At 42.8% G+C, this 72,089-nt stretch overlaps 1 protein-coding gene across 1 annotated transcript; it reads right to left on the bottom strand.

The window, feature by feature from the left end:
• Nucleotides 1-18,720: 18,720 nt before the first annotated feature.
• LOC106582757 (caM kinase-like vesicle-associated protein) lies at nucleotides 18,721-58,153 on the bottom strand. The gene is made up of 11 exons (XM_014166147.3): nucleotides 58,017-58,153; nucleotides 27,255-27,390; nucleotides 26,971-27,102; nucleotides 21,320-21,394; nucleotides 20,853-20,991; nucleotides 20,487-20,607; nucleotides 20,254-20,329; nucleotides 20,002-20,138; nucleotides 19,751-19,829; nucleotides 19,577-19,664; nucleotides 18,721-19,392 (listed from the first exon to the last, which is right to left on the bottom strand). The coding sequence occupies exons 2-11, from the start codon at nucleotides 27,347-27,349 to the stop codon at nucleotides 19,039-19,041; spliced, it is 1,296 nt and encodes a 431-aa protein (XP_014021622.1). The 5' UTR covers nucleotides 27,350-27,390; nucleotides 58,017-58,153; the 3' UTR covers nucleotides 18,721-19,038.
• Between the last annotated feature and the right edge of the window lie 13,936 nt (nucleotides 58,154-72,089).

The following is a 72,089-nucleotide window of genomic DNA, read 5'->3' as shown; positions in this document are numbered from 1 at the left end:
CTGGGACATCATGTCTCGCTCCATCCACCAACGCCACGTTGCACCACAGACTGTCCAGGAGTTGGCGGATGCTTTAGTCCAGGTCTGGGAGAAGATCCCTCAGGAGACCATCCGCCACCTCATCAGGAGCATGCCCAGGCGTTGTAGGGAGGTCATACAGGCACGTGGAGGCCACACACACTACTGAGCCTCATTTTGACTTGTTTTAAGGACATTACATCAAAGTTGGATCAGCCTGTAGTGTGGTTTTCCACTTTAATTTTGAGTGTGACTCCAAATACAGACCTCCATGGGTTGATAAATTGGATTTCCATTGATTATTTTTGTGTGATTTTGTTGTCAGCACATTCAACTATGTAAAGAAAAAAGTATTTAATAAGATTATTTCTTTCATTCAGATCTAGGATGTGTTGTTTAAGTGTTCCCTTTATTTTTTTGAGCAGTATATATATATATATATATATATATATATATATATATATATATATATATATATATATATTATTGGAACTGACTTTTTAAATATAGATATATACTCTTGACATGTTTATTTTTAGGGGATAGATCAGCTTTAATATTGCAAATGGGTTGTAGCTTCCATCAATGTAATTCTCTGCATCATTTCCAATCCCCCAAATATTGTTTTGTAAATATATACAGTACCAGTCAAAACTTTGGATACACCTACTCATTCAAGGGTTTTTCTTTATTTTTCACTATTTTCTACATTGTAGAATAATAGTGAAGACATCAAAACTATGAAGGAACACATATGGAATCATCCCTCCAGTTTTAAACATATCAAAATATATTTTAATTTTTAGATTCTTCAAAGTAGCCACCATTTACCTTGATGGCAGCTTTGCACACTCTTGACATTCTCTCAACCAGCTTCACCTGGAATGCTTTTCCAACAGTCTTGAAGGAGTTCCCACATATATGCTGAGCATTTATTGGCTGATTGTCCGCTAAAATCTCAAACCATCTCAATATGGTTGAGGTCGGGTGATTGTGGAGGCCAGATCATCTGACACAGCACTCCATCACTCTCTTTCTTGGTCTATCTTCTGATTACCACCCCTACCTTGTCACAACACAACTGATTGGCTCAACCACATTAAGAAGGAAAGAAATTCCACAGATTAACATTATAAGAAGGCATACCAGTTAATTGAAATGCATTCCAGGTGACTACTTCATGAAGCTGGTTGAGAGAATGCCAAGCGTGTGCAAAGCTGTCATAAAGGCAAAGGGTGGCTTGTTGAAGAATCTCAAATATGAAAAATATTTTGATTTGTTTGACCTGTTGAGGGTAGGGGGCAGTATTGACACTGCTGGATAAAAAACGTACCCGATTTAATCTGGTTACTACTCCTGCCCAGTAACTAGAATATGCATATAATTATTGGCTTTTGATAGAAAACACTCCAAAGTTTCTAAAACTGTTTGAATGGTGTCTGTGAGTATAACAGAACTCAAATGGCAGGTCAAAACCTGAGAGATTCCTTTACAGGAAGTGGCCTGTCTGACCATTTATTGTCTTTCTTTGACATCTCTTTCCAAAACTTAGGATCTCTGTGGTAACGTGACACTTCCCACGGCTCCAATAGGCTCTCAGAGCCCGGGAAAAATCTGAATGTCGTCATTCCAGCCCCAGGCTGAAACACATTATCGCCTTTCTCAAGTGGCCGATCAAGGGACAGTGGGCTTCGGCTCGTGCACTGGCCGCCCCCGTCTTTGTGTTTTTTCCTCTGTTTACCGAAAAGGAGATTCCCGGTCGGAATATTATTGCTTTTTTACGAGATAAATTGCATAAAAATGTATTTTAAACAGCGGTTGACATGCTTCGAAGTACGGTAATGGAATATTTAGAATGTTTTTGTCACAAATTGCGCCATGCTCGTAACCCTGATTTACCCTTTAGGATAGTGTCTGGAACGCACGAACAAAACGCCGCTATTTGGATATAACGATGGATTATTTGGGACCAAACCAACATTTGTTATTGAAGTAGAAGTCCTGGGAGTGCATTCTGACGAAGACAACTAAGGTAATAACATTTTTGTTATAGTAAATCTGATTTTGGTGAAGGCTAAACTTGCCGGGTGTCTAAATAGCTAGCCCGTGATGGCTGGGCTATGTACTTAGAATATTGCAAAATGTGCTTTCACCAAAAAGCTATTTTAAAATCGGACATATCGAGTGCATAGAGGAGTTCTGTATCTATAATTCTTAAAATAATTGTTATGCTTTTTGTGAACGTTTATCGTGAGTAATTTAGTAAATTGTTAGTAAATTCCCCGGAAGTTTGCGGGGGGTATGCTAGTTCTGAACGTCACATGCTAATGTAAAAAGCTGTTTTTTGATATAAATATGAACTTGATTGAACAAAGCAAACTTCCGGGGAATTCGCTAACATTTTACTAAATTACTCACGATAAACATTCACAAAAAGCATAACAATTATTTTAAGAATTATAGATACAGACCTCCTCTATGCACTCGATATGTCCGATTTTAAAATAGCTTTTTGGTGAAAGCACATTTTGCAATATTCTAAGTACATCGCCCAGGCATCACGGGCTCGCTATTTAGACACCCGGCAAGTTTAGCACTCACCATAATCATATTTACTATTATAAAAGTTTGATTACCTTTTGTTGTCTTCGTCAGAATGCACACCCAGGACTGCTACTTCAATAACAAATGTTGGTTTGGTCCAAAATAATCCATCGTTATATCCGAATAGCGGCGTTTTGTTCGTGCGTTCCAGACACTATCCGAAATGGTAAAGAAGTGTCGCGCGCATGGCGCAATTCGTGACAATAAAATTCTAAATATTCCATTACCGTACTTCGAAGCATGTCAACCGCTGTTTAAAATCAATTTTTACGCCATTTTTCTCGTAGAAAAGCGATAATATTCCGACAGGGAATCTCCTTTTCGGCAAACAGAGGAAAAAATCACAAAGGCGGGGGCGGTCGGGTCACGCGCATAAGCCCAGAGTCCCTTGATCGGCCACTTGAGAAAGGCGATAATGTGTTTCAGCCTGGGGCTGGAATGACGACATTCTGTTTTTTCCCAGGCTCTGAGAGCCTATGGAAGACGTGGGAAGTGTCACGTTAGAGCAGAGATCCTTAGTAAAAGATAGAGATGGAAAAGAAGTTCAAGAAATGGTCAGACAGGCCACTTCCTGTAAAGGAATCTCTCAGGTTTTGACCTGCCATTTGAGTTCTGTTATACTCACAGACACCATTCAAACAGTTTTAGAAACTTTAGGGTATTTTCTATCCATATGTAATAAGTATATGCATATTCTAGTTACTGGGTAGGAGTGGTAACCAGATTAAATCGGGTATGTTTTTTATCCAGCCGTGTCAATACTGCCCCCTAGCCCTAACAGGATAACATAATGTCCTAGGGTTGTCATCTGATGAAGATCATCAAAGGTTAGTGCTGCATTTAGCTGTCTTCTGGGTTTTTGTGACATTATATGCTAGCTTGAAAAATGGGTGTCTGATTATTTCTGGCTGGGTACTCTGCTGACATAATCTAATGTTTTGCTTTCGTTGTAAAGCCTTTTTGAAATCGGACAGTGTGGTTAGATTAACGAGAGTCTTGTCTTTAAATAGCTGTAAAATAGTCATATGTTTGAGAAATTGAAGTAATAGGATTTTTAAGGTATTTGAAAATCGCGCCACTGGATTACACTGGCTGTTGCGTAGGTGGGACGAATTCGTCCGGCCTAGCCCAGAGAGGTTAACACTTTTTTGGTTACTACCTGACTCCATATGTGTTATTTCATAGTTTTGCGGGGGATGCAAATAGTCTCGGTAGCCATTTGATTAGCTGTTCAGGAGTCTTATGACTTGGGGGTAGAACCTATTTACCTGTTTGAGGTTTTAGGCTGGGTTTCTGTACAGCACTTTGGGATATCAGCTGATGTAAGAAGGACTATATAAATACATTTGATTTGATTTAGGAGCCTCTCGGACCTAGACTTGGCACTCCGGTACTGCTTGCCGTGCGGTAGCAGAGAAAACCGACTATGACTAGTGTGGCTGGAGTCTTTGACAATTTTTAGGGCCTTCCTCTGACACCACCTGATATAGAGGTCCTGGATGGCCGGAAGCTTGGCCCCAGTGATATACTGGGCCGTATGCGCTACCCTCTGTAGTGCCTTGCGGTCGAAGGCCGAGCAGTTTACATACCAAGCAGTGATGCAACCCATCAGGATGCTCTTGATGGTGCAGCTGTACAACCTTTTGAGGATCTGAGGACCCATGCCAAATCTTTTCAGTCTCCTGAGGGGGAATAGGTTTTGTCGTGCCCTCTTCACGACTGTCTTGGTGTGCTTGGACCATGTTAGTTTGTTGATGATGTGGACGCCAAGGAACTTGAAGTTCTCAACCTGCTCCACTACAGCCTCGTCGATGAGAATGGGGGCGTGCTCGGTCCTCCTTTACCTGTAGTCCACAATCATCTCCTTTGTCTTAATCATGTTGAGAGAGAGGTTGTTGTCCTTGCATCACACAATCAGGTCTCTGACCTCCTCCCTACAGGCTGTCTCATCGTTGACAGTGAGCAAGCCTACCGCTGTTGTGTCATCAGCAAACTTAATGATGGTGTTGGAGTCATGCCTTGCCTTGCAGTCATGAGTGAACAGGGAGTACAGGAGGTGGCTGAACACGCACCCCTGAGGGGCCCCTGTGTTGAGGATCAGCGTGGCGGATGTGTTGTTACCTACCCTTACCGCCTGGTGTCGGCCCATCAGGAAGTCCAGGATCCAGTTGCAGAGGGCAGTGTTTAGTCCCAGCGTCCTTAGCTTAGTGATGAGCGTTGAGGGCACTATGGTGTTGAACACTGAGCTATAGTCAATGAATAGCATTCTCACATAGGTGTTCCTTTTGTCCAGGTGTGAAAGGGCAGTGTGGAGTGCAATAGAGATTGGATCATATGTGGATCTGTTTGGTGTGGTATGCAAATTGGAGTGGGTCTAGTGTTTCTGGGATAATGGGGTTGATGTGAACCATGACCAGCCTTTCAAAGCATTTCATGGCTACAGACGTGAGTACTATGGGTCAGTAGTCATTTAGGCAGGTTGCCTTCGTGTTCTTGGGCACAGGGACTATGGTGGTCTGCTTGAAACATGTTGGCTTTACAGACTCAGACAGAGAGAGGTTGAAAATGTCAGTGAAGACACTTGCCAGTTGGTCAGCGCATGCTCGGAGTACATGTCCTGGTAATCCGTCAGGCCCTGCGGCCTTGTGAATGTTGACCTGTTTAAATATCTTACTCACATCGGCTGCGGAGAGCGTGATCACACAGTCGTCCAGAACAGCTGATGCTCTCATGCATGTTTCAGTGTTACTTGCCTCGTAGCGAGCATAGAAGTCATTTACCTCGTATGGTAGGCTCGTGTCATTGGGCAGCTCTCGGCTGTGCTTTCCTTTGTCGTCTGTAATAGTTTTCAAGCCCTGCCACATCTGATGAGCGTCGGGGGCCGGTGTAGTAAGATTCGATCTTAGCCCTGTATTGACGCTTTGCCTGTTTGATGGTTCATCGGCTGGGGCATAGCGGGATTCTTATAAGCTTCTGGGTTAGGGTCCCGCTCCTTGAAAGCGGCAGCTCTACCCTTTAGCTCAGTGCGAATGTTGCCTTCTGGCTGGGGTATGTACGTACAGTTACTGTGGGGATGACGTTCTCGATGCACTTATTGATAAAGCCAGTGACTGATGTTGTTTACTCCTCAATGCCACCGGAAGGATCCCGGAACATATTCCAGTCTGTGCTATCAAAGCAGTCCTGTAGTTTAGCATCTGCTTCATCTGACCACTTTTTTATAGACCGAGTCACTGGTGCTTCCTGCTTTAATTTTAGCTTGTAAGCAGAAGTCAGAAGGATAGAATTATGGTCAGATTTGCCAAATGGAAGGCGAGGGAGAGCATTATACACGTCTCTGTGTGTGGAGTAAAGGTGGTCTAGAATTGTTTTTCTGGTTGCAGATTTAACATGCTGATAGAAATCCGGTAAAAGTGATTTAAGTTTCCCTACATTAATGTCCCCGGCCACTAGAAGCGCCGCCTCTGGATGAGTGTTTTCCTGTTTTCTTATGGTGGTATACAGCTCATTGAGCGCAGTTTTAGTGCCAGCATCGGTCTGTGGTGGTATGTAGACAGCTACGAGAAATACAGATGAAAACTCTCTGTAGATAGTGTGGTCTACATCTTATCATGAGATACTCTACCTCAGGCAAGCAAAACCTCAAGACTTCCTTAGATATCGTGCACCAGCTGTTGTTCACATATATGCACAGGCCACCGCCTCGTGTCTTACCAGAGGCTGCTGTTCTGTCCTTCCGATGGAGTGTATAACCCGCCAGCTGTATGTTCTTAATGTCGTCGTTCAGCCACGACTCGGTGAAACATAAGATATTACAGTTTTTAATGTCCCGTTGGTACGATATTTGTGCTTTCAGCTCGTCCCATTTATTCTCCAGCGATTGAACATTAGCTAGCAGGTCGGAAGGCAAGGGCAGATTAGCCACTCGTCGCCTGATCCTCACAAGGCACCTGGATCTTTTTCCACAAGATCTCCATTTCCTTCTCCAGCGAATCACGGGGATTTGGGCCTGGTTGGGTCTCTGTAGTAGTGTATCCCTCATTGAAGAAGAACTGTTCATCCAGTTTGAGGTGAGAAATCACACTTCTGATGTCCAGACTCTCTTTTCGGTCATAAGAGACAGTAGCAGCAACATTATGTACTAAACAACAAACAAAATAGCATGGTTGGTTGAGAGCCAACAAGACGGCAGCTCTACTCCGGCGCCATTCTCTCATCTTTGACTCGATCCTGACTAGTCTCCCAGTCCCCACCATGTTTCACCGTAGGGATGGTGTCAGGTTTCCTCCAGACGTGACGCTTGACATTTAGGCCAAAGAGTTCAATCTTCTTGGTCTGAGAATCTTTAGGTGCCTTTTGGCAAATTCCAAGTGGGTCTTTTACTGAGGAGTAGCTTCCGTCTGGCCACTACCATAAAGGCCTGATTGGTGGAGTGCTGCAGAGATGGTTGTGCTTCTGGAAGGTTCTCCCATCTCCACAGAGGAACTCTAGAGCTCTGTCAGAGTGAGTATTGGATTCTTGGTCACCTACCTGACCAAGGCCTTTCTCCCCCAATTGCTCAGTTTGGCCGGGCTGCCAGCTCTAGGAAGAGTCTTGGTGGTTCCAAACTTCTTCCATTTAAGAATGATGGAGGCCACTGTGTACTTGGGGACCTTCAATGCTGCAGAAATTGTTTGCTAACCTTCCACAGATCTGTGCCTCGATACAATCCTGTCTCAGAGCTCTACAGACAATTCCTTTGACCTCATGGATTGGTTTTTGCTCTGACATGCAATGTCAACTGTGGGATCTTATATAGACAGGTGTTTGCCTTTCTAAATCATGTCCAATCAAATTGTAGAAACATCTCAAGGATGACCAATGGAAACAAGATCCACCTGAGCTCAATTTCGAGTCTCATATCAAAGGGTCTGAATACTTATGTAAATAAGGTATTTCTGTTTTTTATTTTTACATTTCTAAAAACCAGTTTTCGCTTTGTCATTGTGGGTGGGGTATTGTGTGTAGATTGCTGATGAAATCAATACATATTTAATTAATTTTTGAATAAATCTTTAATGTAACAAAATGTGGAAAAAGTCAAAGGGTCTGAATACTTTCTTAATGCACTGTATAACATTCTATTGGTTGCAAGAACTTTGTATAATAATTTAAGTTTTGAATCCGGCATTGTTTTGCATATCAGTTCATAAACCAGGTGTCATGAAATCGGTACATCGAAAATCTCTTCCCAACTATATGTCACAGCTGTCAATATTTTGGTCCTTAAATGAAACTGGTATATTTTTTTTATTTAGCACATTTTTCTTTAACCAATTCTGGTCTTTAATGCAAGGCCAATAGACAAGTTCCTTGCTTTTTCCCACTTCCACTTGCCTCTTCCATTTTTGCGGTAATTCTGCAATTAGTCAGTTGTAATTTTGGGTAGAGCAGACATTTCCATAGATTTTGGTAAGCTGCATGTGTGACATAACTCCACCAGTCCTATTTATGATATCATTTACAAAGATTCTGCCTTTAGTTTTTTTTTAATCAATTAGTATATTTGATTTTAACCACATTTGTTGTATTATTTGTTCTGTCTTTTCTGCTGGATTAAACTGAAATTGCAACAAACTTTCCATGGATTGTTTTAAAAATAGCGATATTTTGGAAATTCTTTCATTTTCAAATATCTAAAAGTGAGAGGTTGTAATCTGAATAAAGGGAAAAAGGCCATTGTGGAACATGGGGTGAGAGATTCTTACTAATTTGCTAGAGAACCTGTTCGGATTTAAGCATTTTGTATGACTAATGACTCAAGTGAGAGGTCTAATGCTTTAATATTTAATAATTTCTGCCCTCCAAATTCATATTCATTATATAAATAGGCTCTTTTCATTTTGTCTGGCATTCCAAATAAAATTGAATATGTTTTTCTGATATAATTTAAAAAACAGGTCACTAGTTGTAGGAAAGACCATAATGAAATAGGTCAACTGGGATATAACTAAAGAGTTAATCAGAGTGATTTTTTCCACAAATAGACAGGTATTTTCCATTCCATGGTAGCAAGAGCTTATCTATTTTTGATAACTTTCTATTAAAATGTATTGTAGTGAGATAATTTCTTCACCGTCAGACCATTTTATTGGTAAACTACATGGTAATGTAAAAGTGTTTTATTTTTTGTGATCCAATACGTAATATAGAACACGTATCATAATTTGCTTTTAATCCAGAGAGGTTAGAAAAACTATCTAGATCCTCTATGAAGCTGTGGAGGGATCCAAGTTGTGGATTTAAAAGAAAACATGAATCATCAGCGTACAATGACACATTTGTTTTTAAGCCCTGGATTTATAACCCCTCGATATTATTGTTGGATCTGATTTTTAACAACTAACATTTCAATGGCAATAAAAAATAGATATGTCGATAGTGGACAACCTTTTTTTACTCCTCTTGACAGTTTAATAAAACTTTCTGAGAAGTAGCCATTATTGACTATTTTACACCTAGGGTTACTATACATAACTTTAACCCATTTTATAAGAGATTCTCCAAAATGGAGATATACCAGGCATCTATATATAACTTCCAGTCATACTTTATCAAAAGGCCTTTTGAATTCAGCTATGAATTCCAGGCTTGGTTTCCCAGATTTGTCATAGTGTTCTATTGTTTCCAGTATTGTCTTATATTATCTCCAATGTATCGTCCAAGTAAAAACCAGTCTGATTAGGATTAATAATGTCCGACAATACCTTTTTTATTCTATGCGCTATGCATTTTGCTAGAATTTTTGCATCACAACACTGAAGTGTTAGAGGCCTCCAATTTTTTTAATGGACTGGAGTTTTACCACTTGGATTCTGTTTCAGTAATAATGAAATCAGAACTTCTTGTTAAGTGTCTGATAATCTACCATTCATATAGGAGTTATCTTGTTATGAACCGCCCCAGACCATGACGGACCCTCCACCTCCAAATCAATCCCGCTCCATAGTACAGGCCTCGGTGTAACGCTCATTCCTTTGACGATAAACGCGAATCCTACTATCACCCTTGGTGAGACAAAACCACGACTCGTCAGTGAAGAGCAATTTTTTCCAGTCCTGCCTGGTCCCGCGATGGTGGGTTTGTGCCCATAGGCGACGTTGTTGCCGGTGATGTCTGTTGAGGACCTGCCTTACAACAGGCCTACAAGCCCTCAGTCCAGCCTCTCTCAGCCTATTGCAGACAGTCTGAGCACTGATGGAGGGATTGTGCGTTCCTGGTGTAACTCGGGCAGTTGTTGTTGCCATCCTGTACCTGTCCCGCAGGTGTTATGTTCGGATGTACCGATCCTGTGCAGGTGTTGTTACACGATCAACTGTCCGTCCTGTCTCCCTGTAGCGCTATTTTAGTTATCTCACAGTACGGACATTGCAATTTATTTCCCTGGCCACATCTGCAGTCCTCATGCCTCCTTGCAGCATGCCTAAGGCCCGTTCACGCAGATGATCAGGGACCCTGGGAATCTTTCTTTTGGTGTTTTTCAGAGTCAGTAGAAAGGCCTCTTTAGTGTCCTAAGTTTTCAGAACTGTGACCTTAATTGCCTACCGTCTGTAAGCTGTTAGTGTCTTAACGACCGTTCCACAGCTGCATGTTCATTAATTGTTTATGGTTCATTGAACAAGCATGGGAAACAGTGCTTAATAAACCCTTTACAATGAAGATCTGTGAAGTTATTCGGATTTTAACGAATTATCTTTGAATGACAGGGTCCTGAAAAAGGGACGTTTCTTTTTTTGTTGAGTTTATATCTCACTAGGTTAGGATATTTAAGCCTCCACATATCCACTAGTTCCAATATATGCATGGCATTTGTGGTTTCCTGAAGTGCATGAGTGTGATAGTTTGTAGTGTGATTTCCTTTACTGCCCATAGAGGTATTATAATCTCCCACCATGATAATAGTGTCTGTATTGCCTGTAGGGTTGATAAATTATTATATTTTCAAAGAAGCGTGGATCATCATTATTTCAACCGTATAGGTTAATGAGCTATATCTGTTTATGTTCCAATAACACATTTAAAATCATCCTTCTACCTTGAGGTTGAAGTTGTGGCAAAATGGCTTAAGGACAACAAAGTCAATGTACTGGAGTGGCCATCACAAAGCCCTGACCTCAATCCTATAGAAAATTTGTGGGCAAAACTGAAAAAGCATGTGCGAGCAAGGAGGCTTACAAACCTGACTCAGTTACACCAGCTCTGTCAGGAGGAATGGGCCAAAAATCACCCAACTTATTGTGGGAAGCTTGTGGAAGACTACCTGAAACGTTTGACCCAAGTTAAACAATTTAAAGGCAATGCTACTAAATGTTAATTGAATTTATGTAAATGTCTGACCCACTGAGAATGTGATGAAAGAAATAAAAGCTGAAATAAATCATTCTCTCTACTATTTTTCTGACATTTCAAATTCTTAAAATAAAGTGGTGATCCTAACTGACCTAAGACAGGGAATTTTTCCCTGTTGAAATATATTTGGCTAAGATGTATGTAAACTTCCGACTTCAACTGTATATACACATTGGATAGATCATACATCGATTACTAATCATGTCATGAAAAGTTCCTGGTGGACTAATCCAATATGACGGCTGGTTACACAAAGGAAGGTGGTTGGGTTTGAATGAAAGAGCGGGAAGACTGAGGGACAAAGGAATTTGATCTCTATCGGAACTTGAGTAGCTATGCTACCGTAAATACAGAATCTTATGCATTCTAATCACCGCCCATTCGGAAAAGGAAAATGCAAGAAATATATTTACTCTGAGCTGCGCTTCGATAGATGGGTCGAAGATGGAAGACTGGTTTGCCCAGGAGTGATTGCCATTGTCCTTTGAAGAATCTTTCTGGTCGTAGTGTTGTAGAGCGGATGCGTTGAAGTACCCTCAGTTCTTAGGAGATTGTCTGTCCTTGTCCTAGGCCACGTATGTTTACAGCTGCAGCTGATAACTCAACGTCTAGGATGTATCACTTCTTCTTTAGTGAATAATAGTTCAAAGTTCATACCAAGTTGCCATAATCAGCTCGTGCTGTATTCTGGCTGGTCTAGTCGAAATTCACCATTCCATTGTAGTGATCGTCACCTCCATCTTGAAATTCTCCCATTTAATCGTTAGGACAGCAGTCCTAACATTTCTGGAACTAAGGTTGACTTCTGTCAACGGGCTTTTGTACTGGGGGAGAGAAGGGTATGTTTCATAGTTCTCAACCTGGTCACCTGGGTGTGGCCACTGGCTAGGCCTACGTTTTACTATGAAACAATTCTCTTATTAAGGAGGCTCAAATTACATTTAAACTTTCACAAATAGTTTCATATTTAAACATTTAAATTGCACAACAATTCCATGTGAATCTGATATACATATATCATATATATCATCAGATATAATGTCCCAGACAACAAATGATCTGACATCATATTCTTTAAGTACCAATGGATACTTTCAACTACTTGAGAAAGGGAATTATTGTTCCATTCCCCAAATGTTTGATGTTAGCATACTTCCTCCGTGTTAACAAAGGGCTTTCCAAGAGTCCATTCTGTAGAGTGGAGAGAGAAGGGGGAAAGGTATTTATGGGGGGTCATAAACCTCACCCAACTGGGCAACGTCATGCCATTTCAAATCTATTGATCAGAATATATGTTTGTAAACTCACCATTAAAACATACCATAGTGCCTCCCGAGTGGCACAGCGGTAAAAGGCACTGCATCGCAGTGGTTGAGGCGTTACTACAGACCCATGTTCGATCCCAGGCTGTGTCACAGCTGGCCGTGACCTGGAGACCCATGAGGCGGCTCACAATTGGCCCAGCGTTGTCGGGGTTAGGGGAGGGTTTGGCTGGCCAGGATTTCCTTGTCCCATCACGCTCTAGCGACTCTTTGTGGTGGGCCGGGCACCTGCAAGCTGACTTTGGTCACCAGCTGGACGGTGTTTCCTCTGACACATTGGTGCGGCTGGCTTCTGGGTTAAGCGAGCAATGTGTCAGGAAGTAATGCTGCTTGGCAGGGTCGGGTTTCGGAGGACGCATGGCTCTCGACCTTCGCTTCTCCGTAGTCCATAGGGGAGTTGCAGCAATGGGACAATACGGTAACTACCAATTGGATATCAGGAAAAGGAGTAAAAGTACCAAATACAAATAATAATTTAACAGGTCAGGGTTCCATAGCCGCAGGCAGAACAGTTGAAACTGGAGCAGCAGCACGGCCAGGTGGACTGGGGACAACAAGGAGTCATCATGCCAGGTAATCCTGAGGCATGGTCCTAGGGCTCAGGTCCTCCGAGAGAGAGAGAGAAGAGAAAGGAAAGAAAGAAAGAAAGAAAGAAAGAAAGAAAGAAAGAAAGAAAGAAAGAATTAGAGAGAGCATACTTAAATTCACACAGGACACCGGAAAAGACAGGAGAAATACTCCAGATATAACACACTGACCCTAGCCCCCCGACACATAAACTATTGCAGCATAAATACTAGAGGCTGAGACAGGAGGGGTCAGGAGACACTGTGGCCCCATCCGATGATACCCCCGGACAGGGCCAAACAGGCAGGATATAACCCCACCCACTTTGCCAAAGCACAGCCCCCAAACCACTAGAGGGATATTATCAACCACCAACTTACCATCCTGAGACAAGGCCGAGTATAGCCCACAAAGATCTCCGCCACGGCACAACCCAAGGAGGCGCGCCAACCCAGACAGGAAGACAACGTCAGTGACTCAACACACTCAAGTGACGCACCCCTCCTAGGGACGGCAAGGAAGAGCACCAGTAAGCCAGTGACTCAGCCCCTGTAATAGGGTTAGAGGCAGAGAATCCCAGTGGAGAGAGGGGAACCGGCTAGGCAGAGACAGCAAGGGCGGTTCGTTGCTCCAGTGCCTTTCCGTTCACCTTCACACTCCTGGGCCAGACTACACTCAATCATAGGACCTACTGAAGAGACGAGTCTTCAAAAAAAACTTAAAGGTTGAGACCGAGTCTGCGTCTCTCACATGGGTAGGCAGACTATTCCATAAAATTGGAGCTCTATAGGAGAAAGCCCTGCCTCCAGCTGTTTGCTTAGAAATTCTAGGGACATTTAGGAGGCCTGCGTCTTGTGACCATAGCGTATGTGTAGGTATGTATGGCAGGACCAAATCGGAAAGATAGGTAGGAGCAAGCCCATGTAATGCTTTGTAGGTTAGCAGTAAAACCTTGAAATCAGCCCTTGCCTTAACAGGAAGCCAGTGTAGGAAGGCTAGCACTGGAGTAATATGATCACATTTTTTGGTTCTAGTCAGGATTCTAGCAGCCGTATTTAGCACTAACTGAAGTTTATTTAGTGCTTTATCCAGGTAGCCGGAAAGTAGAGCATTGCAGTAGTCTAACCTAGAAGTGACAAAAGCATGGATTAATTTTTCTGCATTAATTTTGGACAGAAAATGTCTGATTTTTGCAATGTTACGTAGATGGAAAAAAGCTGTCCTTGAAACAGTCTTGATATGTTCGTCAAAAGAGAAATCAGGGTCCAGAGTAACGCCGAGGTCCTTCACAGTTTTATTTGAGACCACTGTACAACCATCAAGATTAATTGTCAGATTCAACAGATGATCTCTTGTTTCTTGGGACATAGAACAAGCTTCTCTGTTTTGTCCGAGTTTAAAAGTAGAACGTTTGCAGCCATCCACTTCCTTATGTCTGAAACACAGGCTTCCAGCGAGGGCAATTTCCAGTCTCCTCTGAACAGTTGATGTTGACGTGTCTGTTTCTTGAACTCTGTGAAGCATTTATTTGGGCTGCAATTCTGAGGCAGTTAACTCTAATTGACTTATCCTCTGCAACAGAGGTAACTCTGGGTCTTCCTTTCCTGTGGCGGTCCTCATGAGAGCCAGTTTCATTATAGAGCTTGATGGTTTTTGAGGCTGCACTTTAAGAAACTTTCAAAGTTCTTGAAATGTTCCGGATTGACTGACCTTCATGTCTTAAAGTAATGATGGACTGTCATTTATCTTTGCTTTGTTGAGCTGTTCTTGCCATAATATGAACTTGGTCTTGTACCAAATAGGGCTACCTTGTCACAACACAGCTGATTGGCTCAAACGCATAAAGAAAGAAATTCCACAAATTAACTTTTAACAAGGCACACCTGTTAATTGAAATGCATTTCAGGTGACTACCTCATGAAGCTGGTTGAGAGAATGCCAAGAGTGTGCAAAGCTGTCATCAAGGCAAAGGGTGGCTACTTTGAAGAATCTCAAACATAAAATATATTTTGATTTGTTTAACACTTTTTTGATTACTACATGATCCAATATGTGTTATTTCACAGTTTTGATGTCTCCAGTATTATTCTGCAATGTAGAAGATAGTAAAAATAAAGAGAAACCCTTGAATGAGTAACTTTTGTCTGGTACTGTATGTACAAAATGTCATAACGGTAGCTCAAAAGGGACAGGAGATATGCTTGTTCAACATTTGGTGGGATACAAAAACTCTAATTTGCAGAAAATGTAATGTCGACAAGCTTATAAGTACTTATGGGAAACATGTTGCGCAATGAGGAGATGCATTTACTGTATGTACATCATGACTAGCTCAAACAGGACAGGAGATATGCTTGTTTGGAATTTCAGTTGATTACTATAGTGCCCCTCTTGTGCCAATCAGTGTAATGTTGTAAATGCCAGATCTCTATGGCAAGACTCATTACATTTACATTTGAGTCATTTAGCAGACGCTCTTATCCAGAGCGACTTACAGTAGTGAATGCGTACATTTCAAACATTTCATAAATTTCATAAATTTTTTCTCCGTACTGGTCCCCCGTGGGAGTCGAACCCACAACCCTGGCGTTGCAAACACTATGCTCTACCAACTGAGCCACACGGGACACATCATTCACCTAAGTTTCGTCAAAATCGGGCCAGTGGTGTGTGTCTGAGATATCGAGTGTGACTAAAGTATGAACAGACAGCGACATCTCCCCACTTGGTCTGTTTATTGCTATATTCTCGCGTGGACAGATTTTGACAGGAGTGGAGCCTCTCGCTTTGCTTCTTCCTCTCTGTTAAAACCTCCTAGAGTGGATGTCCGCGCCCCCGCGAGAATCGAATTAGCGTATTAAAAAAAAATCCTGATAAAAATCTGTAATTTTAAGCTACAAACACTGTATCTGTTTTTTTGTTTTGGACATCTCAATCCACCATCCACCATTGTCGCACTTCCGCATCTGTGGTGAAAGGTGACAGAGCTAGAGAGGTGTTTGTCAGACCATGACACATCCCGAAAATCAGTCTTCTCACAAAATCTTCTGTAGTGTCAGAATGGATTGCCTACAAACTATTATGACCCCTCTATGTAAACATGAGATTCTCACGAACACGTACAGTGCATTCGGAAAGTATTCAGACCCCTTGACTTTTCCCACATTTTGTTACGTTACAGCCTTATTCTCAAATGGATTAAATAAAATAATTTCCTCATCAATCTACACACAATACCCCATAATGAAAAAGCAAAAACAGGTTTTTAGAAATGTTTGCAAAATTCTAAACAGAAATACCTTATTTACATAAGTATTCAGACCCTTTGCTATGAGACTCGAAATTGAGCTCAGGTGCATCCTGTTTCCATTGATCTTCCTTGAGATGTTTATACAACTTGAGTGGAGTTCACCTGTGGGAAATTCAATTGATTGGACATGATCTGGAAAGGCACACACCTGTCTAAATAAGGTCCCACAGTTGACAGTGCTTGTCAGAGCAAAAACCAAGCTATGAGGTTGAAGAAATTGTCCGTAGAGCTCCGAGACAGGATTGTGTATAGGCACAGATATGGGGAAGGGTACCAAAACATGTCTGCAGCATTGAAGGTCCCCAAGAACACAGTGGCCTCCATTTTTAAATGGGAGAAGTTTGGAACCACCAAGACTCTTCCTAGAGCTGGCCGCCCGGCCAAACTGAGCAATCGGTGGAGAAGGGCCTTGGTCAGAGAGGTGACCAAGAACATGATGGTTACTTTGACAGAGCTCCAGAATCCAAGATTCTCTGGTCTGATGAAACCAAGATTGAACTCTTTGGCCTGAATGCCAAAAACATCACTCCTGGAGGAAACCTTGGTGAAACATGGTGGTGCAGCATCATGCTGTGGGGATGCTGTGGGGATGTTTTTCAGCGGCAGGGACTGGGAGACTAGCAAGGATCGACGGAAAGATAAACGGAGCACTCAGAACCTCAGACTGGGGCAAAGGTTCACCTTCCAACAGAACAACGACCCTAAGCACACAGCCAAGACAACACAGTAGTGGCTTTGGGACAAGTCTCTGAATATCTTTGAGTGACCCAGACTTGAACCCGATTGAACGTCTCTGGAGAGACCTGAAAATAGCTGTGTAGCGACGCTCCCCATCCAACCTGACAGAGCTTGAGTGGATCTACAGAGAAGAATGGGAGAAACTCCCCAAATACAGGTTGGCCAAGCTTGTAGCGTCATACCCAAGAAGTCCCAAATGTGGAAAAAGTCAAGGGGTCTGAATTATTTCTGTCAGTTGTTTTGAGGGCCACAGGCCTCACAAGACTCTTCTGAAGGTCCCCAGGTATCAGTGGAAAAAATGTATTGAAGTAAATACATCTTTCTTATGTCCCTCAGATATAGGACACACTTCCTTTTCATTCTTTTTTCTTTTTTTGGGGGGGGGGCCTATCTGTTCCATGTAGTGAATCTGTTATTCAATGCATTTGTATGGCAACTTTTAATAATACACAAGTAACACAAGCCAACACCACAAATAAATATAAGTAACACAAACCAACAGCACAAATAAGTATCGTAACACAAGTATAATAACATTACTTGTTTTCTTGCTACGGTAGCTACATAGACAATAAAATGCGTTTTTTTGTGTGTGTAATTTCAGCCTCCCCTAACGCAGGATGTGATGACAGAGAATGTATTTTCTGGAAATTAGGATGATACGTTTATTTCCCCTTTGATAGCTACTAGACCATAAACTTACACATTGTCTTCCAACTCACCTTTTCAGCACAGATGCAGCACCTATACAGTACATTGTGCATCAACAATATATATTATAACTTGTGAATCACAATAGATTTTATTTTAGATTACAGTCAAGAAATACAGACTACAAATGGGACATGACTCAAAATACAAGAAAAAGTACATTAGCTAAATAAATGCATAATAAAAGCATACTGTTAAATAATTCACCATACATTAACCATATAGAATACTTTTAAATGTGTGAGGATTGATTAAATCATTGCTTTGATTTGTTACACTTTGTTTTGTGGTGGCTCCCATGATATGAATCAAACAAAGTGAATTAAGATTTATTTTTTTCAGTTTTACAGGTATTCATGGGCAAAATTAAATGGAAAAAAACAATAATGTGAAAAAGTTATGATCTGTTTCAAATATTTTATACTGTCCCATACCTACATAGGAACACATTTTTGAATAAATGAAGAATGTGTCATTTGAAATGCAATCAGGTGGAATTGGCTGGTCATGGCATATGAAAAATAAATCATACTGATCAGTCACAATGAAATAAAATTCTGAAAAGTGTCACAGTTTTATACAGCAATACAAATATTGCTCAGTTCATAGATGTACATAATACTTTGGCAGCACTTCAGCTCAGCTAAAAGATGCTTAAAACATAAATAACACACTTTAACAGGCTTGACACTATCTTAAACTTACATACAACATGAGCTACTATTCGCAAAATGTTCATAAAGGCCTATACACTATTTTATTGGGATCAATAATCAAGCATACAGATTTTCTCACCAGGTTTCCTTCTTCTTTCCAAAAAACTGGAGTATACAGAGAGAATATAAGCAGTTATTAGACCATTTCTCAGTAACATTGGGTACGGTACAGCAGAAAACAGATTTTGAGATTGCTCTCTAAGTTGACCTTTAAGGAACCAAAGAGGCTGGCCATTACAAACATGTAGGTGTCTAAGAATTTCACTAAAGGTGTAATTCAGATTCAAACAGATAAATTGATAGAATTGTGAATTCTATCAAATAAAAAGTAATTAAGTGAAGAGAAAGTGTGAAATTTACTAGACCTGCTCAAAACAAATGTTAGAAGTATGTATTCCTCACAGTCTTTTTTTTTCAAAAGGATGCGTATCAACAAAACTAGAGGGGAAAAGAGTAAGAGGAAACAATGCAAAAGATAGACAGATCACTCAACCAATCACAGGGTGCAGAGCAAAGGCTCAAGATAAAACAGACTGTGTGAGATGCTGCTGCACTAATGCTGCAAGAGGGTGAGTGGGGCGGGACGTTAAGCAGATTCTGGATCATCATGCCAGCGCCTTATTTACAGGGTGTGTGTGGTGGGGTGACACTGGTCCTGCTTTGTCTAGCCATTCTGATCCTCCTGTGTTTGTGGGGGTGTTTGGAGTGGTGCTGCTGAGTCCCCGTTACACCGTTCCAGGGGCTCAGCCTCTGGCTCCTCAGGAGCCGGGCTGGGCTGGAGCTGGGAGGGGGAACCAGGAGTGATGATGGCGGGTGCATTCTGTGAATTGGGAACCTGGAGGGTGAGTGAGGCCTCTGTGCTGGCAGGGGTGCCCTCAGAACCCTCAGCTGGGGGTACTGGAGTGTTGCTAGGGGTGACAGGTCCAGCGGTGGCCCCTGGAACTGGGCTGGAGGCACCGGAGTCACTCTGTTCTGGAGCTCGAAGCCTCTTCATCAGGGTTGTGACCCTTACAGCTTTCTGTGGAAGAGCAAGACCATAGAAGGATGTTTTTAGAACACCATCATCTAACTGAATAAACTGTCCACTGAATGAATAGAACTTCATATGCACAAAATTCATGCATTTTGCATACTACGGTGTAGCCCAGTTCAGAAATGGTTGTATTTGTTTTTTAAGTTAGTTTGACAGAAAGGAAGAGTACCTTCCACTTGGCTTTGGCAAAGTTCTTTTCAATTTGCCCACACACTCCATCCCTGATGTTCTTGTTGGAGGCTGCATTCCCAGAAATCCTGAAACAAGGGACAGGTAAACAGAAAACCCACCAAAACACTTGAGAAGACAGAAATGGGTATGTATTTCAATCTTGGATCCATACCATTCATGGCTGATGGCCTCCTGTGCAGTCAGTCTTTGATCCTGCTCCACTTCCATCAGACATGACACCAGGCTTTTCGCTGTGGAAGAAATCGACAAGAACAATACAGTACACATCTGCTCTCTCTCTCCTCTGGTGCAATAAAGTGGACACGCCTAAAAACCGTACTTTTCCCATCTAGCTGGTTTACTGGTTTCTAAATGTGATACATAGTACTGCATTTTGATTTGAGATTACATGACTCTTTATACCTGAGTCAGATATATCATCCCAGTACGGTGAGTCAAACTCATAGTCTCCCGACAGAATCTTGCGGAAAAGGTTTTTGTCGTGATTATCATAGTCTTCATCTTCCGTTTCGTCATAGAAAGGGGGGTTTCCTGACAGGCTAGAGGAAGGGAAAACAAGACTGTTGATAGTCACCTGAGATGGGCAATGACATTAATACTGTATGGGCAAGACACTGTAAACTTTAGTGAACTTAAGTGATTAAGAACACTCACAGAATATACATGATGACCCCGATGGCCCAGCAATCCACTGGCCTTCCGTACCTCTGACGTCCCACCACCTCAGGAGCTGCAGGAAGATACACAGAATCCAATATTTTATTAATAGAAAAATGCAATGCCCAGAGGTAGCAAGATGGTCTCCAGCTCTAAAGTTGGCCAAACACTCATGCCAAACCCATCTGCCCCCATAAGTCTATGATCTGCCCTCCTCCCTACCCCCTCACCAAGGTACTCTGGGGTTCCACAGGGGTCCTTGATGAGTCCATTCTCCAGCTTGGCCAGGTGGAAGTCACTGATCACAATTTTGGAGTGCTTCAGGCGGTTGAAGTACACCAAGTTCTCCAGCTGTGAGACAAAACAAAGTGTACATTTGAATACATCATAATTCATTTTTGTTATGTAGAAAGCATGACAAAATATACATAATTGTCAGGTTAAAGAATTATTCAGGGTGCCATTCAATATATTTTTTCTTTCAGGCAGAGGGCAAAGTAGCTTAATTTCTATGCTGGCACCCAAGTGAATGGCCTGTGGTGTAATAGCCACTATGTAACACCAGATGGGAGTAGTGTGCTGAGTGTGCAGTATACCTTGAGGTTCCTGTGGACAATTCTCTGGGAGTGCAAATAGGCCACGGCTTCCAACACCTGTCTGACAACATTGCTGGTGTCCTTCTCTGAGTAGTAGCCTTGGTCTAAGATCCAGTCAAAGACCTCTCTGCCTGTAGCTCTACAGAGAACATACAACATATGACAGTGGTTTTCTCTGTATCATTCAAATGTTCTGTAGGCCTCTTGCAACACTCAGGAAGTCAAATCAACTCTCAGATGAGATGACTAAAAGGAGATTCTCCTGCAGAATATGGAAAATAGACATTTCACACAGGGGTTCAGAAAGGGAAGCATGCATTTAAAAGTCTGCAGGATGTAGGCTATCTTTTTGTACACTCCTTAAAATGGTGTAAACAGTGGGAGGGAACCACAATGACTTCAAGGGAATGAGTACAATTTTTTTTTTAAATAACCAACGTCATTCAATAATATCCAATATCACTCACAGCTCCAGGAAGAGGAAGTACTCCTTTCTAGTTTCAAAGACATCAACCAGCTGGAGGATGTTATGATGTTTGACCCTGTTAAAAAGGGAGACACAGAAGGAAACAGAGAAAGACATAGACAATATTATATATCAAGCAATTATAAGATTAACTAGCAATCATCAAAAGATATTACATTTGATCATTTGTATCAGTGGTTTAATGATTTAATAACCATTAGAGAATTGGATCATTTACAATTTAAGTGAAATTCAGATTATGAAATTCCTACTCATGCACTAAATAAAATCAGTAGGGGAGAGTGGGGCAAATTGAGCCAAAGGGGCAAGTTGAGCCGCCCTTGTTTCTAGGAAACCGGACACAAAATGTATAATTTGACCAAATATTTAAAAAGAGGTCATCATTTCATGGAGTCTGCAAAGGAAGAAACCACATGGAAGAAGGGGTAAGCAAGTTAGGTCCAAAAAACACATTTTCAACAAGTACAAATACATTTATTGTGAAGTTGGACCTGTTCCAAAATGGACCTGACCTTTCCCACCCGGACCCGATATGCATAAAAATATATTTTTATTATAGAGACCTGTTCCGAACGGACCTGAGGACAATTAGACCTGTACCCTATAGACCTGGTATGTGTGAAGGAAGCAGCAGAAAAGTCACGCTTTTAAGCTACTTTATCAACAGGAGCTGATAAAGCGTGAGGTACAGGAGGGAGAGAGAGCTGCTGCTCTAGCAGACAAGGGGATGGGGGAGTGTTACTGATAGCAAGTGACATGGGGAGCAGGGAGGAGGGAGAGAGAGATGAGAGACAGCAACCAACCAAGCCGACTCGCTCTATAGTAGAATAATACCTGCCATAGTTAGGTTATTTATCATCCAATATGATTACGTAGTACCAGTTTTGACTACATCAAACCCGAGAAGATACTCTGAACAAAAATATAAACGCAACATGCAACAATTTCAAAGATTTTACTCAGTTACAGTTCATATAAAGAAATCAGTCGAATAAAATAAAATCATTAGGCCCTAATCTAAGGATTTCACATGATTGGGAATACAGATATGCATCTGTTAGTTACAGATATCTTAAATAAAAACTGAGGAGCGTGGATCAGAAAACCAGTCAGTATCTGGTATGACCACCATTTGCCTCATGCAGTTCGACACATTTCCTTCGCATAGAGTTGATCAGGTTGTGGATTGTGGCCTGTGGAATGTTGTCCCACTCCTCTTCAATGGCTGTGCGAGGTTGCTGGATATTGGTGGGAACTGGAACACGCTGTCGTTCAAGTCGATCCCGAGGATCCCAAACATGTTCAATGGGTGACATGTCAGGTGAGTATGCCGTCCATGGAAGAACTGGGACATTTTTAGCTTCCAGGAATTGTGTACAGATCCTGGCGACATGGGGCCGTGCATTATCATGCTGAAACATGAGGTGATGGCAGCGGATGAATGGCCCGACAATGGGCCTCAGGATCTCATCACAGTATATCTGTGTGTTAAAATTGCCATCAATGAAATGCAACTGTGTTCGTTGTCCGTAGCTTATGCCTGCCCATACCATAACCCCACCGCAACTATTAAGCATTTTGTTCAAAATCAGCAAACCACTCGCCCACACATCTGCCCAGTAGAGTTGAAACCGGGATTAATCCGTGAAGAGCACCCTTCTCCAGCATGCCAGCGGCCGTCGAAGGTGAGAATTTTCCCACTGAAGTCGGTTACGACGCCAAGCTACAGTCAGGTGAAGACCCTGGTAAGGACGACGAGCATGCAGATGAGATTCCCGGAGACAGTTCCTCAGTTGTGCAAACCCATAGTTTCATCAGCTGTCCGGATGGCTTGTCTCAGACGATGCCGCAGGTGAAGAAGCCGGATGCGGAGGTCTTGGGCTGTCTGATTGCACGTGGTCTGCGGTTATGAGGCTGGTTGGACGTACTGCCAAATTCTCTAAAACAACGTTGAAGGTGGCTTATGGGAGAGGAACATTCAATTATCTGGCAACAGCTTTGGTGGACATTCCTGCAGTCAGCATGTCAAATGCAGGCTCCCACAAAGCTTGAGACATCTGTGGCATTGTGTTGTGTGACAAAACTGCAAATTTTAGAGTGGCCTTTTATTGTCCCCAGCACAAGGTGCACCTGTGTAATGATCATCTTGTTTAATCAGCTTCTTGACATGCCTCACTTGTCAGGTGGATGGATTATCTTGGCAAAAGATAAATTCTCACTAACGGAAGTAAACAAATGTGCGCATAACATTTGAGAGAAATACGTTTTTTTGTGCGAATGGAACATTTCTGGTATATTTTATTTCAGCTCATGAACCATGGGACCAACACTTTGCATGTTGCATTTATATTTTTGTTCAGTGTAGATAAGCTAGCTAGCAAGCTAGGCTAATTGAGGCTGCACTTTCTCTTCCTACAGTTAAAATAACAACTCCATTCAGAATATTAAGTAGCAGCATACCTGTTGGCTCTTGGTCGTTGTAGCTTATCCTTTAACTTTTAATTCCGTAATTGTAATTCCATCTTCCATTGATTAGATACATTATATGTACAAAAGTATGTGGACACCCCTTTAAATTACTGGATTTGGCAATTTCAACCACACTGTTAATGACAGATGTATAAAATCGAGCACACTGCCATGCAATTTCCATAGACAAACATTGGCAATAGAATGGTCTTACTGAAGAGCTCAGTGACTTTCAACGTTGCACCGTCATAGGATGCCACCTTTCTAACAAGTCAGTCCGTCAAATTTCTGCCCTGCTAGAGCTGCCCCGGACAATGGTAAGTGTTGTTATTGTGAAGTGAAAACCTGTAGGACCAACAACGGGCTCAGCCACGAATTGGTAGGCCACAAAAGATCACAGAACGGGACCGCTGAAGTGCGTAGTGCGTAAAAATCGTCTGTCCTCATTTGCAACACTCACTACCAAGTTCCAAACTGCCTCCGGAAACAACGTTCTTCGGGAGCTTCATGAAATGGATTTTACATGGTCGACCAGACGCACACAAGCCTAAGATCACCACCCACAATGCCAAGCGTCGGCTGGAGTGGTGTAAACCTATCTGCCATTTGACTTGGAGCAGTGGAAACACGTTCTCTGGAGTGATGAATCACGCTTCACCATCTGACAGTCCGATGGACGAATCTGGGTTTGACGGATGCCAGGAGAATGCTACCTGCCCAAATGCATAGTACCAACTGTAAAGTTTGGTGGAGGAGGAATAATGGTCAGGGGCTGTTTTTTATGGTTATGGTTATAGGCTAGCCCCCTTAGTTCCAGTGAAGGCAAATCTTAACGCTGCAGCATACAATGACATTCTAGACGATTCTGTGCTTCCATCTTTGTGGCAACAGTTTGGCGAAGGCCCTTTCCTGTTTCAGCATGACAATGCCCCTGTGCACAAAGCGAGGTCCATACAGAAATGGTTTGTCGAGATCAGTGTGGAAGAACTTGACTGGCCTGCACAGAGCCCAGTCCTCAACTCCATCGAACACCTTTGGGATGAATTGGAACGCTGACTGTGAGCCAGGCCTAATCACCCAATATCAGTGCCCGACCTCACTAATGCTCTTGTGGCTGAATGGAAGCAAGTCCTTGCAGCCACGTTCCAACCTCTAGTGGAAAGCCTTCCCAGAAGAGTGGAGGCTGTTATAGCGGCAAAGGGGGAAACAACCCCATATTAATGCCCATGATTTGGAATGAGACGTTCAACGAGCAGGTGTCAATATACTTTTGGTCATGTATCTCCTACATTTAGCCACATAAGGAGGATCTATGACACTTTGATGACTTATGATTGGAGAACGACAAGCTACACGTACCGCTCTCGTGAAAAGATCAGCAGAATAAATTATACAATTTCTTTCTTTCTCTCTCTCTACTGCAGCATTTGGGTTTGGATATGTACGGGTCCTTCCGGACAAGTCAGCTAAAATTACACATACCTGAGACCCGTGACAATTATTTCAGATTTGACCCAGACCTGTGACATTATTTAGAATTCTGGATCCGGTCCTGCTTGGGTCCCGGATTGGGTCTCGGGTATTCGGGTACAGGTGGATCCATGAAGACCTTTAATTTATTGTGGTATAAGTTTCATGACGCTAGTATCTAAACCAAAGTAGATCATTTTAAGATTGTTCTATACATCAGTTGTGGTCTCTATGAGCTTCAATATGAGGTTCTAAACCTAGCATGAAAGTGAATCATTGTAGCTGTGTGGGTCAATATAGTCAAAATGTTTGCCTTGGGGTAAGTTGAGCCAAAGGCAAGTTGAGCATATTTAAGTGTTTTCTTCCTAGGCGTAATGAAAGGCATTATCACTGGGATATGAGGTAACAACAGGGCATGGCCTATGTCAAAAGTGTTTTAAAAAAGTACAACGGGTTAGGTGTTAAGCCTCTGTTAAAAGATGCTTAAAATGGTTGAAAGACAGAAAAGCAATTGTTATTGGGAAATAAAGATAGACATGGTTTTAAAAAGGTAGTGGTAACATTTCATTCAGTACATACATTTGAAGGCGGTTAACTTAATCCATACCCGGGGTAAATTGTGTCAAGAGACAACTTTTTTGGGACAAGCTATGTTTTCAAAACTGCAATGTTTACATGAATTCAGATTTTTGGGGGGGATACACAACATCCTGAAATATACTGTATGTAGATATCTTTGTTCGAAAGAATACTATATTTCCCTTGACAGAGGGCTGCTGAATGTAAAACATGGCTCAACTTGGCCCACTCTCCCCATAGACAAAAATGTACAAATAGGCATTAAAAACAGACATCATTTGTGATATTGTAGGAGTGGATTAATGATTATGTTTCGTTATGTATGGAGAGTAGACCATTTCCAATTCCAGTTAAAGAATTCAAACTAGAGATTGGTCTCACTACCAAAGATTATTTTTACCTTTATTTAACTAGGCAAGTCAATTAAGAATAAATTCTTATTTTCAATGACGTCCTAGGAACAGTGGGTTAACTGCCTTGTTCAGGGGCAGAACAATTTTTACCTTGTCAGCTTGGGGATTTGATCTTGCAACCTTCCGGTTAACAAGTCCAACGCTCTAACCACTTGGCTACCTGCCACCCCAAAGTACTCCACTGACATGCTAATAAGACATTTAATTAGGTATGTAAAGGAATCTTGATTGACATATTTTATTCATAGTTTTAAGTTAATTCATGTATTAATTAATGTAATCCCAATAGTTTCAATTGCATTTTAATATTTGTTTTTAAAATACTGATGGGTCTGTGGCTCTTTCATTACAGATCCTACTTCAAATTCAAGACTGTACTGCACAAGAGATATTGCTTCATTGTAATTATTTGTTAAAGGCAGATGGATAATTCAAGCTGAACAGGACTGGTGTTATGGGAATGTTATGGAAACATTATGGGGATGTTATAGAAACAAGAACGTTAGTAATTAGTAACCATTATTAACTTATTTCTGTTAACTATCTCTACTGCGTTTTTTTTCTCCATTTCAATTGCATACATGTGAATTGTAAAACTATAGATAATTGTAACAGAATGATTCGTGCTTTCCTGTGGCATTTCAGATGCCACGGATAAAGCTTTGCATTAATGAATAAGCCAAAAATGAATTTCACTCACATATTCAAGATTAGAATCTCATTCTTGGCAGCTTTCCTCACTTTCCTCCCGTCCTTTTTCAAAAACTTTTTACAGGTGAACATTTTGAGTGTGTTCTTGTCCTTCGCTCTGAAGATCTCACAGAACTCCTCCCTTAATCAGGACCACACACAAGAACAAACGAAAGAAACATTTTAAAATGGCCAAATCTATACTGAAAGGAAGAGGTATATGTGTTTCTATTAAGTCACAGTCCCAGAATACAGAATGTAACAGTCGTTTAAACATTGTGAAGGAATACTCACGATTTGACAATTTGTCCAAGGTCATATTTATCCGTCACCTCTGAGGGATTGTTGTAATCCTTATTCTCCCCGAGTGTCAAACAGCCAAATGGCATGGCAGCTCCTGCCCTTCACAGGGAAATCACACCAGCACCACCTGTTAACAAGACAGAGCATATTGTTGCTACAATACACATTAAAGCAATTGTACATGAGAAGGCATGTTAAACAACTTGTTTAGCGTGGCTGTGCTACGGTCATAGGTACGAGTTCCATCTCACTACTAAACAACTGAATAAGAGCACCATGACATACGCTGCTGCTAAAGTTTATTATCTGTCCCTTCACCTGGTCACTTTATCCCTACCTGTAGGTACACATCTACCTCAATTACATCATACCCCTGCACATCGACTCTGTACTGGTACCCTGTGCATATAGCCAAGTTATCGTTACTCATTGTGTATTTATTCCTTGTGTTATTATTTTTCTATTATTTCTACATTTTCCTCTCTGCATTGTTGTGAAGGGCCCATAAGGAAGCATGTCACTGTTAGCTTTAAATGGCACAATTGTAATAGGTTCCTGCTGGATATTAAATCCCTCATCTACCTATACTCTATCTGAGTGAGGTTACATAAGACCAGGCCTGGCATTGTGTTAGAGGTATCCAGTCTAGAAATAGCCTGTCATTGCTAACAACTAAGGTGCAGACCAAAAAAATGTATTCTTTCAATCAATGCACACATTAGCCAGCATGCACTTATCATTTTCAAAATGTGTTTATCGAATATGCCGGTCATTGAGTTCATAATGCACTTTGAACTCAACATGATAATGACATCGATTAAAATCTTTAGAGAACATTGTATGCCATGGGACCTTGAAAATAACCTGATTAATTCATATTCATCCATCACATAACTCTACTGTAGAAAGACTTAAGTCTCCAGTAGTCTGGAAGTCGTGTTTTTTTTTTTACTCAACAGTGAGCCAGCCAGCCCTGTACTGGCATTGCGGCTGCAACCTTTGTCTGCTCTCTGTATCTCTGTGCGAGTACTCTGAATGTCATTGTCGTGTGTGTGTAGGTGGCAGGGAAGTCAGGCGCAGGAGAAACCAACTTGGTGTAACTGGAGTAGTTTAATTTATATAAAACAAACTCCAAGAAACCAACGTACATAAAAATAAACATGGGTTAATTAACCCGCCGCACACCTATACAAAATACACGAACACATAACCACAAACAATCTCCGACAAGGACATGAGGGGAAACAGAGGGTTAAATACACAACATGTAATGAATGGGATTGGAACCAGGTGTGTAGGAAGACAAGACAAAACCAATGTAAAATGAAAAATGGATCAATGATGGCTAGAAGACGTACAGCAGTGGGGAATGCAGGGGGGGGGGGGGGACAGATGCATGTAATAAAAGACAAGCTGGCAAATGTTTCAATGTGAAACATAGATTTAATTTCCGGCACATCGCTCATATTTTCATGAATTCAGGATAGCATTCTTTGTTCTTTTCTAACTAATTTACTTATTAGCCAGTGTGATCCTCAGAAGCAAACTGAATTGATTGTCTTTGATTGAGGAATAAAGGGAAATCACCATTTACAAAGTTACTTTATAGAACTGAATAGGTTTCCATGAATCTGGTCCACAGCAGCAACACATACTCAGTATTCAGCCTTGGGGCTATTAATATCACCAGGAGCAGCGGTAGCTATTGTTCTTCCTGAACAAAGCATACAGTTCCCTGAATACATGCAATACGAATATGATCCTCTCTGGATGGGTTTCTGGCTGCTGAACAATCCTGTTGATTTGGCAGCAGAGGAAGCAGAGTGAAATATAGTGGGAGGAGGAGGAGGAGAGTGAATTTGACCGAGGTGCCATCTCAGTGGAGCCATCAATCATGTCCCTATTATGAGAAGAAAAATGGATTCCTCATCTCTGGTGGAAAATCAATGCGAGGTTTCACTCTGTGGTAGAGGAAAATAACACGTCCTTATGGAAGGATCATGAATATATGAGGAAACAACAAAAATATATGATACAGGGAATAAGGCATTTGGCCTTTGTAAATGAGCCATTACCATTCCTGTATTATTAGGTAGTGTAGTTGCACATGATTTCAAAACAGTTCTAATCTTGTAGTAGTATTAGGAGTAACAAATAGTTAGGTACAACTACATTTTATGTAAGAAATGCACATTTCTAGGTGAGTAAATTTATTGGGAAACAATCCCGTTGTACATCTGGGTTCTCAGTCGCCAAAGCAGTAGAGAAACATGCTGAAACCATCTTACTGTTATTGACGTGAAGCCTATTTCTGTTACTGTAAAAAGCATTTAGGCTGCCCTTTTCACCATAACGATATAACCTACTGTATCAAATCAAATGTTATTTGTCACATGCGCCGACTACAACAGCTACCTTACAGTGAAATTCTTACTTACAAGCCCTTAACCAACAATGCAGTTTTAAGAAAAAATGCACACAAAAAATAAATAAAAGTAACAAATAATTAAAGAGCAGCAGTAAAATAACAATAGCGAGGCTATATACAGGGGGTACAGGTGCAGAGTCAATGTGCTGGGGCACCAGTGTCGAGGTAATTGAGGTAATATGTACATGTAGGTAGAGTTATTAAAGTGACTATGCAAAGATAATAACAGAGAGTAGCAGCAGCGTAAAAGAGGGGGGTAATGCAAATAGTCAGGAGTATTATGGCTTAGGGGTAGAAGCTGTTGAGGAGCCTCTTGAACCAAGACTTGGCGCTCCGGTACCTCTTGCCATGCAGTAGCAAAGAGAACAGTCTGTGACTGGGGTGGCTGAAGTCTTTGACAATTTTTACGGCCTTCCTCTGACACCGCCTGGTATAGAGGTCCTGGATGGCAGGAAGCTTGGCCCCAGTAATGTACTAAGCCGTACGCACTACCCTCTGTAGTGCCTTGCAGTCGGAGGCCGACCAGTTGCCATACCAGGCAGTGATGCAACCCGTCAGGATGCTCTAGATGTTGCAGCTGTAGAACCTTTTGAGGATCTGAGGACCAATGCCCCAAATCTTTTAGAGGTTTTGTCGTGCCCTCTTCACGACCATGTTAGTTTGTTGGTGATGTGAACGCCAAGGAACTTGAAGCTCTCAACCTGCTCCACTACAGCCCCGTCGATGTGAATGGGGGCGTACTGGGTCCTCCTTTTCCTGTTGTTCACAATCATCTCCTTTGTCTTGATCATGTTGAGGGAGAGGTTGTTGTCCTTGCACCACACGGTCAGCTCTCTGACCTCCTCCCTATAGGCTGTCTCGTCGTTGTAGGTGATCAGCCCGGCAAACTTAATGATGATGATGGAGTCGTGCCTGGCCGTGCAGTCATGAGTGAACAGGGAGTACAGGAGCAGATTGAGTAAGAAACCCTGACGGGGCCCCTGTGTTGAGGATCAGCATGGCGGATGTGTTGTTACCTACACTTACCACCTGGGGGTGGCCCGTCAGAAAGTCCAGGATCCAGTTGCAGAGGGAGGTGTTTAGTCCCAGGGTCCTTAGCTTAGTGATGAGCTTTGAGGTCACTATAGTGGTGAACGCTGAGCTGTAGTCAATCAATATCATTCTCACATAGGTGTTCCTTTTGTCCAGGTGTGAAAGGACAGTGTGGAGAGCAATAGAGATTGCATCATCTGTGGACCTGTTGGGGTAGTATGCAAATTGAAGTGGGTCTAGGATTTCTGGGATAATGGTGTTGATGTGAGCCATGACCAGCCTTTCAAAGCATTTCATGGCTACATACGTGAGTGCTACAGGTCGGTAGTCATTTAGGCAGGTTGTCTTTGTATTCTTGGGCACAGGGACTATGGTGGTCTGCTTGAAACATGTTGGTATTACAGACTCAGACAGGGAGAGGTTGAACATGTCAGTGAAGACACTTGCCAGTTGGTCAGCGCATGCTCGTAGTACACGTCCTTGTAATCCGTCTGGCCCTGCGGCCTTGTGTATGTTGACCTGTTTAAAGGTCTTACTCACATCAGCTACAGAGAGCGTGATCACACAGTCGTCCGGAACAGCTGATGTTCTCATGCATGTTTCAGTGTTACTTGCTTCGAAGCGATCATAGAAGTATTTTAGCCCGTCTGGTAGCCTCGTGTCACTGGGCAGGTCTCGGCTGTGCTTCCCTTTGTAGTCTGTAATAGTGTGCAAGCCCTGCCACATCCGATGAGCATCAGAGCCGGTGCAGCCTTCCTTGTAGCTCAGTTGGTAGAGCATGGTGTTTGCAACGCCAAGGGTTGTGGGTTTGATTCCCACGGGGGGCCAGCACAGGAAAAAAAATGTATGAAATTGTATGAAATGTATGCATTCACTACTGTAAGTCGCTCTGGATAAGAGCGTCTGCAAAATGACTAAAATGTAAATGTACATTAAGGTTCACTTATTTTCTTTTGACAACACCAATCATTCATGACGTATGAGGCATCTGCTATGCTCGTTGTAAGCCTTCCTTTACTAATGGCTAGTAGAAGGTAAAGGTTACAGCAGGACTAACTTCATGTAGTAGGTGTTAAAGAAACAGCTGAAACGAAATGCCCCATATGACGAGAAGCTGTTGGGGTCGGTTCTCTTCTGCACTGTTCAACCAATCCAGTAAATGTGGTGGAGGGGTAAAGACGGAGTGTCACCTTGTTAATATTCCTGATAGAAACAACTTCAGAGCGCAAGCTACTGTAGCAAATGTGCCATTGCTAGCTGCTAGCTAGCTGCTAGCCAGATACTAGCCTGCATTATTCAGCAATAAAGGAATCTCCGACAAACTTGACATCAAAAAATTGGTATGTGGTGTCTGTCGACTTTGTGGTAAAACACTATCCTGTGAATATTGCAAGTTTTAGTTATTGCTTCCTCAAATACTTGCTCAGAAAGCTACATGTTTTATAGTCGTACGCTCATCCGCTATGTTTCACCGACAGGGTTTGATATCGCGACCAAAACAGTCGCATTTACGACCGTTTGACTTCGCAGTGAGACACATTCTTAACTGGTCGCAAGGGTGCCAGCAATTTTTTTTAACCTTGTCACGTTAGTTTTTGGTTCAAAATTTGCTTTTTCTTATCATCCTGATTTATTCAAACAGTAATGTGCAATTGAGCAAAGATAAACCAACTTTCTGAATAGGCAACAATGACACTGGAATGCCCCTTTTTGTGTGTGTCAGGGCTCCACATACAGGGGAGGTTTTAGAAAACCTCCTGGCCAGTCGATCATCCCGGTCAGTGGCCCGCTTGGGCCAGTGAATTTCTTTTGTAATAATGCTATTTTTTATCTAGGAAAGTATTCATACCCCTTGACTTATTGTATATTTTGTTGTGTTACAGCCTGAATTCCAAATTCATTAAATATCTTTTTTTTTCACACCCATCTACTCACAATATTCCATAATTACAAAGTGAAAACATGTCTTTAGACATTTTTGGAAATGTATTTAAAATGAAAAACTGAAATATGTAATTTACATAAGTATTCACAGCCTTTCTCAATACTTTGTAACAGCACCTTTGGCAGAGATTACAGCTGTGAGTCTTTCTAGGTAAGTCACTAAGAGTTTTCCATACCTGGATTGTGCAACATTTGCCCATTATTATGTTCAAAAATCTTCAAGCTCTGTCAAATTGGTTGTTGATCATTGCTAGACAACCATTTCCAGTCTTGCCATATATACAGTAGTGAACAAAAACATAAACAAAAATGTAAAGTGTTGGTCCCATGGTTCATGAGCTAAAATAAAAGATTTCTCTGAACTTTTATGAACAAATGTGTTTACATCTCTGTTAGTGAGCATTTCTACATATCCAAGATAATCCATCCACCTGACAGGTGTGGCATATCAAGCAGCTGATTAAACAAGATGATCATTATACAGGTTTACCTTGTGCTGGGGACAGTAAAAGGCCACTCTAAAATGTGCAGTTTTGTCATACAACACAATGCCACATATGTCTCAAGTTTTGACAGAGTGTGCATTTGGCATGGTGAATGCAGGAATGTCCACCAGAGCTGTTGCCATAGAATTGAATGTTCCTCTCCCATAAGCCACCTCTAACGTTGTTTTAGAGAATTTGGCAGTACGTCCAGCCAGCCTAACAACCGCAGACCATGTGTAACCATGACAGCCCAGGACCTCCATATCCAGCTTCTTCACCTGCGGGATTGTCTGAGACCAGCCACCCGGACAGCTGATGAAACTGTGGATTTGTACAACTGGAGAATTCCTGCACAAACTGTCAGAAACCGTCTCAGGGAAGCTCATCTGCGTGCTCGTCGTCCTCACCAGGGTCTTGACCTGACTGCAGTTCGGAGTCGTAACCAACTTCAGTGGGCAAATGCTCCCCTTCGATGGCCACTGGCACGCTGGAGAAGTGTGCCCTTCATGGATGATTCCCAGTTTGAACTGTACCGGGCAGGTGGCAGACAGCGTGTATGGCATCATGTGGGCGAGAGGTTTGCTGATGTCAACGTTTTGAACAGAGTGACCCATGGTGGTGGTGGTATGCTATGGGAAGGCATAAGCTACGGACAACGAACACAATTACATTTTATCAAGGGCAATTTGAATGCACAGAGATACCATGACGAGATCCCGAGGCCCATTGTCGTGCCATTCATCCGCCACCATTACCTCATGTTTTAGCATGATAATGCACGGCCCCATGTCACAAGGATCTGTATACAATTCCTGGAAGCTGAAAATGTCCCAATTCTTCCATGGCCTGCATACTACCAGACATGTTACCCATTGAGCATGTTTGGGATGCTCGGGATTGACGTGTACAACAGCGTCGTTTAGTTCCCGCCAATATCCAGCAACATCACACAGCCATTGAAAAGGAGTGGAACGGCATTCCACTGGCCATAGTTAACATCCGGATCAACTTTATGCAAAGGAGATGTGTCGCACTGCATGAGGCAAATGGTGATCACACCAGACACTGACTGGTTTTCTGATCCACACCACTACCTTTTTTTTTTAAAAGTATCTGTGACTAACAGATACATATCTGTATTCCCAGTCATGTGAAATCCATGGATTAGGGTTTAATTTATTTATTTCAATTGACTGATTTCCTTATATGAACTGTAACTCACAAAAATCTATGAAATTGTTGCATGTTTAGATGTGTTTAGATTTTTTTTCAGTATAAACTAAGCCAATCATTTAATTTTTGCACCCGTTACTGAAATGGTTGTTCCAGTTTAACAGGCTTAGGTAGTTTCCTCCACGGTGCTTAAGCCTGGCAGTCACTACGAATGCAAGTTGCGGATTAATACACATTTCAACTGTTGGATAGCCTAGTGCTGGCTAGATTCCAATAGGAATTACACATACTTTTACAAGCCAGTATAATGTGATTTACAGTTAGGGTTGCAACATTCTGGTACATTTCTCAGGTTTTCCAGAAATCCTGTTTGGAAGATCTGTAAACAATCTTTGGGGGAAGTTTGCAACCCTACTTGCAGGCCTGGTGTGGCCTGTAAACCGAATTTCAGGCCACAGTATAAAGCCTTATGATATATGTAATAGTTTTATTATACTTTTTTATATTTGCCCAGGAACTCATCATGTCGCTGTCACTAAGAAATACAGTCATGGGTGGTAACTCTACAATTCAATTGAAAAGGCAAGGAACACTGGGATATGATTGGAGGCGTGGCTTAGTGGGGGCGTTAAATTTAAGTATACCTTACAAAAAAAGCTGCATTTGTATTAATCATATGGAGGTAGTAGTGCTTACTTCAGCTCTTTAAGTTTCTTAACTTATTTTTTTTTTAGGTAATCAGTTTCCTGTTTGAGTACTCAGGAACATTTTCACTCTTCTTGGTAAGCAACGGTTTGATTTGGCATTAGGTTTTAGGTTATTGTCCTGCTGAAAGGTGAATTAATCTCCCAGTTTCTGGCGGAAAGCAGACTAAAACAGGTTTTCCTCTAGGATTTTGCCTGTGCTTAATTGTGGCTGCATAACATGATGCAGCCACCATTATGCTTGAAAATATGGAGAGTGGTACTCAGTAATGTGTAGTATTGGATTTGCCCCAAACAATACTTTGTATTCAGGGCAAAAGGTTAATTGCTTTGCCACATTATTTGCAGTGTTACTTTAGTGCGTGTTGTTGCAAACAGGATACATCTTTTTGGAATATTTGTATTCTGTACAAGCTTCCTTCTTTTCACTCTGTCAGTTAGGTTAATATTGTGGAGTAACTACAATGTTGTTGATCCATCCTCAGTTTTCTCCTATCACAGCCATTAAACTCTGTAACTGTTTTAAAGTCACCATTGGCCTAATGGTGAAACCTCTAAGTGGTTCCCTTCCTCTCTGGCAACTGAGTTAGGAAGGACGCCTTTATCTTTGTAGTGACCGGGTGTTTTTATACACCATCCAAAGTGTAATTAATAACTTCACCATGCTCAAAGAGATATTCAATGTCTGCTTTTTTTTTACCCATCTATAAGTGCCATTCTTTGCGAGGCATTGGAAAACCTCCCTGGTCTTTGTGGTTGAATCTGTGTTTGAAACTTACTGCTTGACTGAGGGACCGTAACAGATAATTGCGTGTGGGGTACAGAGATGAGGTAGTCATTAAAAAATAATGTTAAACCCTATTATTGCACACAGAGTGAGTCCATGCAACTTACTTGTTCAGCACTCCTGACTTATTTAGGTTGAATACTTACTGACTCAGGACATTTCAGCTTTTTATTTTTCATTAATTTGTAAACAATTGTCGTATCCCAGGAGGTCTACCCGGGGGATGGTAATAGAGGGGAGGTGCGTGAGGCGACGTTGGTTCCCTCTACTGGAAATACGGGAGCTGGGCACCCCGAAGCCTACAACCGGGGGGCCCAATCACGAGAGTTCCAACCAGGTGAGAAGGTCTTGGTGCTGATCCCTACAACAGAGAGTAGATTCCTGGCTACGTGGCATGGGCCCTACGACATTGTTGAGTGGGTAGGAGACGTCAACTATAAGGTCCGCCAACCGGCCGGAGAAAACCCCTCCAGCTTTACCATGTCAACTTTACTCACGTGGCACGCACGCAATGGGGAAGCCAAGACAAGAGGTCAGAGAGTTGGTCCAGTGGAATACGGCTGTGTTCTCCGAGGTGCCTGGGCGCACGGATCTCGTGGAACATCATATCCACACACGTCCCGGAGAAAAAGTGCGCAAACGGCCCTACCAGAAGCCCGGAGGGTGGCGGTCCAGTGGGAAGTGACGACAATGCTAGAAATGGGGGTACTGGAGGAGACACACAGTGAGGGTTCTAGTCCCATAGTGCTGGTTCCGAAACCGGACGGAACTGTTCGCTTCTGTAATGACTTCCGGGGCCTGAATGAGGTCAGTAAGTTTGATGCCTACCCCATGCCCCGGGTGGACGAACTGATCGACCGCTTGGGGATGGCGAGATACGTCAGATACGTCAGCACCTCCTAGACCAGAGAGACACATCTGACACAGGAGTAGGGGCCGTTTTGTCCCAAGAGCAGGAAGGCGAGGAGCACCCAATCATCTATGTCAGCAGGAAGCTCCTCCCGAGGGAGAAGAAATACTCAATTGTCGAGAAGGAGTGCCTCGCCGTGAAGTGGGCACTGGACACACTCAAGTATTGCCCCCCTTGTGTGGATGGCAAGAGGTAAGGACACGAATGACCGTGTCACCCGCTGGTTCCTGTCCTTACAGCGATACTCTGTCATCCACAGGTCGGAGGCCCCGCACGGCAATGCAGTCGCCCTCTCCAGGAGGGATGCAAACCTAGCCCTGAGCATGCCTCCCTCCCAGTCAGGGCTATGGGTGGGAGGGGTATCCCAGGAGGTCTACCCCGGGGGATGGTAATAGAGGGGAGGTACGTGAGGCGACGCGGGGAGGTCCCGTATCCTCTGCTGAGAATACGGGAGCTGGGCACCCCGACACGGACAGCTCCAAGTGGAGGTAATTAGGGGAAAGTGCCAACCAGGCGTGGAGGCAAAATATAAGGAGCACTGTGGCACCCCGCGAGAGAGAACGGGGCAAGATCGACACCAAGCAAAAGGAGAGAAGGACCGTGCCAAACCTAAATTATTTTCTTTGTTATGTTTATTTTCTGTCCTAGTAAAGTTGTTTTTGCGGACTAAAACCTCACTGTCTCTGTATCAATCTCTGCACGCTCAACCCAACACCCCACGGTTTACCACAAAATGTATAAAAACATAATTACACTTTGAAAAGATGTGGTATTGTGTGTAGGCCAGTGACCAAAAAAATCTAAATTTAACCCATTTTAAATTCAGGCTGTAACTAAACAAAATTTGGAAAAAGTGAAGGAGTTTGAATACTTTCTGAAGGCACTGTAATTGATTCAAAAACAGATGCATTCCCGAAGCTGTTTGTTACTTATGTCGATTATTTATCACACGCATGCTGTACACATATAGCCTATATATTACCTGTCGGGCAGAGAGAGCATGCAGCTCTCAAGCAGCTGGTTGTTGTGTGGAGTGAAGACTGACAGGGTTAGTGTTAGTAAAGATGTTGCAAGTTATGATATCTCCCAGTAAATGCTAAGGCAAGAATAGATATGCAAAGCAGGTATTTAAACATTTCAAAGTCGTGTTTGAATATTTGGAATTAAGTCATCATCAATTTTCACCTAAAATGACATACCCAAATCTAACTGACTGTAGCTCAGGACCTGAACCAAGGATATGGATATTGAAAGGAAACACTTTGAAGTTTGTGGAAATGTGAAATAAATGTTAGATAATATAACAACACATTAGATCTGGTAAAAGATAATGCTGTCTATTTAGTCAAGCTATGCCCACATTATTCTGACATATTTTTGAAAATAAAAATAATGTCAGTGTCAATGCAGGCCTATTAAATAATGAATTATTCTTCAAATGGTAATTAATAGGCCACATTTTTCGCACACATTTTGGGGGAATTTTTTTTTCTCACAAAAAATAGTGCTTGAAAAAGTCCTTAGGCTACTTGCTCAGCCCGTAATTAAAATCACCTGCTATTGAAATTATGCACACATCATTTGCTTTCCTGCCAGTATTTATTTCATTCGGGCCAGTAGTTTTCAGTTGCTGTGTGCAATGCCTGTAGGCCCTATGTATCTACAACTTTGTGTCACGGTTAGTGATGCTAATGATAGCCTAACCATTTTCATATAGGTGGAAAGGCAACTAAACGGTAACTACAAAGTAGCCTATGCCTACCTGGCAGAATCATGATTATTTGCACCAATCCAGTGGCCATTTGTTTTGAAAGCCCTGCACCACTGAATTAAAGGGCAACTTCTTTGCTGTTTTCCACTGACTAGACCATGTAAAGAACACACTCCATCTCCCAGAATAGCTCTTTGGGCCAGGAGAGCAGACTGAAGTATAATTTCAGAGCCAGAATGATTGCATCCAGAATTTTTTCTTCTTCAAATAAACACACAAAAGCCATTAGCTACTCAGTCTACACTCTGGCAGAGGAGGGTGTTATTTTTGTCTTCTTCATCGCAAAAACTTTCAAAGCGTTGATTAAATTCCCTTTTCCAAGTGTTTCAACAGTGCTGTTTACAGCAGCAGCAGCAGTCCTTCCTGCATTGGTTCGTGCGGAGTGGGCAATATCTCCAGCCGACACGTAGACTGGTAGTAATGAGCCAGGAGAGGGAAATAATGAACCCTGTGCAGCTAGAGAGGAGAAGAAGAGTGAATAGTTCTGTTTCAGGTTGTGAATCAGTCATCGGCACGGGAAGGAGAGAGTCTCTGAGATGAAGACTCAGAGGAGAGGAGAGGAGAAGAGAAGGTTGAGTGTAGTGCGGGCCACAGTGGGACTCATTACTATATAACTCCAGGATCAGGTCTCCAGAGATACGCATTGCCTGACTCGCTGGCTGAATAGCACAGTGGCGCTGATATAATCAGCCTCCCCTCAAGCAACTATTTTACTGCAACTGATAAACATACATCAAATCATATCAAATGTTATTCGTCACATGCTTCGTAAACAGTGAAGTGCTTACTTACGGGCCCTTCCCAAAAATGCAGAGAAATTAAATAGAGAAATAATACAAAAGTAATAACACATAAAACATCTAAGTAATAATAAATATACAATAAGTAACAATAACTTGGCTATATACACGGGGTACCAGTACCAAGTCGATGTGCAAGGGTACAAGCTAATTGAGGTAGATACGTACAGTACCAGTCAAAAGTTTGGACACCTTCAAGGGTTTTTCTTTATTTTTACTATGTTCTACATCATAGAATAATAGTGAAGACATCAAAACTCTGAAATAACACATATGAAATCATGTAGTAACCAAAAAAGTTTTAAACAAATCCTAATATATTTTAGATTTTAGAGTCTTCAAAGTAGCCACCCTTTGCCTTGATGATAGCTTTGCACATGCTTATTCTCTCAACCAGCTTCACCTGGAATGCTTTCCCAACAGTCTTGAAGGAGTTCCAACATATGCTGAGCACTTGTTGGGTTTTTGCAAGGACTGATTTGACGTCCTTTCCGGTCACAACTTGTAGACTTGTTTATGTGCTGCTGTGCGGTTTGTTGCTAACCTTACTTTGCTACCTGCCAACTTTACGGTTTTTACTTTTTAATTACCGTTTTATATTGACATTTTTTTCCCCTCTTTCGACTTTTTTCATTCAACTTTTTCACCCCAGACGTTTTATCTGGATGTGGTTCATCAGGACCTCCACCATCCGAAGCTAAGTAGTAACATTAACATTATGCCATCTAATTGCAGTCGCTGTACTCATAATATACAGGAGAACGATCGCCTTATGGCGAGGATAGCTGTGCTGCAAGCCCAGCTTCAGACGCAATCGTTAGGCAAGTGTAGGAAAGGATGAAACTGCATCTGTGCCACCAATAAGTACAGATAGTAGTATAAATCGCCTCGCACAGTCCCCGCAGCCGGACAATTTTCTTATGGCTTCTGGAGGGAAATGCTGTTGGATTGCTCAACCGGTGTTGCTCATTCAGCCGACAGAAACTTTCAACCGGTTCTCCCCATTAAGCAACGGGTCGGAGTCAGAGGCCGTGCCTTCTCTGGTCTCTCCTCCTCCCGTTACGGGGTCTGAGACGCCGAAGCCTCCCACCATTAGCTCTGACAAATTGAAAACCCTAGTCATTGGCGACTCCATTACCTGCAGGATTAGACTAAAAACAAATCATCCAGGGATCATACAATGTTTACCAGGGGGCAGGGCTACCGACGTTAAGGCTAATCTGAAGATGGTGCTGGCTAAGGCTAAACTGGTGTAGAGAGTATAGGGATATTGTTATCCACGTCGGCACCAACGATGTTAGGATGAAACAGTCAGAGGTCACCATGCGCAAAATAGCTCCAGTGTGTAAATCAGCCAGAAAGCTGTGTCGGCATCGAGTAATTGTCTCTGGCCCCCTCCCAGTTAGGGGGAGTGATGAGCTCTACAGCAGAGTCTCACAACTCAATCGCTGGTTGAAAACTGTTTTCTGCCCCTCCCAAAAGATAGAATTTGTAGATAATTGGCCCTCTTTCTGGGACTCACCCACAAACAGGACCAAGCCTGACCTGCTGAGGAGTGACGGACTCCATCCTAGCTGGAGGGGTGCTCTCATTTTATCTACGAACATAGACAGGGCTCTAACTCCCCCAGCTCCACAATGAGATAGGGTGCAAGCCAGGCATTAGGGTGCAGGCCAGGCAACAGGCTGTTAGCCAGCCTGCCAGCTTAGTGGAGTCTGCCACTAGCACAGTCAGTGTAGTCAGCTCAGCTATCCCCATTGAGATCGTGTCTGTGCCTCGATCTAGGTTGGGCAAAACTAAACATGGCGATGTTCGCCTTAGCAATCGCACTGTAATAAAGACCTCCTCCATTCCTGTCATTATTGAAAGAGATTGTGATATCCCACATCTCAAAATAGGGCTACTTAATGTTAGATCCCTCACTTCCAAGGCAGTTATAGTCAATGAACTAATCACTGATAATAATTTTGATGTGATTGGGCCTGACTTAAACATGGCTTAAGCCTGATGAATTTACTGTGTTATATGAGGCCTGACCTCCTGGTTACACTAGTGACCATATCCCCCGCTCATCCCGCAAAGGCGGAGGTGTTGCGAACATTTACGATGGCAAATTTCAATTTACAAAAATACGACGTTTTCGTCTTTTGAGCTTCTAGTCATGAAATCTATGCAGCCTACTCAATCACTTTTTATAGCTACTGTTTACAGGCCTCCTGGGCCATATACAGCGTTCCTCACTGAGTTCCCTGAATTCCTATCGGAACTTGAAGTCATGGCAGATAATATTCTAATTTTTGGTGACTTTAATATTCACATGGAAAAGTCCACAGACCCACTCCAAAAGGCTTTCGGAGCCATCATCGACTCAGTGGGTTTTGTCCAACACGTCTCCGGACCTACTCACTGCCACAGTCATACTCTGGATCTAGTTTTGTCCTGTGGAATAAATGTTTTGTCCCGTGGAATAATGTTTTTCCTCATAATCCTGGACTATCGGACCACCATTTTATTACGTTTGCAATCGCAACAAATAATCTGCTCAGACCCCAACCAAGGATTATCAAAAGCCGTGCTATAAATTCTCGGACAACCCAAAGACTCCTAGATGCCCTTCCAGACTCCCTCTGCCTACCCAAGGACGTCAGAGAACAACAATCAGTTAACCACCTAACTGAGGAACTTAATTTAACCTTGCGTAATAACCTAGATGCAGTCACACCCCTAAAAACAAAAAACATCTGTCATAAGAAACTAGCTCCCTGGTATACAGACAATACCCGAGCTCTGAAGCAAGTGTCCAGAAAATTGGAACGGAAATGGCGCTAGTCTTCTGACTAGCTTAGAAAGACAGTACTGTGCAGTATCGAAGAGCTCTCAATGCTGCTCGATCATCCTATTTTTCCAACTTAATTGAGGAAAATAACAACAATCACAAAATTATTTTTGATACTGTCACAAAGCTAACTAAAAACAGCATTCCCCAAGAGAGGATGGCTTTCACTTCATCAGTGATAAATTCATAAACTTCTTTGACAAAAAGATCATGATCATTAGAAAGCAAATTACAGACTCCTCTTTAAATCTGCGTATTCCCCCAAAGCTCAGTTTTCCTGAGTCTTCACAACTCTGCCAGGACCCAGGATCAAGGGAGACACTCAAGTTTTTGAATACTATATCTCTTGACACATTGATGAAAATATTCATGGCCTCTAAACCTTCAAACTGCATACTGGACCCTATTCCAACTAAACTACTGAAAGAGCTGCTTCCTATGCTTGACCCTCCTATGTTGAACATAATAAACGGCTCTCCATCCACCGGATGTGTACCAAATTCACTAAAAGAGGCAGTAATAAAGCCACTCTTGAAAAAGCCAAACCTTGACTAAGAATATATTTAAAAAACTATCGGCCTACTGTATATCGAATCTCCCATTCATCTCAAACATTTTTGAAAAAGCAGCAACTCACTGTCTTCCTGAAGTCAAACAAAGTATACGAAACGCTTCAGTCTGGTTGTAGACCCCATCATAGCACACACTGCACTTGTGAAGGTGGTAAATTACCTTTTAATGCCATCAGACTGAGACTCTGCATCTGTGCTCGTGCTTCTAGACTTTAGTGCTGCTTTTGATACCATCGATCACCGCATTCTTTTGGAGAGATTGGCTCCGTTTTAGGACCACTATTGTTTTCACTATATATTTTACCTCTTGGTGATGTCATTTGGAAACCTAATGTTAACTTTCACTGCTATGCGGACGACACACAGCTGTACATTTCGATGAAACATGGTGAAGCCCCAAAACTGCCCTCCCTGGAAGCCTGTGTTTCAGACATAAGGAAGTGGATGGCGGCAAATGTTCTACTTTTAAACTCGGACAAAACAGCTAGTTCTAGGTCCCAAGAAACAAAGAGATCTTCTGTTGAATCTGACAATTAATCTTGATGGTTGTACAGTCGTCTCAAATACAACTGTGAAGGACCTCTGTGTTCCTCTGGACCCTGATCTCTCTTTCGACGAATATATCAAGACTGTTTCAAGGACAGCTTTTTTCCATCTATGTAACATTGCAAAAATCTGAAACTTTCTGTCCAAAAATTATGCAGAAAAATGTATCCATGCTTTTGTCACTTCTAGGTTAGACTACTGCAATGCTCTACTTTCTGGCTACCCGGATAAATCACTAAATAAACTTCAGTTAGTGCTAAACACAGCTGCTAGAATCCTGACTAGAACCAAAAAATGTGATCATATTACTCCAGTGCTAGCCTCTCTACACTGGCTTCCTGTTAAGGATAGGGCTGATTAAAAGGTTTTACTGCTAACCTACAAAGCATTACATGGGCTTGCTCATACCTATCTTTCCGATTTGGTCCTGCCGTACATACCTACACGTACGCTACGGTCACAAGACGCAGGCCTCCTTACTGTCCCCAGAATTTCTAAGCAAACAGCTGGAGGCAGGGCTTTCTCCAATATAGTTCAATTTTTATGGAATGGTCTGCCTATCCATGTGAGAGATGCAGACTTGGTCTCAACCTTTAAGTCTTTATTGAAGACTCATCTCTTCAGTAGGTCCTATGATTGAGTGTAGTCTGGCCCAGGAGTGTGAAGGTGAATGGAAAGGCACTGGAGCAACGACCCGAAGTGCCTGTCTGCCTGGCCGGTTCCCCTCTTTCCACTGGGATTCTCTGCCTCAAACCCTATTACAGGGGCTGAGTCACTGGCTCACTGGTGCTCTTCCATGCCGTCCCTAGGAGGGGTGCGCCACTTGAGTGGGTTGAGACACTAACGTGATCTTCCCGTCCGGGTTGGCGCCCCCCCTTGGGTCTGTGCCGTGGGTGAGATCTTTGTGGGCTATACTCGGGCTTGTCTCAGGATAGTAAGTTGGTGGTTGAAGATATCCCTCTAGTGGTGTGGGGGCTATGCTTGGCAAAGTAGGTGGGGTCATATCCTGTATGTTTGGACCTGTCCGGGGGTATCATCGGACGGGGCCACAGTGTCTCCCAACCCTTCCTGTCTCAACCTCCAGTATTTATGCTGCTATAGTTTATGTGTCAGGGGGCTCCGGTGTCCTGTGTGAATTTAAGTTATCTCTCTCTCTCTCTGTCTCTCTCTCTCTCTCTCTCTCTCTCTCTCTCTCTCTCTCTCTCTCTGAGAACCTGAGCCCTAGGACCATGCCCCAGGACCACCTGGACTGATGACTCCTTGCTGTCCCCAGTCCACCTGATCATGCTGCTGCTCCTGGTTCAACTGTTCTGCCTGCGGCTATGGAACCCTGACCTCTATGGAACCCTGACTGTACTACCTTGTCCCAGACCTGCTGTTTTCAACTGCTAGAGACAGCAGGAGCGGTAGAGATACTCTGAATGATCGGCTGTGAAAAGCGAACACCTGTTGCACCCTCTACAACCACTGTGATTATTATTATTTGACCCTTCTGATCATCTATGAACATTTGAACATCTTAGCCAGGTTCTGTTATAATCTCCACCCGGCACAGCCAGAAGAGGACTGGCCACCCCTCATAGCCTGGTTCCTCTCTAGGTTTCTTCCTAGGTTCTGTCCTTTCTAGGGTGTTTTTCCTAGCCACCGTGCTTCTACACCTGCATTGCTTGCTGTTTGGGGTTTTTGGCTGGGTTTGTGTACAGCACTTTGTGACATCAGCTGATGTAAGAAGGGCTTTATGAATACATTTGATTGATTGATTGATTGATTGATTGTTGGCTGCTTTTCCTTCACTCTGCGGTCCAACTCATCCCAAACCATCTCAATTGGGTTGAGGTCGGGTGATTGTAATGGCCAGGTCATCTGATGCAGCACTCCATCACTCTCCTTCTTGGCAAAATAGCCCTTACATATCCTGGAGGCGTGTTGGGTCATTGTCTTGTTGAAAAACAAATAATAGTCCCACTAAGCGCAAACCAGATGGTTTTTGCGACTGCACTTTATGGATTGACTGAATTTCAGGTCTTTCTCTTTGCTTATTTGAGCTGTTCTTGCCATCATATGGACTTGGTCTTTTACCAAATAGGGCTATCTTATGTATACCACCCCTACCTTGTCACAACACAACTGATTGGCTAAAATAAATTAAGAAGGAACGAAATTCCACAAATTAACTTTTAACAAGGCACACCTGTTAATTGAAATGCAGTCCAGGTGACTACCTCATGAAGCTGGTTGAGAGAATGCTAAGAGTGTGGTGCAAAGCTGTCATCAAGGCAAAGGGTGGCAACTTTGAAGAATATCTAATAGCATCAATATCAAAGTCAAAAAAGGTAATGCAAAAAGGGTCAAAGCAGATAGTCCGGGTAGCTATTTGGTTAACTATTTAACTAACTATTTAGCAGTCTTATGGCTTGGGGGTAAAAGCTGTTCAGGGTCTTGTTGGTTCCAGACTTGATGCATCGTTACCGCTTGTCATGCCGTAGCAGAAATAACAGTCTATGAGACTTGGGTGGTTGGAGTCTTTGCCAATTTTTATGGCCTTCCTCTGACACCGCCTGGTATAGATGTCCTGGATGGCAGGGAGCTCAGCTCCAATGATGTACTGGGCCGTACTCACTACACGCTGTAGCACCTTGCGGTCTGATGCCAAGCAGTTGCCATACCAAGCGGTGATGCAGCCAGTCAAGATTCTCTCAATGGTACAGCTGTAGAACTTTTTCAAGATCTGAGGGCCCATGCCAAATCTTTTCAGCATCCTGAGGGGGATGAGGAGCTGTCGTGCCCTCTTCATGACTGTGTTGGTGTGTGTGGGCCATGATAGATCCTTAGTGTTGTGGAACCCGAGAAACTTGAAGCTCTCAAACCGCTCCCCTACAACTCTGTCAATGTAAATGAGGTGTGTAGTCCACGATTAGCTATTTTTTCTTGCTGACGTTGAAGGAGAGATTGTTGGCAGAGTGGTGCCAGATATTTGATCTCCTCCCTATAGGCGGTCTCGTCGTCAGCGGAGATCAAGGCTACCCCCCGTTGTGTTGTCAGTAAACTTAATGATGGGGGGGTGGCCCATCAAGAAGTCCAGGATCCAGTTGCAGAGGGAGGTGTTCTCTCTTCCTCCCCTGACCCATCTGTCTATCGCCTCCTTTGAATTCCATGCTGTCACAGTTACCAGCCCTTTCAAGCTTAACATCCTTATCATTTATCGCCCTCCAGGTTCCCTTGGAGAGTTCATCAATGAGCTTGACGCCTTGATAAGTTCCTTTCCTGACGATGGCTCACCTCTCACAGCTCTGGGTGACTTTAACCTCCCCACGTCTGCCTTTGACTCTTCCTCTCTGCCTCCTTCTTTCCACTCCTCTCCTCTTTTGACCTCACCCTCTCACCTTCCCCCCCTACTCACAAGGCAGGCAATACGCTTGACCTCATCTTTACTAGATGCTGTTCTTCCACTAATCTCATTGCAACTCCCCTCCAAGTCTCCGACCACTACCTTGTATCCTTTTCCCTCTCGCTCTCATCCAACACTTCTCACTCTGCCCCTACTCGGATGGTATTGCGCCGTCGCAACCTTCGCTCTCTCCCGCTACTCTCTCCTCTTCCATCCTATCATCTCTTCCCTCTGCTCAAACCTTCTCCAACCTATCTCCTGATTCTGCCTCCTCAACCCTCCTCTCCTCCCTTTCTGCATCCTTTGACTCTCTATGTCCCCTATCCTCCAGGCAGGCTCGGTCCTCCCCTCCTGCTCCGTGGCTCGACGACTCATTGCGAGCTCACAGAACAGGGCTCCGGGCAGCCGAGCAGAAATGGAGGAAAACTCGCCTCCCTGCGGACCTGGCATCCTTTCACTCCCTCCTCTCTACATTTTCCTCTTCTGTCTCTGCTGCTAAAGCCACTTTCTACCACTCTAAATTCCAAGCATCTGCCTCTAACCCTAGGAAGCTCTTTGCCACCTTCTCCTCCCTTCTGAATCCTCCTCCCCCTCACCCCCCCTCCTCCCTCTCTGCGGATGACTTCGTCAACCATTTTGAAAAGAAGGTTGACGACATCCGATCCTCGTTTGCTAAGTCAAACGACACCGCTGGTCCTGCTCACACTGCCCTACCCTGTGCTCTGACCTCTTTCTCCCCTCTCTCTCCAGATGAAATCTTGCGTCTTGTGACGGCCGGCCGCCCAACAACCTGCCCGCTTGACCCTATCCCCACCTCTCTTCTCCAGACCATTTCCGGAGACCTTCTCCCTTACCTCACCTCGCTCATCAACTCATCCTTGACCGCTGGCTACGTCCCTTCCGTCTTCAAGAGAGCGAGAGTTGCACCCCTTCTGAAAAAACATACACTCGATCCCTCCGATGTCAACAACTACAGACCAGTATCCCTTCTTTCTTTTCTCTCCAAAACTCTTGAACGTGCCGTCCTTTGCCAGCTCTCCTGCTATCTCTCTCAGAATGACCTTCTTGATCCAAATCAGTCAGGTTTCAAGACTGGTCATTCAACTGAGACTGCTCTTCTCTGTGTCACGGAGGCTCTCCGCACTGCTAAAGCTAACTCTCTCTCCTCTGCTCTCATCCTTCTAGACCTATCTGCTGCCTTTGACACTGTGAACCATCAGATCCTCCTCTCCACCCTCTCCGAGTCGGGCATCTCCGGCGCGGCCCACGCTTGGATTGCGTCCTACCTGACAGGTCGCTCCTACCAGGTGGCGTGGCGAGAATCTGTCTCCGCACCACGTGCTCTCACCACTGGTGTCCCCCAGGGCTCTGTTCTAGGCCCTCTCCTATTCTCGCTATACACCAAGTCACTTGGCTCTGTCATATCCTCACATGGCCTCTCCTATCATTGCTATGCAAACGACACACAATTAATCTTCTCCTTTCCCCCTTCTGATAACCAGGTGGCGAATCGCATCTCTGCATGTCTGGCAGACATATCAGTGTGGATGACGGATCACCACCTCAAGCTGAACCTCGGCAAGACGGAGCTGCTCTTCCTCCCGGGGAAGGACTGCCCGTTCCATGATCTCGCCATCACGGTTGACAACTACATTGTGTCCTCCTCCCAGAGTGCTAAGAACCTTGGCGTGACCCTGGACAACACCCTGTCGTTCTCCACTAACATCAAGGCGGTGACCCGATCCTGTAGGTTCATGCTCTACAACATTCGCAGAGTACGACCCTGCCTCACACAGGAAGCGGCGGGGGTCCTAATCCAGGCACTTGTCATCTCCCGTCTGGATTACTGCAACTCGCTGTTGGCTGGGCTCCCTGCCTGTGCCATTAAACCCCTACAACTCATCCAGAACGCCGCAGCCCGTCTGGTGTTCAACCTTCCCAAGTTCTCTCACGTCACCCCGCTCCTCCGCTCTCTCCACTGGCTTCCAGTTGAAGCTCGCATCCGCTACAAGACCATGGTGCTTGCCTACGGAGCTGTGAGGGGAACGGCACCTCCGTACCTTCAGGCTCTGATCAGGCCCTACACCCAAACAAGGGCACTGCGTTCATCCACCTCTGGCCTGCTGGCCCCCCTACCTCTGAGGAAGCACAGTTCCCGCTCAGCCCAGTCAAAACTGTTCGCTGCTCTGGCACCCCTATGGTGGAACAAGCTCCCTCACGACGCCAGGACAGCGGAGTCAATCACCACCTTCCGGAGACACCTGAAACCCCACCTCTTTAAGGAATACCTGGGATAGGATTAAGTAATCCTTCTAACCCCCCCCCAAAAGATATAGATGTACTATTGTAAAGTGGTTGTTCAACTGGATATCATAAGGTGAATGCACCAATTTGTAAGTCGCTCTGGATAAGAGCGTCTGCTAAATGACTTAAATGTAAATGTCAATGTGTTCAGTCCCAGGGTCCTTAGTTTAGTGATGAGCTTGGAGGACTCATTGACCACGCTGAGCTCATTGACCACAGCTCAGCGTGGTCAATAAACAGCATTCTCACACAGGTCTTCCTCTTGTCCAGTTCTGAGAGGACAGTATGGAGTGCAATAGAGATTACATCACCTTTGGATCTGTTGGGGTGGTATGCGAATTGGTGTGGGTCCAGGGTGTCTGGGATGATGGTGTTGATGTGAACCCTAACCAGCATTTCAAAGCATTTCATGTTTTGTGCTACGGGGCAATAGTCATTTAGACAGGTTACCTGGCGTTCTTGGGCACAGGGACTATGGTGGTCTGCTTGAAACATGAAGGTATTACAGACTGGATCAGGGAGAGGTTGAAAATATCAGTCAAGACAATTGAGTCAGCAAATGCTCCTAGTACGCGTCCTGGTAATCCGTCTGTGTCCTGGTAGTCCTGGTCTTACTCACATTGACTGTCCGGAACAGCTGGTGCTCTCATGCATGGTTCAGTGTTGCTTGCATAGTGTTGAGAGCATAGAAGGCATTTAGCTCGTCTGGTAGGCTTTGGGCATCTCGCAGCTGGGTTTCGCTTTTAAATCCAGGATAGTTTGCAAGCCTTGCCAAATCTGATGAGCATCAGAGCCGGCGTAGTTGGATTCGATCTTAATCTTTAGTACACGGGCCATTTGTTCTGTGTTGTCATATGTTCTGCAACTTTACTAATATAATTCATATTTTGATAAGTATAGTGGTACTAGTCCATTGTGTATGCTAATCCAGACCCACTCCACAAGAGACACAAACCCATTCCACGACAGAAGAATGGACATGCTACATTGGCCTGTCCCTTCGTTAAATTCTTTCACGCTCCGTCAAGCTAATTGACCTTTAGGGGTTGGGAAGCCTCAGCTAGGCTATACATGAAATATAGGCTGTCGCATATTGCTGTGACATTTGACAGCTTTCCTTACAGTGAATACCGCCTGTTGTATTTTCTCCCCTCAAGATGATCAGTTTCAATGATGTGTAGTAATATCCATACAGGCATTCGCCCTTATCTTACCCCACCTTCCTGATAACCTCACACACATCAGTCTAACTGTACCTTACAGTTAGACTTCCATCACAGTTGCCACAGACTTCTACATAACACTGCTTCTACAGTACCTGGAGTAAATGTATCTGCTGTAAAATGTACAACAAAAGAGTTCAGAAGTCAAAAACAAAGGGACAATGACATACAAGGGTTGTCATATCTGTATTGATTTTAGCTGTAAATTTGACAGTGAGTCAGTTCTGACATGGGGGACACTCTAGCTCTTTAAGTTAGTCAAGACCTTTCTCAGTTTGAGATTAGATCAACAACATCACTCCCCAAATGTTTGTTATAAACATATTATCTTTGTACTCTCTGGAAATCCCTTAGTAGCAACACATGCAGGGTATGTTTGTGACTGTTTAATATCTTAGTCATTTAGCAGACACTCTTATGCAGAGCGACTTACAGTAGTGAGTGCATACTTCTTCCCCCATTGGAATCGAACCTACAACCCTGGCATTGCAAGCACCATGCTTTACCAACTGAGCCACAAGAGATCTGTAATCTGCTGTCACCTAGCAGCACATTGATCCTAGCATTCATATTCGATATTCTACGTGGTTGTAAAGAGATAATGAAAGAGCGGTGCCAGCAGGTTTGCCAGCACATTTTCATAAGCTGCTTGTGTGTGAATACATTCATTTTTGTTTTGACCTTCCATACATACCCTAAAATAAGCCTCTGCAAATGTGTTTCTGTTTGCTCTGTCGTGTGAATGATGAGGGCATGAGGCCAGTATTGTCAACTGTAGGCTACATTGGATGTATTGGCACTGGCATATGGAGAATGCAAATGTAGCCTAGCCTTAAACAGTAGCCTATGTAGTATGTATCAGTAGCTACGTTTCCATCCAATAGGCAACAGATTTTCATGTGAATATTCCAATATTTGCATTTTCCCACCACAGATGTTTTCCCATTATTGCGGATAAAAGGCAGTGTGTGATGACGTAGTGCACATAAAAATAACTTTTGCGGTTAAATTCCCATACACCTAATAAAAAAGTTCAATGGGTTTTCATCGCTTTGAATTCTACTGATGGTTTTGCCACTAAAAATGTTGCGTTATATAGTGAATGTGCCCACTCTGATCTTGACATGTGCGTTCTAGCCAACAGCTCGCAGATACAGTGTGGGTATAGTTTACATGATGAGATTATTATGAACAAAAAGAGCAAGATTATTTATATTTGTCAAACGGCAGCTAAGCATGTCCCAAGAATAAGACCCTCGATATTTATTGGAAAGGAGCATCAAGCTCATCACCGTGCACTTTTACCACCCTGGGATGTTCATCATCACTTATTTCATCTGTAGCCTAATAAACTGCGTGCTTTCCCGAGTTGTAGTGGGAGGGCTACACAACATATAATCGCGTGACTCCAAGTTTACTTCGATATGATGGTTATTGTATCAATATTTGCGCATAAAGATGTTTCCACTGTCATTGCTCGCATAATTATTTTTTACAGACACAAAGATCCTACCTTTTGATTTGGAAAGTTTACCGACAAATTAGCTGTATCCATCAGGCCTGTCATGACATTTTTCATCCGACATGTACTTTACTTGCATAAAAAGGTTGGATTTTATCACTCCCCTTCCAGTGTAGGATTATCTATCGAAATGTGTAGTGTCTAACCGAATTAATATTTCATTAACTGCATTATTAACACTTTATAGGATACTATAGGGGGAACATAAGGGGGAAAGGAGAATGTTCATGTTCACAATCCACTATCTGAGGAGACATTTTTGAAGACTTCTAGAAATCAAGGGAAGAGACAGTCAGGTGTAAGAGAATATAGCCAAAGACACACGCTCACATATGAACAATATGGAATAATGCAGATATACATTTGAAACATATGTATTTCGTAGCTAAACATGTTCTGTGCATAAACAGCCTACAGTATACAGCCTGTATACAGTATGCACACCTCCTTTCTCTTCCGTCTGAAAGCTGCAGAGCTCAGCATCATTCCCTGGTACTGTATGTTAAAACAGAGATTTGTTAGTAGTTTCAAGTCCAAAGTACAGCCTGCCACTCTCCACATGCTGAGACCCCTTCTCAAGCATGGATCCTAGGGGAACGATCCCCACAAAGGCTGCCTGCCTGGCTGTCTCTAACCCAGTGGTCCCTAAACTGTGGGGAGCGCCGGCAGGGGGGGCGCTGGGGGTGTAACAAAAGTGTACTCTTATAGACACACACACACACACACACACACACACACACACACACACACACACACACACACACACACACACACACACACACACACACACACACCAAATTAGCTTATATAACTGCTTCATAATGACATTCCCCCTTGTTCTACAATCCCATTATGGTTTTGCTATGCAGCTCTTGTTCCAATAGTGAAGTGTTGGCTCAGGGGTCACTTTTAAAAATGGTTTCATGTCTGAATAAGAGGACAGTAACAATAACCCTTGTTCACTTTTTTGTTCTATTATTTTGTTTTCTAAGCGAAGCATTAATCTAATTCAGTTTCAGCAAACATAACAAGTGCGAGACACAGCATCAATCAGTGGTGATACTGATATAGCTAATAGAAATACTGCTTAGCATAATGCATAAACATTCATCATTCTTCGCTGTATTGTCTGAGCCTCTGTGCTAATCATGAATATGCAAAAAGCCTCGTCACAACACTGTTACTGTCACGTCCTGACCAGTATAGAGGATATTTGGTTATTGTAGTTTGGTCAGGACGTGGCAGAGTGGAGTTGATGTATGTGTATGGGGTTTGTCACTGGTCTATGTCTGTGGTTCTATGTATAGTTAATTGGGGTTGGACTCCCAATTGAAGGCAGGTGTGTTGAGTTGCCTTTGATTGGGAGTCCTATATAGTAGGGTGTGTTTGTCTTTGTGTTTTGTGGGTAGTTGTTTTTGCACTGTGTTTGGTATAGCCTGCAAGACTGTTGTACTGTTGTGTTTCTTGTTTTTTCCCCATGTATGCTTTATTCTAAAGTAATTAAAAGATGAGCATCCACATTCCCGCTGCGTATTGGTCCTCCCTTCAACAAAACGACATTTTCTGTGACAGTTACACACTTACCAGGTTTCCATCCAACCTTTTTATGCGAGTAAAGTACATGTTGGATAAAAAATGTCACGACAGGCTTGATGGAAACAGCAAATTTGTCGGTAAACTTTCCAAATGACGACAAAACAAAATACGCTATACAAGGTTGGGTCTTTTTGTGTCTGTAAAATGTATTATGTGAGAAATGGCGGTGGAAACATCTTTATGAGCAAATAATAGAGAAAATAACGAAGTAGGATTTGTTTTGTGGTCCTCCCACTACGACTTGGGAAAGCATGCTGTTTATTAGGCTACACATGAAATAAGTTATGATGAACTTCACAGGGTGGCGAAAGTGCACTGTGATGAGTTTGATTCTCCTTTTCAATAAATATTAAGGGTCTTATTCTGGTGACATGATGGTTGATGCTTGGCTGCCATTTGACAAATACAATTGGACTATGGCATTGTCGAATACTCGTTTCTGATTGGCTTGAAGGGCATTCTAGCGTGTGCATTAGTTCCCTATAATGCACGGTATATCAGCACAGTAGAATAACAATGACTATAGTTCTATGTTCGAGCTTCTTTTGAAAGCAAAACACGAATTGAAAACATTATTGACGTTGTTGAATTCGATTTTCATAATAGCAAGCTAGGACTGATGGTTTGGTTAGCTAAACTAGCAAGTCTGTTTGTTTGGTTACCAAGGTAACTACTGAAGCTTTCTAGTAAACTTGCTAGCTACTTCAGTGAATGTTGAACAAATTTCTACTGGCAAATTAACACATTTCAAGTGGCAGCTATGTTAAATTATAGCCATGGTATAAAAGGGATAATCAATTCGGGGCTCTATGTGAGTTATTTTTATGTGAACTACGTCATCACACACAGCTTTTTATCCGCAACAAGTCAATTTGATGGAAATATATCTCTGGTGGGAAAATGCCCATGTTGTTTTTATGAAGATTTTAGAATATTCGCATGAAAATCTGTCACCAATTGGATGGAAACCTATAGTTCTTCAAAGAATCTCCGTTACAGTAATATCAACTGTCTGGTTCAGGGTCTGTTTAGGACTATAATTCAGGGTGCAACAATCAGTAAACTACACCATAAACAAATGCTAAATGTATATGTATTGTGGCAGATGGCAGGGAGAGGTGATGGAAGTGGTTATTGAGAGGAAATATCTTGCAGGTCGCTGGCTCCACCCCTGAGCCTTATATGGACTTCCTTCCCCGGCGAGGCTGTAGCTCGTTAAGCCAGGAATGCTTGGGGATAAAGGAGGGAGCAGCCTGCAGAAAGGGGCAGCAGAGGAGCGAACCTAGAGAGTGAGAAGCAACAGCAATATGTGTGAGATTACCCGTTGTGACCTGGACTGTCGGACTACCCGCCATGTGTACCGGACCAGATTGGCTGAGGACCCGAGTAAGGATTACCCCAAGAAAACAGAACGGACAAAGAGAACAGCTTGTGGACTGTGAAGTAATTGGCGAATTCCCCCTTCTTCCCCAGTGTACAAAAAACCCTAATAAACTTCCCATTTGCATTCTATTTGTGCTACTGGTGCAAGTTTTGTTAATGAACTTGGTGACGTGGAAACCCCACACCCTTGAGCCTGCTACAGTATATTGAGATTTATCATCAAATAATCAACATAACTTGCAATACACATGCTGTATAGTAGTCCATGTTTTTTTTTTAGCATGGGTTTACATGCAATCTCCTTACTCTGATTCAAATTCTTTTGACTATACTTTAAATGCCCTGATGTGTCACTAATTTCAGCTTTGACAACAGCTGGTCAATTAGATATGGGGATGCGCAAGGAATAGCGGGAAACAACGCAATTGCGGCATGACACATTCTCAGTATGCGAAAATACAGTGTTTTATAGTATTCACATTTAAAAAAAATCAAGTATGGGTTAAATGCCAGGATGTTATACTCATTTTGGCTCTTCCTCTAGTAGATTGGAAGGGGTGGGCTGTGAGTGATAGGACCTAGTTCTCTTCAGGTAGCCAAACAACAAAACGTGAGTACTGAATTGGGAAGATGCCTAAAAGCAAAGCTTCTGCGGTGGTATTCAAATGTAGGCTAAATAGTTTTGTTCTACTTAAAATTATCACTAGTAGGCCTATTGCATCGCAGCAGAAGTCTTAAAAAAAAAGTTTTCTCATTGACAAGTATTTCTTGTTCTCTTGCCCTTTGTCAGAGCTTTTAAACTAAATACTAAACCATCTTTTGATTTCTAATTGTGTCGGCACCGGGGACTCGAAATGTGGATGCTTTATTGATGTCATGTTAATCAGGCTTTTTGATTTTAACACATGGATTGTTTTACATTTGTAGGCTAGGATACCTATTTAATCTATGGATCAAGCATTAGCAGTCATTCTGATCTCGTTCCCAATGATCAGTGCTTTAGTGTATTATGTTGCTGTCCAGCGTTTCTGATTTGTATGTAGCCTTTTGATTTGAACATTTGAACACTTCTGGCTATTTTAATTTATATATGTTACAGAACTTTGGTTTCACTAAATATGTTGAAATGAAACTAAATAATCTGTTTCTTTCTTTAGTACTTTTGAAATAGGATAGGTAGATTACATGGCCTACAGTACAGGTAGAATGTGGTAGTCTGGCTATAAACAGCCTATGTAGGCCTATAACTCCATTCCTATTCAATTCAGAGTTTAGAGAAATCCATCGAATTGGAAATGAGCTATTATCAGGCTGGTTAATGTGATGTTTGTCTGTTGAATTTGGAAATATCCACCTGCACTCGGCCCCGCCCCACCTACTCAGCCAGTCAAGAGCTGCTACTGCGTTGTGGCCGTAGCATACTGCATACTTTTTACTAAACGGTTCGTGCTAAATAATATGTGACGATGAGTACATAGTACGCAGTTTAAGTATGTTGTTCTCTGGTATGGGTATTTGGACACAGCCAGTCTTTATCTGAGAGTAATGGCTTGGGAGCTACAGAGACTTCAAATCTTTACCGCAGATATCGTGATGGAGTAATAAGGTGTCATGAACTGTACAGTTGGGTGATCCTTGACTGGCTGTTTCAGTAGCTCATTTCATACTCTCTCATAATACTGTAAGTACCATACAATAACCAGGAAAATTATTCTCCCCAGTCTTTTTTTAACCTTTATTTAACTAGGCAAGTCAGTTAACAACAAATTCTTATTTTCAATGACGGCCTAGGAACAGTGGGTTAACTACCTTGTTCAGGGGCAGAACAACATATTTTCACCTTGTCAGCTCGGGGATTCAATCTTGCAACCTTTTGGTTACTGGTCCAACGCTCTAACCACTAGGCTACCTGCCGTCTGACGCAGGCATGGCCCTGATGCCTGATCCCTGGCACGAGTCTGGGGCCCACGAAGGTTAAGGCTTATGAAGCACTAGTGACAGGGGGGAGATGGTCATGCACAACCTCAAGCTAGGAAACAGATGTTGCCTTTTGGAACGGTAAGACCATCACTGTGTATTATCCCCGCTTAGAGGAATTTGATTAAATCAACCTCAATACAGACTAGATTTTGTATAAAACAGATAAAACACAAACATATATCGTTGCCAGAGGTGAAAGTAAGCCGGTACGGTCTGGTACAGCATCCTGGAAAAATAAATAGTGGCGTTACGCTGTACCGGAAAAACGTGAGCCTATCACAATAACACAAAATGCCAAGAAAACCGTTGGCTATTACACAATTATTTAACTTTACCGCATGTCAGCCGCATAAAAAATGAGCGAATTGACTTGAACCTGGATGGTATACGTACGCTCCAAATTGCAGTGTGGTTCTATTAGAACAATTACATTTTGACAAGGTGGAGATGAGTGGCTGATACCGAGATGCGTGCGGACAGCAGTGGAATCATCAATTCAGGCTACAAGTATCATTACAATACACTTTTAGGTTTTGTAACAGATGTCTCTTTCTATTCATGAAATTGTGGGTGCACAGTGCACTGTTTGGATGCTGGAATTATTTGATGAACGGACGAACGTGCGCAGGTAGCCTACAGGAGCGCTTTTTTTGAAATGATTGACAATCAGATGAAAACATCACGACTGGTTGTGTTTATGCCACATTAAAAGATAACAGATGTCAGAAGTCCTATGACAAATCTTTACTAGGTCTACTAGGCACACAGAGATCATATGAAATGAATAGGGATTCTATATGTAATTCGATGATTACATCTATACGCTATAATTGTTTTTATCTATGTGACACATAGGGAGTCCCATACCGGTAAGAAATTAAATCTACTTTCACCCCTGAATTTTAGTGATGGGGGAAAAATCGATACAGTTACATATCGGGATATTCTTTTCGATTATATATATTGCAATCTTATTTTCCCTGTAGTTGGCTGTACCTGCACCAAAACTCCAGTATTTTTCCTTTACATATTTTTCTCCATCTTCTTTTTAAATAAGGAGACAATTTGTTTCCAGATATTTTATTTCCATGACTGATCAAAACTAATTTTCTCATGGCTCTCTCTTGTCCCTCTGCAGCAGACATATGGTGAGTAATATGTATTAAATCGCAATACATATAGAATCGTGGGAATCACAAAAATTACCTAAGTATCGTGATAATATCATATCGTGAGGTCCAATTCCCAGCCATACTGATCGTTGCCATCAGCACCTAGGACAACAGATTCCACAACAGAACTGCAAGGGAATCGGAAAACTACATGAAATCACTGGTGAGAACAGCTGAGATAGCTCGGCTCTTCTTACCTGTTTTATCTGGCTGTTGATAGGATTGAAGAGGAAAGACGTAGGTCCCTCTTCACCTTGTGTTCCAGCTTCTGACTTATTTGGTTATGAGTTGGACATATTTTTTCCTATTCTTCTTCTTCACGCTTCACTGCCTAATCTGACCATTCTGTTCTGTTGTTTGTTGCCTTGGATACCAAGTCCTACATAAGCGTCATGGTACAGTGCTGTGCCTTTAGAATGCTACCAGCAGCATCACATGCGAGCGGATGGTGGGGGGTGAGGGGGGGGGGGGGAGTATAGACGCATTCCCCATCCACACTGTGTTGTGCAGGAACAGAGCTAAATTTAGTGGCTGGCTAGGGTCATGCTCACCTCACTGGGTTTATTGACGCAAAACAAACGGATGTTTCGTCTTGCATCAAAAGATCAATATAGAAGATCCTTCATGGAATGATCTTAGTACCTTCAAATAGACTGTGTTTGTAATGAGAACAGTACCCGTCGGCCTACAACCCAGTAGAAAAGGGGTTTTCATCTGCGTGCACGTGAAGCATGACGTGACCACTTTTTCTTCACTCATTTACACTTTTTTCTTGTTGACTGTTTTTCACATTACTGTAAACACGCAATACCCGTAAAATATATACAACAAGGACACTAATTAGTTAGTGTGGTTTAACCTTATCAGACTAGGTTCTATGGAAGGCAAACGGATAGGGTTCTGTAATCATCTGTCACATCTCTCTGTAGTCATCCAATCAATGACTAGTTGAAGATTGACATACAGTATCTAGCAAAATTACATGATGGATCAAGCGGGAGTGAAATATTAATTCATGCTCTAATTTAAAGTTCTCCTTCAAGTTGAGATTTTTGTAGATGCAGTCATGTACTCGGATCTACTCGGATCTCTGCAACACTTTCAGTAGGATGTGAGGATTTTCTTTGACAGCAGTGCTTACTCACATTTTATTGCTTGTAAAAATGGGCTTTACTCTTGTGTTCTTTGATTGGCGAATGACCTATTTTCTCAAAATGGTATTTGAGTGCTCTCCGGCCTCTTCACTGTGTGAATGGGACTTCTATAAACTAATCCCATTGCTTTACGCGGATCCCTTGTTTTTCCGGATTTTCCCCTCAGGTAAAGCAATGTACTGACATTTGAATGTACTGACATCTCCTCTAAGTAAATATTATTTTCACACACACACACACACACACACACACACACACACACACACACACACACACACACACACACACACACACACACACACACACACACACACACACACACACACACACACACACACTAATAACCCAAAAGATGCTTCCCAGAAGAAGTTGTTATTACAGGCGGTTGGCAACATTACTTAAATAATACATTATGATTTCCATGGCTTTATTAATTGTCACCCATGGGAATATGGTTCTTACTGACCTTTGCAGTGGTTTCATTATACTCAGTGGGGAAATGTGAATTTCCCTTTCCCTTACAAATGGATTGCTTCCTTTCATTTTCTCTGCTTGAGTCTGTGCAGCGGCATGCTGTATGTAGATGCTGCATTAGTAGACTGACTAAACCCTAATGAAACCATACTTTCCCTCCCTCTCTTGGTTTTCCTCAGAGGACTGTCTATTTGTTAAGCCAGAGTGGAGGGGTGAAAGAGATTTCTACTTTGCAATTCACATTAGGCTACATACTTGCTTTAACCTTCGTTGTGGCTGGCAATGCTACATTCTTGGTCCGCAGCTCAAATTGACCGTAAATATCACAGTAGCCACTAGCCAGTAATCACAAACTATTTACACTGAACAAAAATATAAATACAACATGTAAAGTGTTGGTCCCATGTTTCATAAGCTGAAATAAAAGATCCCAGACATTTTCCATATGCACAGAAAGCTTATTCTCTCAAATGTTTTAACAAATTTGTTTACATCCCTGTTGGTGAACATTTCTCCTTAGCCAAGATAATCCATCCACCTGACAGGTGTGGCATATCAAGAAGCTGATTAAACAGCATGATCATTACACAGGTACACCTTGTGCTGGGGACAATAAAAAAGGTAACTTTAAAATGTGCAGTTTTGTCACACAACACAATGCCACAGATGTCTCAAGTTTTGAGGGAGCGTATAATTGGAATGCTGACTGCAGGAATGTCCACCAGAGCTGTTGTCAGATAAATGTATGTTAATTTCTCTACCATAAGCCGCCTCCAATGTTGTTATAGAGAATTCCGTTCAACCAGCCTCACAACCGCAGACCACGTGTAACCACGCCAGCCCAGGACGTCCATATCTGGGTTCTTCACCTGCAGTATCATCTGAGACCAGCCACCCGGACAGTTGATGAAACTGTGGGCATGTATAACCAAATAATTTTTGCACAAACTGTCAGAAACCGTCTCAGGGAAGCTCATCTGCGTGCACGTCGTCCTCACCAGGGTCTTGACCTGACTGCAGTTTGGCGTCGTAACCGACTTCAGTGGGCTAATGCTCACCTTCGATGGACACTGCTGGAGAAGTGTGCTCTTCATGGATGAATCCCGGTTTCAACTCCTCTACCAGGCTGATGGCAGACAGCGTGTGTGGTGTGTTGTGGGCGATCGGTTTGCTGATGTCAACGCTGTGTCAACAGAGTGACCCATGGTGGGGTTATGGTATGGGCAGGCATAAGCTATGGACAACAAACAGTGCAGTCAAGCAACAAAAACAACACTGTTTCTTTTTTTGGGGGGGTGACATCAATATGGCCAGCAGTTTTTATCGACACAAGACAATTCAATAGAAGCGGACCATAGCAGGCAATTGTCACAACCATTTTCAATGTGAACTTTCTACATGTCGACAACAACAACAAAAAAATCACTGGACAAGTTAATGGAGACATAGGTCTGATTTGCTGGGCTATTTCCTTCACCTTTGACCCCATCAAGAGCAGCTTTTCTGCTGAAGTAATTATACACTTAATCTGCCATCTCATGGGAGATGCAACAGAAAAAATACGTAGAAGGAGGCCAGATATACGGGGATATACAAATCAGTTTCTTTCTGGTTGTCACGTTCGTCGTACTGAGTGGACCAAAGTGCAGCGGGAATGTGAATACACATCTTCTTTATTATGAAGAAAACCAAAATAAACACTTAATACAAAACAACGACGAAAAACAGTCCTGTGAGGCACACAGCTACACACGGAACAACTACCCACAAAAACCCATGGAAAAACACCCCTACTAAATAGGACCTTCAATTAGAGGCAACGAGGAACAGTTGCCTCCAATTGAAGGTCAACCCAAAAACTAAACATAGAAATAGAAAAACTAGAATTAACATAGAAATATACTAACATAGAACATTAACCAAAAAAAAACGAAACACATAAAACAAACACCCCCTACCACGTCCTGACCAAACTACAATAACAAATAACCCCTTTACTGGTCAGGATGTGACACTGGTAATACTTTCATAAATAAAAGCAATGGCTTATATGACTGTAAAGACATGTCCAGACTGTACATGTTTAACAATTATTCTGTATTTTGTGATTTCTGTCCCTCTTGAAAAGATCTGCATCCCCAAGAGCGCTTAACCTGAGGTAACGCATTCCTTAATTTTACCTGACGTGGCTCCACCTCTCTCAGAACAAGGTCTGTTGCCCATCATATGTCACAAAGAAGGACATGCCAACCCACATCCAGTCATTCTATACGGTCAATTTGAATGTGAGCCAACACAAAGGCCATTTGTCCAGTCGGTGTCCTCTGTTTCAGACAATATTTACACCCTTTGACAGCCATCAATTCAAGTAGAGCCAAGTAGAGAGGCAGGTGTCCTTGCAGGACCACCAACAGCATCCTAAATGACTTCTTTCCTTAATCCTAATTTAGGACATTGTGTTATCCCAAGATGATTTACAAACACAGGGCTCCACTTAGCTGGGCAGAGAGAGAATGTGTAATGTAAAATGTAGATGTTTTGCGGTTGAAAATATAGCTGACATATGTAAAGAGAGTGAACAGCTGATGCGAGAGTCCATCCTTGGAACTTGCGAATCAAAGGCGGGTGCCTAACTACCCATGCCACAAAACTACAACGCATACACTGCTTTCAATTGGGTAATTGTGGAGGTAGGGTTTCGACATCATTAAATAGAGCGGTGGTAATTCACACCTGTGACTGCTATAGGCTGCTACCGGAGATTTTGGTAGTACGTTAACTTTCAGAGATATAGCTTTTACATTGTATTTTTATCAGAAAAAAACAACAGCCTCTCTCCTCTCTTCTCGTGTCTGATACATGAAGCTTTCCAGGCTTCAATTAAGAATTTAATGTTTCATAATGTCGGTTGGATGCAAAATAAAAACACACCACGACCCCAACACAGGTGTCATGGAAACCAACGCAAAACATGCTACATAAACATGAAATATCCTCCACTGACAGTCCAGAGTGTTATGAAGTCTGTAAACCTGGATAAAAAATACCATTCTCCTACATGCCAGGTGCTTCTGCACTTCAGTCTTTCCATACAGCCGCAACAACACTAGAAACTCTTTTAAACAGGGTTAGTGATAAGCAATGGTTCCATCCAAGCCACAGTCAGCAAGCAATCAGCAAACTCAGTGCTAGTTAGAAAAGAGAAGTGCGAGTGTTACTGCAAGAAAGGCTCTGCCAAGGCCATTAGCTTTCACAGCCTGTCAGGCATATCAGGGCCCATTATCATCCCTAAAGAATGCATGCCGTGCCCAGCTTCACACAGAGGGAGCAGGGCATGATCGCTGGGCTAAGACCCAGACTAATATACATATTTTACTCATGTAAATCTACCCTGAGACCCATATCACTTACCAGAATAATCATTATTCCTCCTGGGTCTGAGGGTGCTGCCTGATACCCCAAAGGGAGGTATCGCTATAACAAACGCAATTTGACTCCTTTTAGACAGTAAAATCACTTGAGAGTTGAACAACGTAATTAGCTGCACCACAAGATAAGGTGAGAGGGTTGTAGTAGCTGCCATCCTACTATGACTCGGGGAAGGAAAGCGTGCACAATGCAAGTAACATGGTAACATGATAAACAATGTAATTTCCAATTGTCATACATTGTTAATGGATTTAGCATCACATGTATTTTTCAATAGTCAATCTGCAATAAAATTTTACGATATTTTTATGAAATTAAGTACACCAATTCCTGACTTATTTTAAAATTCTATTTTATTATGTTATACAATGATTGGAAACATCTCAGACAATTTTGGGCAAAGCCATATGAAAAAAGTTTGCCATCAGGTGTTTACAGTAAATGGAATTGTTACAATACTTTCTGAAATTAACCATTTTTGTAATGTAAAGCCAGTTAACCTTTGAGGGGGGTACAACAGGCCCACAATTTCCGAAACCTGCAACGTGAAGAATGTCCATTAAGAAAGGTATTCACATATAGTCAGTGGTGTAAAGTACTTAAGTAAAAATACTTTCAAGTACTACTTAATTCGTTTTTGGGGGTAACTGTACTTTACTTTACTATTTATATTTTTTACAACTTTTACTTTTACTTCACTACATTCCTAAAGAATTCCTACTTTACTTTTTACTGGCTGATTTACACTCTTACTTAAGTCATTTTCTATTAAGGTATCTTTACTTTTACTCAAGTATAACAATTGGGTACATTTTCAACCATTGCATTTAGTGATAACCTGTCTTATATATTTTCCAAAACAGAAGGCCCCCAGAAAATGTGTGGGATATCTTAGGTTACATCTCACGTTTTAATAAGTCCAATTTGCAAATTGCATGCTGCTCACTCACCTGAAATTAGCTCTGTAAAAATTGTGTCCGTTTTTTTCCCAGTTCTTTCTTTCTTTAGCCTACGCGTGCTTTGTTGCAGAAAGAACGTGATAAGAGCTTGGTTTTCCTGGGTTGGTTAGCAGTGGAGACTTATTCCCTGTGAGATAAAAGAGATAGATCCTCGCTCATCTGCTCCGTCAAAGCTTCTTAAAGAGAGCAACACAGAGGAGGAAGGATGTGCATCGATAGTAGGCTGCTCTAAATACCATCAACAACATCCAGGCAAGGAAGGTGTGGAGTATGAGCATATGAGTGTGCAAATATATTGAGCGCGTTTGAGTGGGTAAGGCTAAAGTGTTTATCATAGTCCAAAACGTGTACCTGTATGCACAGCAGCGTGGTAGAAAATTGGTCTGTTGGCTTTCAGACTTTTCACATTTTCTGTCAACACATTGAAATGAATAGAGGATGGGTAGCGGAGCCGCGTTGGTTGGGCATTGTGGGGAGATGCGCGTTTCGGCTGTATGTCTGATGGTGGTCTCAGAGCCGTGTAGCTATGTCACAATGGGACCCCTGACGATCACAACTGACTAGATGAAAGTCAAGGAGTGAAGTCGGGGGAGGTGGATCTGCAACAGCCGAAAGTCGGATACTAATGTGGTTTTCCAACAGCAAGGATCAGATCAACTTGGCGGTGTTGCCATTGTTTATAAACGTTTTTCTTTATAATGTCGAAATAAACATGTCCCCAACCCCAATATCGCACACTCACAAACTGAAATCATATTTGTGTACATTGTATAATCATTTAGTGAGAGAGAGCCTTCTCATATATCACATTAGTTTGTATCCACTGTAAGAATCGTGGCAAAGTTGGTTCCTGTTTCAAGTCATGTCTTTGGTCACGTTCGTGTGGGTCAAACAGAAACACCCAAATGATTGGTTGACAATAGAGCCTCCAACAATGCAGGTGATGGCTGCAGATGAAGTTGGTGAAGAGCAACTGCAGAAACTTGTAGTTGACTGAAGTCATGATCACATGATTTTTGCAAAGTTAATGCAGTCAACATGTTGGCGCAAGTCTGACTATTTTTATCCCTATAATGCAACACCTTGAAAAGCGGTGACACTTGACAAAGGTGATCCCCTCGAAAGCATTCATTTATCAAGGCTAATGGTAGCCTATGTTATGGAACCCCTGAAGGGACACGTAGAAAAGGAAAAAAGCGAATTATTTTGTGTTCCCTAGCAAAAAGTTAGCTAGCTGGTAACCTCGTCCCCAGGCTATTGCACACAGCGCATTTTGATGGAAGTCTCTGGGAACGAGATTAGCTAGCTACCTTACCTTCACAACCAAGAGGTCATAGAGGAACAGCCTTAGGTAAGTGTCCTTTTGTCTTGTAATTTCACATCTGAAAGGTGAATTGAAACAATTAGCTAGCATGATTATATCATTTATAGCACAGCCAACTAGCTAGCTTGCTAGCTAGCAAGCTATATGAGTGATGCACTGAAATTAGCTAATGTCGAGGGGATCACAATAGTTGTTAGCTATGGCTATACTCATATCAAGAACAAGGAAGACCCTATCTGAGAAGCATGACTGATCGAGCATTCTACTCAGTGCATTGTCAATGAGCACTGAATTCATCAAAAGTGCATTACAGTGGCTTGGAAATACAATTACATTTCAAAGGGAGCCAAGCTGTTTTTGATTACCTTTGTTTGCTAATGACAACATCATCGGTCTAAAGTACATTGACAAAATGATAATGATGGCAAAGTTGTTTCCTTCTAAACAATTACCTACTTTAGCAATGCCATAGTATATCCAGGCCACCATAGATGAATTTAGATTAAGCAGTCTTTAGCCTCTGCCTACACACAATACCCCTTAATGAAAAAGCAAAAACAGGTTTTTAGACACGTTGCAAAAAAACAAAACAGAAATACCTTATTTACATAAGTATTCAGACCCTTTGCTATGGGATTCAAAATAGAGCTCAGGAGCACCCTGTTTACATTGATCATCCTTGAGATGTTTCTACAACTTGGAGTCCACCTGTGGTAAATTCAATTGATTGGACATGATTTGGAATGGCACACACCTGTCTAAATAAGGTCCCACAGTTGACAATGCATGTCAGAGCAAAAACCAAGCCATGAGGTCAAAGGAATTGTCCGTAGAGCTCCCAGACAGGACTGTGTCGAGGCACAGATCTTGGGAAGGGCACGAAGAACACAGTGGCCTCCATCTTTCTTAAATGGAAGAAGTTTGGAACCACCAAGATTCTTCCTAGAGCTGGCCACCCGGCCAAACTGAAAAATCGGGGGAGAAGGGCATTGGTCAGGGAGGTGACCAAGAACGCAGTGGTCACTCTGACAGTGCTCCAGAGTTCCTCTTTGGAGATGGGAGAACCTTCCAGAAGGAAAACCATCTCTTCAGTACTCCACCAATCAGGCCTTTATGGTAGAGTGGCCAGGTGGAAGCCACTCCTCAGTAAAAGGCACATGACAGCCCAGCTTGGAGTTTTCCAAAAGCCACCTAAACAAGATTCTCTGGTCTGATGAAACCAAGATTGAATTCTGTGGCCTGAATGCCAAGCATCACGTCTGGAAAAACGTGACACCATTCCTACGGTGACTCTTGGTGGTTGCAGCATCATGCTGTGGGGATGTTTTTCAGCGGCAGGGATTGGGAGACTAGTCAGGATCGAAGAAAGATGAACGGAGCAAAGTACAGAGAGATCCTTGATGAAAACCTGCTCCAGAGTGCTCAGGACCTCAGACAGAACAACGACCCTAAGGACCTCCAACAGAACAACGACCCTAAGCACACAGCCAAGACAACACAGGAGTGGCTTTGTGACAGGTCTCTGAATGTCTTTGAGTGGCCCAGCCAGAACCCTGACTTGAACACAATCGAACATCTCTGGAGAGACGTGAAAATAGCGACTCGAGGCTGTAATCGCTTCAACAAAGTAGTGAGTAAAGGGTCTGAATGTAAATGTGATATTTCAGGTGTATTAAAAATGTTTCTGTGCAAAATTTTCCAAAAACCTGTTTTTGCTTTGTCATTATGTCACGTCCTGACCATAGTAAGCTGTTATTTTCTATGGTAGAGTAGGTCAGGGCGTGACAGGTTAGTTTTTCTTTGTTGTTATGTTCTAGTTTTGTATTTCTATGTTGGGTTGTTCTAGTTTTGTATTTCTATGTTGGCCTGTGTTTGGGATGATCTCCAATTAGAGGCAGCTGGTCATCGTTGTCTCTAATTGGAGGTCATATTTAAGTTGGTGTTTGTCCCACCTGGGTTTGTGGGAGATTTATTTTGAGTAGTGTATGTTTCACCTCTGATCACGGTTTGTTGTTTTTGTCATTCAGTTTATTTATGTATTGCATAATTTCACAGTATAAATAAAATGTGGAACGACACACAAGCTGCACTTTGGTCCGCTCATTCCTACGACAACCGTGACACATTATGTGGTATTGTGTGTAAATTGATGAGAAAAAAAACATTTGAATCAATTTTAGAAAAAGGCTGTAACGTAACAATTTGTGGAAAAACTCAAGGTCTCGCCATCATGGTTGACAACTCCATTGTGTCCTCCTCCCAGAGTGCTAAGAGCCTTGGCGTGACCCTGGACAACACCCTGTCGTTCTCCGCTAACATCAAGGCGGTGACCCGATCCTGTAGGTTCATGCTCTACAACATTCGCAGAGTACGACCCTGCCTCTCACAGGAAGCGGCGCAGGTCCTAATCCAGGCACTTGTCATCTCCCGTCTGGATTACTGCTACTTGCTGCTGGCGGGGCTCCCTGCCTGTGCCATTAAACCCCTACAACTCATCCAGAACGCCGCAGCCCGTCTGGTGTTCAACCTTCCCAAGTTCTCTCACGTCACCCCGCTCCTCCGCACACTCCACTGGCTTCCAGTTGAAGCTCGCATCTGCTACAAGACCATGGTGCTTGCCTACGGAGCTGTGAGGGGAACGGCACCTCCGTACCTTCAGGCTCTGATCAGTCCCTACACCCAAAGAAGAGCACTGCGTTCATCCACCTCTGGCCTGCTCGCCTCCCTACCTCTGCAGAAGCACAGTTCCTGCTCAGTCCAGTCGAAACTGTTCGCTGCTCTGGTACCCCAATGGTGGAACAAGCTCCCTCACGACGCCAGGACAGCGGAGTCAATCACCACCTTCCGGAGACACCTGAAACCCCACCTCTTTAAGGAATACCTGGGATAGGATAAAGTAATCCTTCTAACCCCCCCCCTCCCCCCCCAAAAAAAGATATAGATGTACTATTGTAAAGTGGTTGTTCCACTGGATATCATAAGGTGAATGCACCAATTTGTAAGTCACTCTGGATAAGAGCGTCTGCTAAATGACGTAAATGTAAATGTAAGGTGGCTGAATATTTTCCGAATGCACTGTATATTGACAGGACCTTACTCACAGATACTCCCCTCAGGGCCATAGCCAGGGTCTGAGTTTTAGTGAGGTCCCAAGACATTTTAAGAAAGTTAAAGCAAATTTACTGCATTTCTATAGAATTAATAAAACTCTAAAATACTATTTGGAGAACAGCATAAATGACCCCATCCATTATGACATTTGAAAGAGAGCAACCCTTCTCTACTTATTTGCTGACCTGTGACCCACTGACACCGCCCCAGTTTAGAGGGGAGTAAGGCAGCCCAAGAGTTAATACACACAGGGAACTTCATTCACACACAGGAGAAGATGAACATGGATATGTACTTTTTTTAATGTCACCTTTATTTAACCAGGTAGGCTAGTTGAGAACAAGTTCTCATTTGCAACTGCGACCTGGCCAAGATGAAGCGTAGAAATTCGACACATACAACAACACAGAGTTACACATGAAATAAACAAAACAAACAGTCAATAATACAGTACAACAAAAGAAAACAAAAGGTTTATATACAGTGATTGCAAATGAGGTAAGTTAAGGCAATAAATAGGCCATGGTGGCGAAATAATTACAATATAACAATTAAACACTGGAATGGTAGATGTGCAGAAGATGAATGTGCAAGTAGAGCTACTGGGGTGCAAATAAATACAGTATGGGGATGAGGTAGGTAGAAAGATGGGCTGTTTACAGATGGGCTATGTACAGGTGCAGTGATCTGTGAGCTGCTCTGACAGCTGGTGCTTAAACCTAGTGAGGGAGATATGAGTCTCCAGCTTCAGAGATTTTTGCAGTTCGTTCCAGTCATTGGCAGCAGAGAACTGGAAGGAAAGGCGGCCAAAGGAGGAATTGGCTGGGGGTGACCAGTGAGATATACCTGCTGGAGCGCATGCTACGAGTGGGTGTTGCTATGGTGACCAGTGAGCTGAGATAAGGTGGGGCTTTACCTAGCAGAGACTTGTAGATAACCTGTAGCCAGTGGGTTTGGCGACGAGTATGAAGCTAGGGCCAACCAACGAGAGCGTACAGGTCGCAATGGCGGGTAGTGTATGGGGCTTTGGTGACAAAACGGATGGCACTGTGATAGACTGCATCCAGTTTGTTGAGTAGAGTGTTGGAGGCTATTTTATAGATGACATCACCGAAGTCGAGGATCGGTAGGATGGTCAGTTTTTTGTATGGCATTGAAGCATGTCTGGAGGTTAGTTAACACAGTGTCCAAAGAGGGGCCAGAAGTATACAGAATGGTGTCGTCTGCGTAGAGGTGGATCAGAGAATCACCAGCAGCAAGAGCGACATCATTGATTTATACAGAGAAGAGAGTCGGCCCGAGAATTGAACCCTGTGGCACACCCATAGAGACTGCCAGAGGTCCGGACAATAGGCCCTCCGATTTGACACACTGAACTCTATCAGATAAGTAGTTGGTAAACCAGGCGAGGCAATCATTTGAGAAACCAAGGCTGTCGAGTCTGCCAATAAGAATGTGGTGATTGACAGAGTCGAAAGCCTTGGCTTAGGGATGGTTCTGTAATGGACAGAAACAGAGATAATGAATATGCTATATATGAGATAAATATAATGGCCTGAGTAGAAATATTCAGAGTAGGCGTGGTGGTGGTTCCCCCACAGAGGCGGGCTGTGCCCCAGCAGAGGTGAGAAAGCCTGGCAGCATAAGCTCTCCAACTGAGGGGAGCCGTGCCCCAGCAAAGGATAGCAGGCATGGTGGCGGCGATTCACCAACTGAGGCATTCAAGTCCCCCAGTGCAGGAACCAGAAGAGGGCCCAGGGCAGGACCCGGAGCAGGCCCCAACGGTAGACCCAAGATCAGGGCCAGATCAGGAGGTAATACTGGTGAGTCCAGGGCAGATGGTGGATCAGCTCGAACCCTAGGAGCAGGAATAGGTAGTGTCCCTGGGCGGTGAGGTCTGGTGTGTCTCCCACAGTCACGGCGGTGGGTTGAGTCCAGCAGCAGCAGATCCAGGATTAGTGGTGGATCATGTGGTGTACCATGGGCAGGGGAATCCTGGACAGCCCAAACGGGACCCAGGGCTATGTCTAGGTCAGGTGAAGCTGTATTAACTGACCTGTGACCCACTGACACCACCCCTGTTTAAGGGGAGTAAGGCAGCTGAAGAGTTAACACACACACACACACACACACACACACACACACACACACACACACACACACACACACACACACACACACACACACACACACACACACACACACACACACACAGAAAACTTTATTCACCCACAGGAGAAGATGAAGATGTACATGGGGGTGGTTCTGTAATGGACAGAAACAGAGATAATGAATATGCTAAACATGAGATAAATACACTGGCCTAAATAGATATACGCAGAGTATGATAGAATGGAATATGGGATAGAACTACAAGGACTGTATCTAATAATGACCTAATAACCATGTAGTAACAAGAGATTAATGACCAGCATGGCAATAGTACAGTAAGAATAACGTCAGTAAGAATATTATACAAATAGTCAGCTATTGCACAGCAACACACAAGTAAAAACTGTATTTAAATAATATATATTATACACTGAGTGTACAAAACATTAGGAACACCTTCCTAATATCAGTGGTGGAAACAGTACTCAATTGTCATACTTGAGTAAAAGTAAAGATACCTGAATAGAAAATGACTAAGGTAAAAGTGAAAGTCACCCAGTAAAGTACTACTTGACTAAATGTCTGAAGGTATTTGGTTTTAAAAAATACTTACGTATCAAAAGTAAATGGAATTGCTAAAATATAATTCAAATTCCAGGGTCAGGGACAGGCAGAGTGGTCAGGCTCAGGATAGGCAAAGGTCAAAAACCAGGAGGACGAGGAAAGAGGGTCTGGGAAACGATAGGAGCTGACAGGAAAAACGCTAGTTAGCTTGAACGAACAAGACGAACTGGCAACAAACAGACAGAGAACACAGGTATAAATACACAGGGGATAATAGGGAAGATGGGTGACACCTGGAGTGGGGTGAAGACAAGCACTTGGACTGGTGAAACAGATCAGGGCGTGACATGATAAGTGTGTGAATTAGACCATTTCCCGGTTAAAATGTAACATGTACTTTTGGGTGTCAGGGAAAACGTATGGAGTAAAAAGTATTTTCTTTTCTTTAGGAATGTAGTGAAGTAAAAGTAAAAGTTGGCAAAAATATAAATAGTAAAGTAAAGTACAGATACCCCAAAAACTAATTAAATAGTACTTTAAAATATTTTTACTTAAGAACCTTACACTACTGCCTAATATTGAGTGGCACCCCCTTTCGCACTCAGAACAGCTTCAATTCGTTGGGGCATGCTCTACAAGGTGTCAAAAGCGTTCGACAGGGATGCTGGCCTTGTTGACTCCAATGCTTCCCACAGTTGTAACAAGTTGGCTGGATGTCCTTTGGGTGGTTGACCATTGTTGATACGGGAAACTGTTGAGCTTGAAAAACCCAGTAGTGTTGCTGTTCTTGACACACTCTAACCGGTGTGCCTGGCACCTACTACCAGACCCCGTTCAAAGGCACTTAAATATTTTGTCTTGCCTGTTCACCCTCTGAATGGCACACATACACAATCCATGTCTCAATTGTCTCAAGGCTTGAAAATCCTCCTTTAACCTGTCTCCTTCCCTTCATTTACACTGATTGACGTGGATTTAACAATTGTCATCATCAAGGGATAATAGATTTCACCTGGATTCGGCTGGTCAGTCTCTGTCATGCTTTGTACACTCAGTGTATATAGGAGATAGGAAGAAGTAAACAGTGAATAATCATTGCAGACAACAACAAAATAAACATAATAATAACAGGAATGAGAACTA

Source organism: Salmo salar, chromosome 22 (assembly GCF_965601325.2).
Source record: "Salmo salar chromosome 22, fSalSal1, whole genome shotgun sequence".
NCBI classification, from domain to species: Eukaryota; Metazoa; Chordata; class Actinopteri; order Salmoniformes; family Salmonidae; genus Salmo; species Salmo salar.
This window is presented reverse-complemented; position numbering and strand designations above follow the sequence as displayed.

Coding starts and splice junctions, on each gene's coding strand:
- LOC106582757 (XM_014166147.3), bottom strand. CDS start 27,349: ATGCCATTTGGCTGTTTGACACTCGGGGAGAATAAGGATTACAACAAT. Junction 20,992..21,319: donor TACTTCCTCTTCCTGGAGCT/GTGAGTGATATT, acceptor TGTTCTCTGTAG/AGCTACAGGCAGAGAGGTCT. Junction 19,830..20,001: donor GGATGATATATCTGACTCAG/GTATAAAGAGTC, acceptor TTTCTTCCACAG/CGAAAAGCCTGGTGTCATGT.